This window comes from Gymnoscopelus microlampas (assembly GCF_963454915.1).
Source record: "Gymnoscopelus microlampas genome assembly, chromosome: 9".
Classification (NCBI taxonomy): Eukaryota; Metazoa; Chordata; class Actinopteri; order Myctophiformes; family Myctophidae; genus Gymnoscopelus; species Gymnoscopelus microlampas.
Window position 1 is genome coordinate 51,185,473 of NC_139946.1, and position 72,089 is coordinate 51,257,561.

At 40.5% G+C, this 72,089-nt stretch overlaps 2 protein-coding genes across 2 annotated transcripts; both read left to right on the top strand.

Moving 5' to 3' along the window:
- The first annotated feature begins 16,211 nt into the window (after positions 1-16,211).
- Positions 16,212-27,298, top strand: LOC311051248 (myelin-oligodendrocyte glycoprotein-like). Its single transcript, XM_084065732.1, has 6 exons — positions 16,212-16,360; positions 21,948-22,039; positions 24,970-25,296; positions 26,170-26,208; positions 26,878-27,025; positions 27,175-27,298. Exons 1-6 carry the CDS (start codon positions 16,230-16,232, stop codon positions 27,200-27,202), a joined length of 765 nt encoding a protein of 254 aa, XP_083921858.1. The 5' UTR covers positions 16,212-16,229; the 3' UTR covers positions 27,203-27,298.
- Positions 27,299-53,007: 25,709 nt separating this feature from the next.
- On the top strand, positions 53,008-60,185 carry LOC311052129 (myelin-oligodendrocyte glycoprotein-like). Its single transcript, XM_084066935.1, has 5 exons — positions 53,008-53,088; positions 55,535-55,873; positions 56,682-56,699; positions 57,591-57,623; positions 59,936-60,185. Exons 1-5 carry the CDS (start codon positions 53,016-53,018, stop codon positions 60,112-60,114), a joined length of 642 nt encoding a protein of 213 aa, XP_083923061.1. The 5' UTR covers positions 53,008-53,015; the 3' UTR covers positions 60,115-60,185.
- Positions 60,186-72,089: the final 11,904 nt, after the last annotated feature.

Genomic DNA, 72,089 nt, shown 5'->3' on the forward strand with positions numbered 1-72,089 from the left:
CTTTCATCTACATGAATGGAAAACGGAAATTGACCTGTTTTTTAATTATCAATCATTCATTTACATTATTATACAAAGTTACGGGTAGGGAGGGGGCCGGGCCAAGACTCCGCCCCCTCTAAGCTTCTGTTAGCCCTGTTCTAGAGCGTTAGTGAGTTCTCTTAACTTAGAGAGAACTCTAACGCTCTGGACTTACTAAACTACTGTGTGCCCCAAAGAAGTCAGACGTAAACAAAGCCCAAATATGGGCATTATTAATGACCCAAAATAATAAATGAAAGTCGAGTCTGTCCATTGTGGCTGGCATGCAGATAGTCAAGCTTTGTTCTTTGAGAGTTTCATAGGGGAAAAAAACACCTGTAAAAAGTACTAGCCTAGTTACCCAGCACTTTTCATACGCAGACATGCAAAAGTGTCACTTTTCAGCTACAGTCACCTTTTTGAACCCAAATAGGGCAATTGTGTGACACCTGAGCCAAAAGAAAACAACATGTTGTCACCTTTTTTTCACCTCGGGGCTGTTTGCATGCCTGACAGTGGCTGGTCTTACAAGCAGGGTCTTACAGTACAAGACTGGGTCAAAATGTTACATTACAACCAGGGTCAGTAACACCACAGCATTCTAACTAGATATAATTACAACGCTTTAGATATTATTTGATTTTTTTTGTTGCACTCATGCAGTGTTGTCCTATATAAGCTGAAGAAAAGAATACCCTAACGGTCTGTTCTATCACAGTAATACTCTATTCTCAGGTGCTGCACTCACAGCAACCAAGGGAGAAGCCAACCTCTCCCTGGATCATGGCAGAGCACACTGGGGCGGTGCTTGACGCACACTGTGACTGCAAGTCTGGACTGTGTGAGGACTGGTCCCATGTAGGTGCTGCGCTGCAAGAGTCCAGAGGAAGGTGCTTGTGGCCCATTTGAGCGACTGAGTCAAAGCGTGGTAACGTGAGTTGTGTATTTTAAATTGAGCATATTGTTGAAATTCATTAGAACCAGGGTTGGTTGATTGATGTACTTTATTTAGTAAGACATGAGAACAACAGTAGGCCTACATGGAAGTACAAATTCTCAATACGAGGTCTACTAAACTGGAAGACTCATAAAAGCACTGAGCTTGTTTCAAATGAGTTCCCCACGCACACAAATCATGATGACATATAAGAGACAGACAGTTATACACAACTACTATAGAATGTCATACAATCAGTTTACAGGTTACTGGTATGAAGAGTGAGAAATATGTACAAAAGAAGAAGGAGAGAGGGGGGGGGGGGGGGTAGGGGGTAGGGGGGTAGGTTAGGTTAGGACTTAGACAGGGGCCATTTTCCAATTGCAGCCTCCTGAAGGTGTATCTTTAGGGCAGTTTTGAAAGAGAGTAGGGTTTTACACTCCTTTACCGTTTTGATCGTTTTTTCTGCATTTTTGTCACCAGAGAGGTCAGCCTCCAAGGTAGGTAATTTCGTTTTTTCTTTTGATAATATCATCACCCGCTTTGATCGTGAAACTCTCTGCCTTTCTAAGGTTAGGAGTGGACCCAAAGAGGATGGTGCATTCCGTTTTACCCAGGTGTAATGAAAGCGTGTTGTCGGAGAGCCAGATGCAGATCTTGTTGAGTTCCGAGCTGAGAGTTTTCTCAACCTGCAGCCTGTCCCTGTCCGAGACTAGCAGGGCCGAGTCATCTGCGAACAGGAACAGGTTGCAGTCGCAGGCTGAAGACATGTCATTCACATATATCAGGAACAGTAAGGGTCCTAGTATACTTCCTTGAGGAACACCACAAGTCACTGGGAGGGGGGGGGGGACTGGGTGCCGTTTACTTCCACCATCTCATCCAGTTCACTGACGTGTCATCAAAACCTATTGCTTTGAGCTTATTGATCATAATTGGGTGATTAACGGTGTCAGAGGCCTTCTCGAGGTCCAGCATGACCATGCCGCAATATTTGCCCTTTTCGATCTCTTGTTTGATAGAGTCGTTCAAATAGAGAAGGCATGTGTCAGTGGAGTGGTTTGTTCTGAAACCAGATGGGTCAATGAAACCACAGCATTTTAACTAGATAATGACAATGCTTTATGTATTATTTAATTGAAGTAGGGTTGTCCGATATTGGCTTTTTTACCGATAACCGATATACCGATATTGTCCAACTCTTAATTACCGATACCGATATCAACCGATACCGATATATGCAGGGATTATTGTGATTAGGGTAAGCTCAAATTTCATATCACACACACCATATACAGTAAGAACTCCTGTAACTTATTTATAAAGCAAAAAAAAAAAAAAAAAAAAAAAAAAAAAATTTTTTTTTTTCAAAAACCGATACCGATATTTTCCCGATATCAATTTTTATGCTAATATCGGCCGATAATATCGGGAGGCCGATAAAATCGGACATCCCTAAATTGAAGCATGCAGTGTTGTCTTATTTAAGCAGAAGAAAATGATCTAAAAGTTAAATATCCTACCAGTCTGTACTATCACAGTAATATTCCCTGTTTATTTTATTCTCAGGTGTTTTTGAGCCATCTGCAAGTAATCACCTGAAACACCTCCAAGGAGTCTAATTAAGACCATCTGCTCTCCAGACACTGGCTGCACTCCAGGCAGCTCCCAACACAGCTTGTCGCAGCAGAACCCTCGCTACAAGCAGAGTCACTCCAGGCAAGGCAGCACGACGCTGGCCACCAACAAAGCCGTGCCTACTGCTCAAAAGCCCAGCAGTTTGATCAGCGTCACCACCAGCGTCCATCAGATTTTCCTGGAGACTGTGTACTGTACTGGTCAGAGGATTCAACATTGCAGATAGTGTAGGATCTGTCATGGCATGGTTAGTCACACCAGCCTTTACAAAAGGGGGGAAAACAGCTTTCTCCACAGGACAATAGAGAACACGCGAATGTTAGAATTCATGTTGAAAGGGTTATTGGACTCCTCAGACGAAAATGTACCTGCCTAGACAAAGTCATGCCAGTGGATAATCTGTTCTGTTGTGCTGTGAAAGAGGTCTGGGGCATACTGTATCCTAGTATACATGTCAATGAACCATTATACTTAATTATTATATTATTAGTGGTCTTTCTTTGTATCCAGGGTTGAGAATCATGAATACCTATATAGCTTTGACTGAACAGTTGTACTAACTACAAGAGGTCACAGTTTGGTTTGCATTATTAAATCAATTCATGTTGGGCTAGATTGTGACAAGCATAATAACATATGCCTATATTAATCTAAACTAATATTATACTTTACTATATGCTATATTATACTACTATATTGTGAACTGTCTATACATACATACCGTATATCTCTACATATCTACTATTTTAATGTTCTTCACCAAAACGAAAAATGTACTAATCTTTGTGCAGTAGTAGCCTCGTGAAGAGGATTCAAGCTCTTAAAAGAGATGACTTCAAGAGCTTGCACTTACATTGTGAATAAAATGTTTTATTGAATGCCTTGCATATTCTGTAATCTGTAGCCTACTATTGATAAATGTCCTACTTGGCTTAAATTGAGCAGTTTTTAATACTAGTCAATACTAATTCACTCCTTCATGAACATTCTTTAGTACATATTCAATTCAAATAATAAATGTGCAATAAAATTAAAATTTGCTGCTGAAATGCATAGGGAACATAGATTAAACATTAATCTAAGAAAACAATAATTTACCAATAACCATGGGTCCAACATGAACATACATATACATAAATGAATTATATAAATACTGTAATAAATACATACATAAGTATAGTGCAAATGCTTATAGAGAACTGATATTTTTTTTGAACAATTTAAATAAAAATAATTTATAATTAAACCGCAGATGTTTATTTTTTCTGTATGTATGCAAGTCTGTACATTGGAATGGAACAGTTTACTTTAACTACTTAAACTCTCTATTCTAAGACAAATAGACCTGAGTTGCAACTGTACTTTCTTTTACACCAATTCTCTCTCATAAAAATAGCCGATCTACAAGCTCACATCGCGCGCCGCATTGTGGCACGTTGTGAGCTTGTAGATCTGCTATTTTTGGCTAATGTTCTCCCCAGAATATGGATGCTAATTATTATTATTTTTTAATTAAAAGGAAAACATTTTACATAATCGTTAAACATACATTAATTAATTTGTTCAATAAATAAATTGGGAACAAATACATACAACAGATATAGTGCTTGTTCAAGAGAGGATACAAAGCACTTCCTTTTTTCTGCAAGTCTATGCATTTGAAAAGAACAAATTTAACATTCTATACAAGACAAGCCAACATTTAACAACCATTAAAGTCTGAGTGAGTCAGTCAGTCATTCAGTCAGTCAGTCAGTAAGGCATTCTGAGTGAGTCAGTCAGCCAGCCAGATAGCCAGCCTCTGGCTTTCAGTCAGTCAGTTAGTGGGGGTTATTCTGCCGATAGTTGAATTTGGCAATAAGCATCATTGTAATGTTGTGTTCAGTCAGACTCCGTTGGTACTGTGTAAGCAGCATAGTGTAGTGTGAGAAAAGACTCCACTCCACAGGACTGACATATTCAGCATCACTCTAGTGAGTCTAGTCCATGTGGATGTAACGATGTCATTCCTCAGCTGACACAAGGGTAAGGGCAGGGGCCACCTGGACATAGTCCTGAATGTACTTTCTTAGACCAGCTAATTGCTTGGTAAAACACTGGGAGGGCTTTGAAGAGATCCATGCTGAGGTGTCTCTCCATCACAGCCTGCAGCTTTGCAAGCAGTTAGCCATGGTCTTCTGGAAGAGCTGAGAGCAGGCATCATGCTCATTCTCATCCACGTGGCAGGCGGTACACACCTTGACAGACTGCAAAACAAGAACCAGAAGCGAGGTGAACCCGCCTGCCTCCCTCCCCAACGAACTGAACACTTTCTATGGCCGGTTTGAGATCAGCTCCAACCGCGGCAGCCAAGCGGGGGCATCAGCAACACCAGCAGAGGAGAACCCTCTAATCATCTCGGAGAGAGAAGTGCGTACAGCCTTTGCACGGGTCAACATCCACAAGGCAGCCGGACCTGATGGAATCCCAGGCCGGGTCCTTAAGGCATGTGCAGACCAGCTGGCGGGTGTCTTCGCTGACATCTTTAACCTCTCCCTCTCCCAGGCTGTGGTCCCTGCAGGGTTCAAAATGTCAACCATTGTGCCCATTCCCAAAAAGGCCAGAGTGACATGCCTGAATGACTGGAGACCTATCGCTCTCACCCCAATCGTCAGCAAGTGCTTCGAGAAACTGGTGAGGGAATACATCAGCTCCACGCTACCTGCCTCGCTGGATCCGTGGCAGTATGCATACCGCAAAAACAGATCCACCGACGACGCTATTGCCATGGCTCTCCACACCGTCCTCTCGCACATGGACAAGCTGCTGAAGGACAAATATGTACGTATGCTGTTCGTGGACTACAGCTCAGCATTCAACACCATTGTCCCAGCAATACTTGACAAAAAGCTCAGAGACCTAGGGCTACACCCAAGCATGTGCGACTGGATACAGGACTTCCTGTCCAACCGACATCAGGTGGTGAGAATGGGCAGCATCACATCTGACCCCCTGACCCTCAACACCGGAGCACCCCAGGGATGCGTGCTGAGCCCTCTCCTCTACTCCCTGTACACGTATGACTGCATAGCCACACATGTCTCCAACACCATCATAAAGTACGCGGACGACACGACAGTGATAGGCCGAATCGTAAACAACGACGAGTCTGACTACAGAAATGAGATCAACTCACTGGCGCTCTGGTGCCGGGAGAACAACCTCGCTCTCAACGTCGACAAGACCAAAGAACTGATCGTGGACTTCAGGAGGCCGCGGAGAGACCATGCGCCCATCCTCATCGACGGTGCTGCAGTGGAAAGGGTCAGCGAGTTCAAGTTCCTCGGAGCACACATCGAGGAGGACCTTAAATGGGAGACGCACACCACACACGTGAAGAAAAAGGCTCAGCAGAGACTGTACTGGCTCCGCCGCCTGAATAAGCTTGGAGTAGGACAGCGCATCCTCAAGCTGTACTACAACAGTTCGGTTGAAGGCGTCCTAACAGGCTGCATCACGGCCTGGTATGGGAACTGCACTGCCCGAGAGAAGATCAACCTACAGCGAGTAGTGCGATCGGTGGTCAAAGCCAAGCGCATCATCAAGGACAAGTACCACCCAAGTCACAGACTGTTCAGAACCCTACAACGACCGCGATCGGGCAAGGGGACCTACCGCAGTATCAAGAGTTCTACCACCAGGTTCTGGAGTAGTTTTAACCCGGCTGCTGTCAGAATGCTGAATGAAGCATGAGCCTTTTCAGCAGCCTGACAACAGGCGGTAATGCCCAGCTGGTTGCAGACTTTTCTGGCTCTTCCTGAACACACCTGTGGATTATTATACCAGGAAAAATGACTTGGACTTATGAGGAATCATACCAGCGGGAAAAAAACCTTCAGTTGTTCAGTTGTACAGTTTTTTACAAAAGCTTTAGTCAAAATGCTAATCTTAAGAAACACATGTTGATACACACAGGAGAAAGGGCTTAAATGTACTCTTTGTGGCAAAAGCTTTAGTCAAAATGCTAAAGATTACTTTTTGTTGCTCTCCTTCATGGAGCTACTTGCGGATTATACCAGGGTCAGTCCACCCTTAGGTGAACACGCACTGACCCTCTGCACCTTAATCCCCATGTATAATGCACAAACTTTTTTTTTGATTTTTTATTATTGCGCTCTTTTTCTCTCTAAGCACCTTAGCGTCTATAAGTATATCAGGCACAGTATACATACATTGCTGCTATGCTCAGGCACCTTAGTTTGTCTCTTATCTCAGGTACTTTGTAAATATGTAGATAACTTGTTTTTGGCCTTCTATTGTTCTCTGTTGATACCCTTCCCACTTAACCCCCTACCCCTCTTCTTTTTCTCTCTCCCCACTCTTCTTTCTACGGAATTTAACGTTGCGATGGGAGTGTTGTACAAAAACGAATTTCACCCACTTTTTTACCTTGTAAACCTGTGATGTGACAATAAACCTGATTCTGATCCAGCTCCCTCAGCTTTGGTCCCAGGACGCCAGTCTTCAGCCCCTGCACTGCAGCCGTATTCAAACATGTAGAGGTTGTCGAGTTGACCATGGATAGTGGAAGCAGAAGGGTTGGATGTCTCCTGTTGAGGAGATGTGCCAGACATGTGATGTGTCTGGAGTTGGGGAACAGGCCATGAAGAATGGTGTTGAAGGCTTTCTTCATGTAGCTTGCTGAGTCTGTGACAAAAGCCCACACGTCACTGAGGTTGATGTTGTAGCTGTTGCGGCAAGAGATGACTGCCTGTGACACAGTGTTGAAGTTGACTCTCTCAAGGAACACAATATCTGCTGCCAGAGATGGCTCGCCAACAGGTTGCCGAATAATTCAGAGGACACAGCGACCACAGGCATCTGTTGTCTCATCTAATAAAACATAGATGGCCTTTCACTCCACCCTTGATGTCCTCCCTTGATGTCCTCCACATACTGAGGTAACAGCTCTAGCAGGTAGTCTGAGCGGAAGTGGGACAGAGCTGGAAGGGATCCTCCCTGCTTGCAGTATTTCTGCAGAAAAGCAGCCAGTGTGGGAGCTTTCTCAAGGGGAATATCTGCCTCAACCAGTCTTGGTAAAAATCCAGCACAAACTCCTCTCTCAGCAGTAGATGGGGTCTTGGAGAGGCAGGCAGCCAGAGTTTCAGTCCTCGATCGTACTGGAAAACAAAGAAAGGTTTGATAATATAAAATAAACACAGTATCATTATACAGAATATCAAATAATAATGCAAACCTACTGTAAGCTCACATACAAGCCCCTCACAAATATCTGCCTTTCAGGCGTGTATTGTTGAGTGCTGGTCACAATGAAGCGCCTCTACCTCACTAATAACATAAAACAACTTTATTTTCTTTACAATTATCATACTAAAACACATTACTGTCAATGGTAACAAGTGCAGTAGTGCACACACGAACCAACTTCTCTGTCAATGTCATATTTGATTAAATGTTCTCACACACAAAAATTGACATTACAGGTTGAGCATAATCATTCTGGCTGCTAGACTAGGTATAGACCACCGAAGTCTGACGTAATTTACACATCCTTGGTTTGTCTACCTGGTTTGCGGTTTTCCACACCCATTCTGAATCCCATAGACGTCTTTAATATCGCATCAAATAAGAACTGTGTTCCAAAAATAAACAAGTGACCCCGGCGGTTTGACTCTTATGGAAATGAAGCATCAACTGACGGTGAGAAAACGATAATGTTACTTCCGCCGAATTAGTTAAATCTTCGCCAGAAACAGACTGTGTCACATATAAGTGACTGACTATCATAAACGATACAGAACCTCCTCCCTGACAATTATGCAGAGACAGTTTGTTTATTTTTGGACCACAATTCTTGTATGAGACGATTCTATGATGACCCAATGTTATTCTCCATAGCGAAATTACTTTACGAACCTGGGGATGAACGAGTGACGTCAGGACTTCGGTGGTCTATATGTAACAAAACAAAGCAAACTGAAAACGAGTATTTTTGTAACCATCACTGATACATTCTCAATAGTCTACACAGGGGTCTTCAACTGGGGGTCCGGGATCCCTAGGGGATCCTCAGTGTTACTACAGAGGGGCCAAATATTTGTGTTACATTAACCACTTGAACCCTAGCATCCCTATTCTGAGGGGAACATTAGCCGAAAATAGCAGATCTACAAGCTCACAACGCCTCGTGCTGCAAAGTGGTTAACTTAACATGAATCCAACACATTGATAGTGCTCTCAAACAAGTCTATGAAGCTGTCTATGAAATCTATGAAAATGTTTAACGTGCAACACAATTTTATACAATATGCAGTGGGGGGTCCCTGCTTCATCTCTCAAGAGGTCCTTGGCCTGGAAAACATTGAAGACCCCTGGTCTACAGTACTATTCTCCTATCTATGGGCTATAATATATTTCTTAAGATAAACACTAAAGCCGATTACATAAAATAACACAATTGTTTCTCTTTATAACGCTGCACCTGTCGTCCCTCTGCCTTGCCTGGCCAGTGTTGCAAAAAATAAATACAGTAGCCTAATTTCATCAACTCACCCTGAGTCTGAAAACCGGGATAATATGAATGGAGCTGGACGGAGCAGCAGAGTGATTGGAACTACTGAGCTCGGAGAGAGACGGTTAGGGTTAAACCAGAGAGAGAGAGAGAGCAAGAGCGCGAGAGAGCAAGAGCGAGAGCGCATGCGCGCGCGCGAGAGAGAGAGAGAGAGAGAGAGAGAGAGAGAGAGAGAGAGAGAGAGAGAGAGAGAGAGCTCCGTTCCGTCAGCAGAAATTGGACTTCCGGTTTTCGACCTAGCAGAAATAAGGGTTCCGGTTGCCTTCAAAATAAGATCGTGAATTTTTTATGTTTTTTAAAAGACACAAATCTAATTTAAAAATACATTTATGATGTATGCCTTTTAAATGGCTCATACTAAAACACTTCTAAGTGGCAAGTTTAAAAAAAAAAGACACAAATGTATTTAAAAAATAAATTTATGATGTACAGTATGTCTTTTTAAATGGTTGTTCCAGTTTGAAATTGGCTATTGACCCCCATTAAATGTGCACTTAGCACTGTTTTGCACTTTAACTGGATATTGATTTGTGTGTGTTATATATATATGTATTGTTTTTGTATTGTTTGTCCATTGTTGTAATAATGCTGACTCTAGGCCAGGTCACTCTTGGAAAATGATGATGATATAATATTGTTTATTGCATTGCGAAAGGCTTAGGAAACGACTCTGGAAGCTACTGACAGTGGCATGGCGAAAGAACTTCCTTGCTGACGATTGGTTGGTTGCTGAGGGGTGCTTCATCCCTAAGGAAGAAAACTCTAAAGGGATTAAGCAATTTCGTACCATCTCACTGCTCAATGTGGAAGCTAAGATCTTCCTGGGGATTCTGGCGAAGAGGTTGACCACCTTCATGTTGGACAACGGGTACATCGACACTTCAGTTCAAAAAGGTGGCATGCCAGGGGTATCTGGCTGTCTTGAACATACCAGCGTAATCTCCAAGATCATCGAGGATGCAAAGAGGAACCACGGTGACCTAACAGTTCTGTGGCTTGATCTAACGAATGCCTATGGAACGATACCCCACAAGCTAGTGGAGCTGACTTTGAAGACCTACTACATCCCAGAGCGATTCCAAAAGCTCTTGCAAAACTACTTCGACAGATTCAACATGCGCTTCACCTGCGGAGAATTCACCACTAATTGGCAGAGGCTAGAGGTGGGCATTGTCACTGGCTGTACAATTTCAGTGATTCTGTTTTCCGCAGCGATGAACCTTCTCGTCAAGTCAGCAGAGAAGTTGCGTCGGGGTGCAGTACTTGCAAGTGGCACCCAGATGCTGCCCATAAGAGCGTTCATGGACGATCTCACCATCACGGCAAGATCAGTGCCAGAAGGAAGATGGATTTTGGAGGACTTGATTGAGCTCACAAACTGGGCGAGGATGGAGTTCAAACCGGCAAAATCCAGAAGCCTAGTACTGAAAAAGGGGCGTGTCCAGGAACGGTTTCGCTTCAAGATAGGAGCGGACATCATTCCAACTGTCCAAGAGAAACCTGTGAAGTGCTTGGGGAAGTGGTACAGGGCAGACCTCAATGACAGGCAGAGTGTGAAGGAGATGCTTAGCCAGGCAGAAACCTGGATGACATCTCTGGAGAAGAGCGGTCTGCCTGGCAAGTATAAGGCCTGGGGCTACCAACATGGGGTTCTCCCCAGACTGCTCTGGCCACTCCTGGTTTATGAGGTACCTGTCTCTACAGTTGAGGGGCTGGAGAGGAAGCTGAACACCTACTTGAGGAGATGGTTGGGCGTCCCAAGAAGCTTCTGCTCCATTGGCCTGTACAGCACAGGTAGCAAGCTACAGCTGCCCATAACATCAGTAGTGGAGGAGTACAAGGCCACAAAGACACGCCAGGCCATGATGCTACGAGACAGCAACGATGAGAGAGTGCGCCAGGCGGGCATTGTTGTCAGAACAGGGCGAAAGTGGTCAGCCAGCAGAGCACTGAAGGAGGCGGAGGATCGACTGCATCATGCTGACATCGTTGGGTCAGTAAACCAGGGAAGGCTGGGTCTGGGCTGCTCCACCAGAACAAGCTGGTACAAAGCTGACCCAAAGGAGCGGCGAGGCTTGGTGCAGAGAGAGGTGCGGAAGGCAGAGGAGGAAAGCCGGCATGTCAAGGCTGTGGCCATGAACAAACAAGGCAGCTGGACTAGATGGGAGGGTGTGAGGGAGAGAGCTCTAACCTGGCAGGACATCTGGAGCATGGAAGGCCACCGGATCAAGTTTCTGTTGTGCTCTACATATGATGTCCTGCCGACCCCATCAAACCTCCATACTTGGGGATTGGTGGAGAGCCCAAGCTGCACGCTCTGCGGAAAGATAGCTAACCTCGAGCATGTCCTCTCCTCATGTCACTCGAGCCTAGCAGACGGCAAGTTCCGGTGGCGACACGATCAGATCCTCGCACAATTGGCAGATGGTGTTGAGCAGGCGAGGAAAAAGGCAAGACAGCTTTCTAAGGGGCCTCGCTTCATCCAGTTTGTCAGGGCAGGAGAAAGCTCTGCAGCAGGAGGGAGGAGCAAAGGGGTCCTGGCCACAGCAAGTGACTGGGAGATGCGGGCCGACCTGAAAAAGCAGCTCAAATTCCCAGAGGAGATAGCCCACACTAACCTGAGACCTGATATTGTAATGTGGTCTAAAGGTACCAAACAGGTGGTGCTCATGGAGCTGACGGTACCATGGGAAGAGAGGATAGAGGAGGCGTATGAGCGCAAGCTTAAGAAATATCAAGCCCTCATCCTCGAGAGCCAGCAAAATGGATGGAAGGCCTGGAACTTGCCGGTGGAGGTGGGCTGCAGGGGGTTCGCTGGGCGGTCACTCTGGCGAGCCCTCGGACTGCTGGGGATCGAAGGGCTGGCTAGGAAGCGGCTGGTAGCAAACACTACTAAACGGGCAGAGGAAGCTTCACGCTGGATCTGGATACAAAGAGAGGTGCGGTGGCAGAGACGACCTACTGAAGGACCAAAGACATAGAGTTGGGTGGTGTTCAAGCGGGGGTAGAGCCAGGACGCTGGATCTGCCGTTGAGCCCCTCCGAGGTGTCATGGGCTTAAATCAACGAAACATCAGTGAAGGGGGGTGCCCATTTGACAACCTGCTGAAGCCACCCAACTCCTGTCCAGTTGTGGTATGCGGTCAAGCCTAGTCTTGGCTCAGGGAGGAGGACGCCCCTGCCATGCAGAGTCCCGTCGGTGCCTTGAGGGAAGGAGAGACGGAGAGAGCGATGCCACTGGCTCACAGATGGCGCAGGGGCGAGTACCTGTAAAGGTGAGCCAGTTGCGATACCCCTATCGTATTTTGCATATATATTGCAGAAGCAAATAAACAATGATAAAAGAGACCACAAAATATGTTACAAATAATAATAGTATATAGTGCAGGTGAGATTAAAAAAAAAGAAGAATTTGGGGTTTATAAAGTTGATCTCACCTATTTAAAAACTAAAATACAATACAAATACAAATGTAATCAGAAAAAAATCATTAAAAATGTATATTATTTAACAACATATATACAACATGGAAACACAGCATAAAAAAAGATAGAGGACAGTGCATAGCCTATACAAATTGGACACTGGACCGGAGACGGACACGTGTGCCAACACTTGTGACATATTCACGCGTTCGGGGAGACCCCCTCTACAACGCCACACTCTCCGCTAAGCGGCACAGGTGTAAAAAAAAGTGTGGCGGACCGTCCAGTGAGGTCAGAGGTCGGAAAAGTGCCGTTTACAGTACATAGCCTATACAAATTGAACACTGGACCGGAGACGGACGCGTGTGCCAACACTTGTGACATACTCACGCGTTCGGGGAGACCCCCTCTACAACGCCACACTCTCCGCTAAGCGGCACAGGCGTAGAAAAAAGTGTGGCGGACCGTCCAGTGAGGTAAGAGGTCAGAAAAGTGCCGTTTTCAGTGCATAGCCTATACAAATTGGACACTGGACCGGAGACGGACACGTGTGCCAACACTTGTGACATACTCACGCGTTCGGGGAGACCCCCTCTACAACGCCACACACTCCGCTAAGCGGCACAGGTGTAGAAAAAAGTGTGGCGGACCGTCCAGTGAGGTCAGAGGTCAGAAAAGTGCCGTTTACAGTGCATAGCCTATACAAATTGGACACTGGAGTTATTGATAGATATGTGTGGATACTCCCACAAAACAGACATGGCTATGGACAAGCCTTGCTTCTACTTCAGTTTCCCAGTTTGACATCAGTATAAAATTTCAATACCATTAATAAAGGCACACACCAACATCTCGTTCTGTGTCTCTCTCCGTTCCTGAGATATGACTGATGTAACATTGACTGTGACCATGATTGTGAACTTGAGCCATTTTTATAGGGCAGCCTAGAGATCATTTCTACCAAGTTCCATGAAAATCTGCAACTCTCTTCTACACTATTATTTTGTGTTATTGTGCTTGTCATAATTAGAAACAATTGCTGGCTGTATAGGCTATTAAACGCTGACTCAAGTAACAGTCTTGCTCACTCAGAGTCAAAGTCAAATGACGGTGATAGGTATTACTATATAAACTAATGCGAGAACTGCAGTATATTTAACACAACCCCAATTTGACTCCAGTAAACAACACTGTCATTTAACATTAAAGGGATAGTTGACCCCCAAAATGACTTTTTTTCTATTGATTATACACCCCATGGTGATTTTTTTTAGTTTTTGTCGCATTCCTAAGCCAATAATATGATGACCGGCGGCAGCTAATGGCGTCTCCTACCATTAGCATCTTTACGCCGGTTATCAAATTATTGGCTTAGGAATGCAACAAAAACAAAAAAATCTACATGAATTCAAGGCTTTATGGGGTGTGTAATTGATAGAAAATAAGTCATTTTTTGGGTGAACTATCCCTTTACAATAGTGTATACGTTTTGTAAGTGACTATGTAGTGACGTTAGGTAAGTGACTATAGCAGAACCCCACAATTTTTAACATTCACAATTATAAAGAATATAAATAATGAATGAAAATAAACTTTTTAAGTGCATACTTTTAGTGGCATGTCTATTACATGTGTACCAGCTTAATATCAATCAGGTAATGGATGTGGAGCCATTTCAAAATGTGTGACATTTTCAAAGAGAACTCAAGAGGGATTTATTTGTCACTTACTCAATACAGGTACAAGCAGTGAAATGTTGGGACCTGTTTCTACAGAGATTGTGCTAACACAACCAATGTCTTTTTAAAATTATAGATAACAGAAATAAAATTAAAGTACAGATGGAATGGTATGTATGATAAACCTCTTAAAACATGTATGATAATCTGTAGCAGCAGTGCCAAATGTGCAAAAATAGAAGACAGCAACGCATTGCAGGCTTGCAGGCTTATGCAAAGGCTAAAATGTAATTAGATACCATGTTATGTAGACAGATGCCAGGCCATTGTTGACCTGCCATCCTATAGTTTGAATAGTTTCAATGTAGAGATTATAGATTTTTTGGGGGGATAAGAAGCTGTTCGACTGATGTTTCTTGGTTTACATATGATCCTAGATTACTATTTCTATGCATTTGATGTATTACCTTGCTTACTGTAAATCGCTCTGGATTAAGAGCGTCTGCTAAATGCCTAAATGGATAAATTGTAAATCGCATTGTGAGCTTGTATCGCCTATTTTAACTATTTTAAAATAGTCCCAGTCCCACACGTACAGTCCCAGTCGGCAAAGTGTCACCTGGTACTACCAGGTGACCAATTGACACTACTGACAAGTGATTCTGACGTATATCTGTATGCAAATCGTCTATTTTCACTATTTCAAAAATGTTTTAGAGGGGGTCTGAAAATGACTGTTTTCTGACCCCTGACCTCACTGGACGGCCCGCCACTTTTCAAAATACACCTCTCCCGCTTAGCGGAGAGTGTGGTGTTGTAGAGGGGGTCTCCCTGAACGCGTGAGTATGTCACAAGTGTTGGCACACGTGTCCGTCTCCAGTCCAGTGTCCACTATTGTCTGAAAACGGCACTTTTCTGACCTCACTGGACGGTCCGCCACACTTTTTTCTACACCTGTGCCGCTTAGCGGAGAGTGTGGCGTTGTAGAGGGGGTCTCCCCGAACGCGTGAGTATGTCACAAGTGTTGGCACACGTGTCCGTCTCCGGTCCAGTGTCCAATTGGTATAGGCTACGCACTGTAAACGGCACTTTTCTGACCTCTGACCTCACTGGACGGTCCGCCACACTTTTTTCTACACCTGTGCCGCTTAGCGGAGAGTGTGGCGTTGTAGAGGGGGTCTCCCCGAACGCGTGAGTATGTCACAAGTGTTGGCACACGTGTCCGTCTCCGGTCCAGTGTCCAATTGGTATAGGCTACGCACTGTAAACGGCACTTTTCTGACCTCTGACCTCACTGGACGGTCCGCCACACTTTTTTTTACACCTGTGCCGCTTAGCGGAGAGTGTGGCGTTGTAGAGGGGGTCTCCCTGAACGCGTGAGTATGTCACAAGTGTTGGCACACGTGTCCGTCTCCGGTCCAGTGTCCAATTGGTATAGGCTACGCACTGTAAACGGCACTTTTCTGACCTCTGACCTCACTGGACGGTCCGCCAAACTTTTTTTTACACCTGTGCCGCTTAGCGGAGAGTGTGGCGTTGTAGAGGGGGTCTCCCCGAACGCGTGAATATGTCACAAGTGTTGGCACACGTGTCCGTCTCCGGTCCAGTGTCCAATTTCTATAGGCTATGCACTCCTTTGAACAGCATTTATCCATTTAGATACATTTTTTATATTTTAAAAAACGTTTTTGTTACACAGAAACATAATATGTGTTGTATAGCTTCGTTTAAATGCTTAATTTATAGTTTTAATGTGCAAATGAACCGTTTTTCAATGGTTTTCAATGGTTTCTTTTTACTCTAGAGGGTACTCTTATTCTGAAGGGATCGTCAACCGGAAGTCTTATTTCTGCTCCGTTATTTCTGCTCACGGAACACAGCTGTGAAAAAGAGAGAGGCTGGCTAAACTAACCGCAACCCTCTACACAAGACTGAACTCACTCGAGTCCCTGTCTGTCTATGTCTATTCAGTTCAGCGCAACAGATGCAAGAACAAGTACTAAGCAAAGCTATTGGGTGGGGCCGAGGGTACATGTTCTCTGCATGTTCAGTTTTGGCAGGAGAGATCGAGGAACAAGTCAACTATTAAGGTGAGTTATAGTTCCCACTGAGCCATAGTCGTCTATTAGACCTCCGTCTAAAACGGGGTTCTAATTGGTCTACTGGTGAAAGTTTTTAGCGGTCTAGGCTTAGCCTAGACGTTGATTAGCTGTTTTTTAAGCGTCTATTTATATACATCTATATTATAGACGTCATTTCAACGTCTATAATATAGACGGTCTATAAATAGACATCAGTGCTGCTGCTGCTGCCTGGAGCAGAACTGACTGAGCTCAGTTTCGACATTACAGACTTTCAGATATCTCCGCCTAGTAGGCGGAGATAGGCTACTCCGCCTACTAGGCGGAGATAAACGTTTTTTTGTTTTTGTTTTACTCTCTTGGTGTTTTGTTGTGAGTCATAATAATGTGATACATGTGCCCCTGGCCGTTTTCCAAGGGCGTATCGTCATAGAGGCCAACGGGGCCATGGCCGGGTCTATAAAACTCTGCTCCCCCAGGGGAAAGAAAAACAAAAAAATCAACATAACAACATTAGCACCCCTCACCCTATTCTGTTGTTGCCAACCACAGAAATTCGCCTTTTGTTTTCAAATCGGGCTTATTTGCATTCGGCCGAATTGTTAATGGGTGGCCATTAAAAACCGGTTCCCCGTCAAACCGGTTCTCTTGCCAGCCTGGCAAGAGAACCGGTTTGACGGGCAACCGTCAGCCCCACTGGCCCACAACCAGCAGCGCCCACCACAACGCCAGACCCGCCACCACCAGCAACCATCTCCGCGGCCAGCAGCACCATAAGTGCGCCTCTGCTCCCCGGATTCCAGCGGCGCAGTTGCACCTACAGAGTACAGACCTCTCTGCTATAGACGAGCCAGCAACTCAACCCAAACTAAGCCCAGTGTCGGCCCTATGGGGGGGCATTGGGGCAATCTGTTACCAGATTAGACTTTGTGCCCCCCCAGTTCAGATTGGCCAGATTTTTTAATTTTTTAATTTTTTAATTTTTTTTTTTTTTTTTTTTTACAGACATTATAATGCTGTAATTGTATTTGTTGTTGGTGCATATAGGGGCAAGGTAAATGAACCGAATTAACCGAAATAGAGTTACAAAACACCCCAAAAAAGTTAAATATCCATCCAATAACCGAAAAAAATCGCGCGCGCGTGCGTGAGGGACAGACAGGTGCCCCCCCTAGAATAATGAATGCCCCCCTGCTTATTACTGTCTGCAGCCGGCACTGACTAAGCCACTTCCCAACTATACTTGCATATTTACTATCTATCTTCTCAGATGAGGTTCATTTCTTTTCTCTTTAAGGGTGATGATGCCCCCTCCTGGGTTCAAATGGAAATGCATGCCCTAAAAGAAACAGAGGCCAGTGAGTTTATTTATAAATGGAACCCTAAAACTATTGTGGCCAAATCCAAAAATTGTTTCTCAATTCATTTAATCAAAACTTGGTATGAGGTCCGCAAGATTCTTAAGTGTAGAACGGACTTATCTCCTAGAACTCCACTGAAGAAAAATGGGCTTCTACCCATGTTTGTGGGCAATAGAATTCTGGAGTCATGGCATGACAATGGAATAAAACTCCTGGAACACTGTTATAAAGATGGACAGCTCATGACTTTTGAACAGTTGAGGGGGAAATATGACTTATCAAACAGGCATTTTTTCTGTTTTTTGCAACTGAGGGATTATCTCAGAAGGACTCTGGGACCGGAGATGACTTTACCAGTGTTTACTGATGTGGAAAATTGGTTACACAATGGCCCATGTTCATACAGATTCATTTCCAATATGTACTTTTTGTTGCTGAGTCAATGCCCGAGAGTAGGCTTACACAAATCTAGAGAGAGATGGGAGTCTAATTTAAATATTACTATTGATGAAGGTTTGTGGTCTGATTTGTGTCGTGATAGCCTATCTGCTACTATTAATTCTAGATATAGACTGACTCATTATAATTTTCTCCATCAGCTTTATTACACACCTCAAAAGTTGCATAGCTATAATTCTGATATATCAGATTTATGTTTTAGGTGTGGTACAGAAGAAGGCTCCTTTTTGCATTGTACATGGCAATGTATAAAAGTTAAAACATTCTGGTATGATTTCTGTGACACACTGGCTAAAATTATAGAAGCTCCCTTCCCGTTAGATCCTGAAATTTGCCTCTTAGGCAACTTCACTGCTATCAGTGCAAGACTAAGAAAACACAAAATTAAATTTATAGAGGTGGCACTTGGAGTGGCTAGGAAGTGTATTGCAATAACATGGAAGTCTGACTCCCCCCTCGATATTGCGAGATGGTTCTCAGAAATGAACAGTTGTGTCCCTCTTGAGAAGATTACCTATAGTTTAAGAAATGGGTTTGACTCCTTTTTGAAGATTTGGCAACCTTATTTGGACTATATTGAAACATTGCCCTTACCTCAACCTGTATCAGAGATGGTATAGGTTATTTGTTATCTACAGCTATCTCGGTCTAGTTCTATTATTTCTCAAAGCTGCTTAATGTTTTTACAACAGATTTGTCTCTTCTTGATGTTCCTTTTTTGTTTTTTTGTGTACCTTTATTTTTGTTTATGTTTTGATTATTTTATCTGTGTTATCCTTTCTGTATGTGGGTTTGTATGTGGGGAGGGATCTGGGGGGGTTGTATGTTTACTTTGTAAAAAATTAAAATTAGAAATAAAATATAAAAAAAAAAAAAAACTATACTTGCATATTGTGTTTTGTTCACGTTTCTCTCGCTTGCATTAACGCTGATGATGTTTTACCATGTGGCACTCTGAGATTCCTTGTGAATGAAAATAAAACTAGAAAAAGTGCTCCTCGGAGCACAGGTCTCCGCCAGGTCACGTCGTTATTGTGGCCTCCTGGTGGCGCTATGATAGGACAATGTGAAAAGGGTGGCATTTCTTCCTCTGCCTAGTGGGAATGAGCGTGCATTCATGATTTGAGGCATTTTGTTGCAAAAATGTGTTTTGCTAAATTAGACCTGCTGGTGGCGCTATAACAGGGCAATGTGAAAAGGGGGTCATTGCGTCCTTGGCCTAGTGGGAATGTGTGTGCAAATTTTCACGGAAATCACACGCTGCGTTCATGATTTGAGACATTTTGTTCAAAACGGACCAATCCTGCCGACTTTGGAAGCCAACCTTAGCCAATCAGGATGTAATATGAAATATCGGACAGATCCGTCTTGATCACATGACTATAGAGATACTGTGTACCGATTTGCGTGATATTTGGATAAAATCTGTAGGAGTAATATCCAAAAATGTGTTTTGCACAAATCGGCCTCCTGGTGGCGCTATAACAGGCCCATGTGAAAAATTTGGGGCAGAGGTTCTGCTGTGGCATCGAGGGAGTGTGTGTGTGCAGTTTCACAGCGACTGGGGCAACGGTGGCGGAGATTAGCTGGTAACAGACAGAAGGACGGACGGACACACACACACACACACACACGGACGGACGGAGGGTAAAACATACTCTCTCGCCATGCCTTCGGCCTGGCGGAGACAATAAAATGTATTATTTTATAATTTTTATTAATTAATTTTTTGTAAATCTTCTTGAAAGTAAATATTTCCAAAAATATACATCATTTGAAAAAAATAAGTGTTATGTCCTTGGTCTACTGGCACGAGAAATTAATTTGGCACTGATCAGTCCAGTGGTTCGCTAGATTAACCCTGACAGACAAAGAAATGGGCTTACAGCTAGTTTGTTTTCCTGCACAGCTTAAAATGGATCTGATGTCTGGATGTTCACGTTTGAATGCTCGTTGTGTTTCAATGTCGGCACACTCTGTAGTAGTCCTGTGTTTTTAACAATTTATCCATGTCCTCATATAGGAGTGTATTGTGTACAAGGACACAAATATTAAAGGTGCAGTAAGGTTACATTTAGGATACATAATAAGCATACCACTCAGTACTCTATGAGTATAAGCAACACCGTCTATTGGCGTCTCTGCCAATAGACAGCACAATATTTTGCCAGCCTTTTTGGGCAACCCAAGTTGTTGGAACCCTCTAACAACCAGTCTGTGGGTATGCTCTTGGCTCCCAAATATAAAACTTAGTCTGCACCTATAACCTAGCTCTGAGATGGTATGTAGGAGTGGTCGGTATTTAATGACCTGGGTCATAAAGGCTTCCTCTAGGCTATGATCAAAGATGCAGGCTATCTCTAATACAGACACTTCCCTGGACTCTTCATCCAACATCTGGTAATAATAAAACTTTACTTAAATAGCACCTCAAAACTGGATTACAAAGTGCTTTACAAAGAAAACAGCAAAACAAAACACACAAAACAAAACCAAGAAAGATTAAAGATTAAAAACAACGCAGAAAACAATGCAGAGATGCACATGAACAGACCACTTTTCATACCGGCTGGGCATTAAAAGCTAATCTAGAGAAGTGGGTTTTAAGGAGGGATTTAAACCGGGGGACAGACTCAGTGAGCCTGATCTCCAGGAGCATGGCATTTCAAAGGGTAGGGGCTCTGAAGGCAAATAGTCAGGGGATATTAGCAGAAACATTTCCAATCTTGGAATAAATTCCTTACCAAAAAAAATCTTCACCAATGTGTTTGTAAAGGTGTCTAGTAACACATCTCATAAAGACTGAAATGCAGTTTCCCTAGGATAATTTTTGACAGCTGCTGAAAGTTGGGGTACCCACCATTTCCATGCAGGAAAAAAAAGATCAAAATTTAATTCTGTTTTAAGTAGCATGTTAGGGGTCAAACTAGGGTGTTTTTATGATTCTGAATCCATTGCAAGCATTTGTTTTGCACCAAAACCACTCCTTGGGCTAAAAACAGCCCATTCTCAATGGGCTTTTTACTCAAAAAGTATACCTGGAAAATGATGGCTATGGCCATTGTTAGCCCAAGGAGTGGTTTTGGTGCTAAACAAATGCTTGCAATGTATTCAGAATCATAAAAACACCCTAGTTTGACCCCTCACATGCTACTTAAAACAGAATTAAAAATAGATTTTTTTTTCCTGCATGGAAATGCAGGGAAATTGTGGGTACCCCAACTTTCAGCAGCTGTCAAGAATTATCCTAGGGAAACTGCATTTCAGTCTTTATGAGATGTGCTACTAGACACCTTTACAAACACATTGGTGAAGATTTTTTTTGGTAAGGAATTTATTCCAAGATTTTTTTAATATCCCCTGACTATAAGGCCATGCAACCTTTTGTATTTAACAGACCTTTTGGAATGGCCAGGGGTGCTTGGTTTGAGGATCTCAGACTACGTGCAGGCACATGGGGGGGAGTAGTATTAGATATACCCTGTATACATGTATTAGATACACATATAGTCAACACATACTGTATGTTTTACATTCCCGCAAAGTTTAAGTTATAATTCTATTTAGTTTTTAAGGATATCTTAGTTTGATTAAATAATCATTAAAAAAATCTTTATTATGTGTATGTGCTTAGAACAGGGATGCGGTCACTACATACAGGTGTGCAATTATATGCAAATAATGCACATCTTCTGGCCAATCAGAATCAAGATGCTACATGATATAACTCATATTGATATATGGAACTAAGCTTTCTTTTTGTCTTATTGTTGAAGTATGAAGATGACGTACCCACATGTGATCTACGATCAGAGACATTCCTCAAGTCTTCTGCTAATTTCACTTCTGTATCAGCTCTACAGTGGAGGTAAATGACAATTAATTAATGTAATCTTAACTATAGAGTATTATATTTATACAGTATTATAAGTAGATTATATAGCATTAGAAGTATGTTTAGGTGAGGTATTTTCATTGTATGTGTTTATGAGTCATTATATGGGTTTGTATTGTACGTGTTTATTGCTCAGTGGGTGTGAACAATGAATCGTGCTGTTTGGTTGTCTGAAAATCCATAATAATTAATCAATAAGTTTCTCCATGTTTGATTGATGATGTCTTTAAAAGTTAATTGTGTACATGCATGGTTTTGGCTTAACCAATCAATCCCAGCTTGATCAATTCTCAGCCTCCAAATTGAATCATCTGTTGTTTAACAGAGAAATCTGTAAATACAACTTTATATTCAACAGATCTTGAGTCAGCTTTCTGGAATACACCCCTCACATGTGTCTAACATAACATACATAACATCTGTCTACAAATAACATAACATAACATAACACGTTTGTCTAAATAGTTAATTAGCAGGGAGTCAAGTGGAAGTGAGCAAAACCTTTGACAGTCTTCTGCTCCCCCCAAGTGTGTGACATTACATCACATTATTTGTCTAATATCGCCCCCATGTGTTCAAAATATGTAACGTCTACTCTGACACACAGTAAAGGATAAAGGATAATTCCTTTTAACAGGTCGTTCATGAAAGTCCTTGCGGTCTTGTTTCCAATGAGAACCTGTGAGTAATTAGGGGTTAAGAGTCTTGCTCAGGGACAAATTTCATTTCATCGACACATATGCTGATATGGCCTGGAATCGAACCTGGGGCAACCAGGGCCTCTGACTCCCTAGGCGGGCTCACTAACCATTCAGCTATGGCCGCCCCAAGTAGACTTGATTAGACATTAGTGAAAGTGGAACTTCATAGAAATGAAACGGCTGTCGTTGACCAATGATTATGATAATGATAGTTTTTTCAAAGAAACTAAACAGATTATTTTACTGAAAAGGATTTTAGTTGAATTTCTCTGTTATTGTCCACCCAGGATGGACAGCAACAGACAAATATTAAGTATGTAACTGAGTATCTAATCAGGTAACCTAACTAACTAGCTGCAGCAATTTGACAACACTATAAATATACTATAAATTCTTTGTCGAATATTGCAAAAATAACCAATCTGATTCTGAACAAATATTCATACTGTATATTGGCTATATTAAATTATACTTTGTTACATCTTTATCAATTATGTGAAAATTATTCAAATAATTCAAAGTGTTGACATTATGTGTATCAAACCTGATCAATGTTCCCATACATTGTGCATCTTGTAGTCTATTCCCAACTTTTTGAATTTTAATAATTAAATAACTACATAAAATGTTCAGATCATCCAGACTCATGAATAAATACTTACTTAATATTATATTGACATTTTTAGGGTTAAAAACTACAAATGTATGAAACACACCAAAAAAAAGCTTGTTTCCATTGTATTGTGGTCCATTAAACATTCAACACTCAAACACTTTAACTGGACAAGCAGCAGTGCAACAAACAATACAAAATATCAAAATATATAGTTTAAACCAATTCATGATAACATAAAAACGAGGTGGGGGGCCAAAACTGTTCTCAGAACAGTGCAATAATTTCTCCTGGCACCAATACCACCCATGCAAAAGGGTCTATCACAATACAAAATATGACCACATGCACCATGTTGTACGGCCATAGCTGAATGGTCAGAGAGCCTGGGAAACAGGAGGTCCCAGGTTTGAGCCCTGGCAATGTGCCGAGATGTTCCTACGCAAGACACTCACCCCAACTGCTCCCCTATGCGCTCAAGTCTAAACAATGAGGCAGCAATCAGCTGGGTGAATCTGTAAAACTGAATTTCCCTAGGTTCAAATACGGTCTAAATTATTACTAATTAATTAAGACACTAAGTCGGTCAATCGCTACAACAACAATGTCATCAAATTGTGCAGCACCTTCTGATCATTGCCTAAACCCCATTTACAGTATTTGCGTCAAAACAGGACAGACTGTGTACATAGTGTTGTTCTCAATGTAAAGAAAAGTTGGACACACACACACACACATTTTTCTTGCTCCATTTTTTACATAGAAACAGTGCACTGGAACCCATAGCATTTTTAAGTTTGAGTATTATGTCGACAATTTGCATCTGTGGCATGGAATTGACATCATGCTGGCCTTATCTTTTGTACAAACACCATGCTCATTGTACACAGTAGTTGGCATGCAATGACAACTGTGTCAATGTGAATGGGAATTGTGACATCAACAATCTGTTTTGATTGTCAAAGTGGAATGAGAATTGCATTTACGCTATGACAGCTGCGAGTGCGTTTAGTTGCATAAAATTGTGCATTTTTTAAGGCCAATTGCCTTTAGAAATTCAATCAAGTGATTGAGGAAAAGCTGTTAACTTAGTTATTACTTATCACCAAAATTGGCAGAATTGTTCCCCTTGTTCACACATAGTATTACACAAAACATTAATATCCAAGACTAACTATTTAATTTTATTTCATTTTATTTATCTTGGTTGACTCTTGGGCTCCTTGGGGAGCATGACAAATAAATGGTCAGGAAAAAAGTGGATATTTCATATCAAACTATTCATTGGTAATGCCTCATTCATACAGGTTCATGCTTTTATTTTCAGTGGAAAATGTTCCTTTTTTCTGGTAAATATTGCTTCATCGCCATCTAATAGTCGTGATGTGTGGATGTAATCATTACACAAACAGCAGTTTAAATGTATGTGATTTAATCTCAGGAAAACAATCCTGGTGTGTATTCTGTTTCATTTTAACTGCTGATTCTGCTACAACACCTGAATTTACGTCTGGGGAATGGGGATGAATTATGTTTTATCTCAACTCATCTAATCTTATCTCGTCTCGTCTCGTCTCATCTTCCTCCAGGGAAATGTCTGCTAGTGAAAACATCTGTTGGAGATGATGCTGTTCTTCCATGTGAGGTTGATCCTACCACTGATGCTACTGACCTGACTGTACACTGGTCCAGGCCGGATCTACCACATAATCAATATGTACATTTCCAGAGGAACAGGAAAGACCTAGTTGATCATAAGTATTCTTCCTACAAGGGAAGAACATCCCTCTTCAAGGATGAATTGAAGAAAGGCAACGTGTCCCTCAAACTCTCCAAAGTGGAATCATCTGATGAGGGAAACTACACATGCTTCATTCCTGCATTCCAGAAGGAATTCACTATTCAGCTCATTGTTGGTAAGTACTGTGAAATTATTATTGACAAAGAACACGTTCATTCAAAAAGGTGTTATACATTGCTGAAATACTTTTCATGGATCAGGCTTTGTCACTTTTGAAATGTCCTTACAGTAGATTGCCTGGTAGTTGTTTTGTTAAACGTAGGTTTATATATACACAAATCGTTTAGCAGCCTCTTCTTGCACATCACTTTGAGGGTAACCAGCCAGTCTCTCCCATCTAATCTCTGAACACCAGGCAGCATTATAGAAGGCGATATATTGCATCTCCTGTTGCACACCATTTTGCAGATAGACACAAACTTGAAGATGTTGTATAAAAGAGTATGGCCTAGCCATAGGGGCGGTCTGTCTGTTTTGCAGAAAGAATATTATTGTATATACGGTATACTCTCTAGACAATGTTTTATTATTTTATTATTATTTTATTGTTGTTTTTCTGAATTGATTTGGCCTAACCCATTTATTGCAGGAGAAATAACATTCTAAAACCTCCAGGTGCATTTGCCAGAATAGCCTATGGTTCAGTACGACACCATAGCTCACCAGCAAAACATAATATCTGACCCAAAACAAGTGTGTCCATTGCGCATGCCATGGTATAGAATGTGACTGTTCCTTCTTTGCATGTCCTTGCACCTCCGTAAATTCACAAGTATTTTTCAGTTTGGTAAAATGACAAAAAAACAAAAAAAAGTGACGATATCAACGCAACGTCTCAAACTGGTGATGCGATTTTGACGCACTGATGTGTAACAGTGGTAGTAATAGTAACAGTAGAAGTAGGTAATACTTAGTAACAGTATACAGGCAGATAAATAGATTATGTTGGTTAATGAAGTGCTTAACTTTTACCCTTGTGTCGTTACAGAATCCAGATATCCAACCATCTTTCAATCCAGTGTCCCTGGTGAGTACTAGTAATACTGCAGTAGTACCAGTAGTACATGCAGCAGTACCAATAATACATGCAGTAGTACCAGTAATACAAGCAGTAGTACCAGTAGTACCAGTAATGCAGTTGTACCAGTGATACAAGCAGTAGTACCAGCAGTTCCAGTAATTGCACTCTCTTAACACACTGTGTCTTAAGGTCTTCATGCTTAATGTTTTATATAAAGCACATTGAATTGCCTTGTTGTGCTCCACAAATAAGCTTGCCTACAGCTATTACTACTGCTGTACTAACAAAACTGCATTCACACCTCTACTAATCACTGTGGAGAAATATAACTTTTGACCTTTTTTCTTATGCTGCAAAAGAAAGGGGCAGTTGAGATATTTGTAATGTTGTGTGTGTGTGTGTGTGTGTGTGTGTGTGTGTGTGTGTGTGTGTGTGTGTGTGTGTGTGTGTGTGTGTGTGTGTGTGTGTGTGTGTGTGTGTGTGTGTGTGTGTGTGTGTGTGTGTGTGTGTGTGTGTGTGTTCAGTAACTGTATACTTGTGTATCGTATCATTGAGTGGGAAAAATCACTGATAAAAGCTATTGATAATTGAGTTGTTAATAGTTGATCATGGAGCTGTAAGGAGGATGGATGACTAAACCTCTGTTCTATATCTGTCATTCTATCTCTCGGGTAGAGTTTCCCTGGTGGGATGTGCGTCTTATCATCGGCCTCTGCATCATCATCATCATCATCAGTGTCCTGGTGGTTTATAAGAGACGAAGCATTCTGGAGTTTGGCAGCAGATTCAGCAGACGTGCAAATCCAGCTGACACCAAGGACAGGTACAGAATGATTCATGCTGGAATTCATGTCAACTTACCTCAGTGTCTTTTACCTCAACCATTGTTTTTTGCAAATGGTCGTTCTACACTTCAATACAATGTCTCCTTTCTCCCCCCCCCCCCTCCCCCCGTCACTATCTTCTGTCCAGGTCTGAGAATGGTGTCTCTGAGGTATGAAGGTCATGTAGCCTCACCTTCCACTTGCACTTCCGTCCCTCTCTCTCTCTGTTCCATACATTTGAGGGGGGAGGGGGGGGGGGGGGTCTGATGATAATGCTTTAAATGGGGCCGCTGCCTGCCTGCGATGTGCCATTCACTTTAAGCATGCGCATACCCTAACGTGACATCAGCTTGTGACTGCAACTTGTTCCTGTTCGCGGATGACTCGGCTCTGCTGGTTTCGGACAGGGACAAGTTGCAGGTTGAAAAAGCCCTTAGCTCTGAACTTGGTATAATCTGCACCTGGCTCGCTGATAACAAACTATATCATTATTACACTTAGGTAAAACTGAATCCATTGTCATGGGTACAGAATTAACCTTGGAAAGGCCGACGGCTTCACAATCAAAGTGGGTGACAGCGTTATCACAAGAAAAGAGGAAATTACCTACCTAGGTTCCATTTTAGAGGCAAATCTTTCCAGTGATAAAATGGCAACTAGAGTAATCAACAAAGTGAACCAAAGAACAAGATTTTTGAACAGGATATCCTCTCTGGTCAGTAAGAATACATTGAGAATACTAACAGGAGCACTCATCCAAGGTTACTTTTTTTACGGACCGACAGTGTGGAATAAACTCCCATTACACTTAAGACAGGCAGCCTCTGTCGATAGCTTTAAAGCACAGCTCAAGACCTATTTCTTCACTCTTGCTTTTAGCTGATTCATTGGTTGATTTTTAAGTCCTCGCTGTATTGCCTATTTTAATGTTGTTTTATGCTTTTGCTTTTATTTTATTTTTTATTTTTTTGCTTTATTGTTGATAGAAATGTTTTGATTAATCATAATTTGTCTAATGTCCAAAACCTGCTTTAAATGTCAAATTAATATAATAGCTGTTGGTATAAGACATATGTATGCAAAGGGTTTTAACATCACGTGAAGGCCATCTTTCCACCTTGGACATTACACAAAGGCCAGACTGCCCCCAACCCCAGTGCAGTCATGAACTTTGAACAAGAACTGTCTGTAGCCAAGGCGTCACTTGCACATGCAAGTTGTGTCTATACCACCATGAGAAAAGGTCTTGTTATGGATTCCTGGAGCCTTCCTATCACAATTGACTCTTGCCCCGAATCATGGATATGATTCCCAAGACCAGCAGCTACCAGCCTGGGTCCTCTGACGTCATCAAACTGCCGAGATCTGTGGAGACAGATCTGAAGCCTGCGAGGTCAAACCTGGCCTCCTCCTCCTCCTCCTACTGGAGATAACGGACTGTTGCCCCTTCAATATATCTGAATCTCTCTCTGCCATAATCCAGCTATGACTTTTTACTCCAACACTAAGGATCGCTTTTAGATCGCTATTTTTGTATCGCCTTTATATCTCATAGCTCTGTGCAAACTCAATATAACTGCAATTAATTGTAACTGTAATTAATAACTCATTTTGTAATAATAATTACCTTATTTTAACCTGTCGTTGTCGTCTCATTTATTATTACTATATTACTATTACTTTGTAGTCGATCACCTTTTTACTTAATTACACTTTCACAGGGTCCGGGTTTCAGTGATAGCTTGGGCTAATTAGGGCATAATATTGCCATCATTATTCTAAGTTATCAATTGTTAAATTGGTTGTAACTGTATTTGTATTCTTGCTCTGTAAAGCACTTTGCGCTGCATTTCATGTCATGAAAGGTGCTATACAAATAAAGTTTATTATTATTATTATTATTACTTAGACTATGTGCATGCACCTCATGGTACCACAACACCACAAAGGCCTTAAAAACAAGACTCCAGACATCCCAAAAGAAACTGGTAAGGCTACTTCTTGGCCATCTACAACTCATTTAACCCCTGCTCACTTTGCTAGGGTCGGATGGCTCAGGGTAGAGGACAGAGTACAGATACTTGCAATGGGTCTGGTCTACAAGACACTACACCACAAAGACACCCATGTATCTGTCAAACTACTTCACAAACGTCAATGAAGTCCACAATCACAACACCAGAGGGAGCTCCACTAATCACGTTCAACCCAGATTTGGCTCAAACAAGTGGTTAAATTTGTTCTCCTGCTATGCCACAAAAAATGTGGAATGCCCTACCAACAGTCGTAGTAGGAGTGTAAATCCCTACTCTCCTTCAAAACCGCTCTAAGGGGGCACGGTGGTGAAGTCGGTAGCACTGTCGCCTCACAGCTAGAAGGTCCTGGGTTCAGGATTGCATAGGCAATTGGCACTGGGTGAAAAAATGGTTTACAAAATTGTGGGATTTAAAATAAAATAAAAAGAGCACCTTCAGGTGGCTGCAATTCAAAACTGGCCCCTGTCAAAGACTAGCCCCCCCCCCTCAAGCTGTTTACTGTACATATTTTTGTTTTCAGTTTATATGATGTTTTGCATAGTAGTGTATATTTGTCTGTCATTAAATGTTGTTTCGATTAGTATTGTACTGTACTAAACTGTGCATTGTTTTTTCCAAACTGCTAATAAAGTATTTAATCAATCAAGCCATTCTCTTTGTGTGACTGGGTCACACCCATCAATCACCTTTGTGACTTCTCTTCATCTCTTTATCTTAAGGCATTTGTTGCAATTCAGAGCATTTTATAATTACTAAGGTCAAATATTAAATCACTTCATAGTTGCTGTAATTTTGTGGGTGGCAAAAATCATAGTGTATTATGATTGTCATGTAGGTGTACATTATAATAATTTGTAATGTATTATCAATGTTACAGTGTTCCAAATAAGAGACGATTCTCTAGGGGCCACTTGTCCTGTAAACCAATGAAAATACCATGTGTCATTGTTAATAGGCCTACACATACTGTGTACACATGTCTTATAACTTGAGTGTTTTTGCATGCCCACCTGACTGCCCGTTCTGAGTAGCACGGGATTGGTTCGGTGGGGAGGCCCTAAAAGATAATTAGCCCAGGGCCTCCCTCAGTTAATATATCGCTGCTGACAAGGTGTCGTGATGCAAAGAATTGTCAGCCTGTAGATTTGTTATTTTTGATGACTGTAGTAGAGTGGAGTAGGCTCCTCTTCTGGCTGCACACGTGCCTTCGGTGCATGCTTTTTATGGTGTTAAATAGGGTGTTGATTTATGCAATGATTCACACATGAACATGCATCCAATATACAAATGCATTAATTCTGCTGTGTATGCACACAAAAATAATTCAATGTTGTCTTATTTAGGAACAGTACACTAAAAAAGAGCTTTGTGAATTAAGCCCATTGTCACATCTACGCACACCAGGCCAATTGCTGTGGAAAATGGCAGTAGATTCTTGGTTTCAGAACCCCTGCCCCCGCATTGGTAGCCACAAAGGATATTTTATAATCTATGCAATGTTTATCATTTTGGCTCAGTTGAGTATTAACCTCTTAAACCCCAGCATCCCTGTTGTGAGGAAAGCTTTCGCAGAAAATAGCAGATCGACAAGCTCACAACGCATAGCGTTGCGACACGTTGTGAGCTTATCGATGGGCTATTTTCCTGCGAAAGCTTTCCCCACAATAATAGAAAACAGAAAATACACTAGTATAGAGCCCTGAGGGACTCTGGTCAACCATATAGGGTTTAAGTGGTTAACCTGATTCACCAGAGGTTAATTCCACCTATTCACCTTTTTATTTAACAATATGAAATGTATTTAGTAGACTATGTATAGTATTTATTCTCTAGAATGCCTTAAATAAGCCCACACTTCTTCATGAAACCTGCTCACAACCACTTCCTTCAATGTAGCGTCCTCCCGACCACAACATTACAGTCATTTAGCAGACTCTTTTATCCAAAGCGACTTACAATAAGTGCATTCAACATCGGTAGGGAACAAAGCTAGTAATCACCAGAAGTCCTAAGTGCATTTTCTGCTAAAACAAGCAACCAAGAGTATACCTAGCGCTAAGGTAAAAGTGCAATATATCAGCTACCTACTTTCTTATACAGATGAGACAAATAGCAAAATCAAAATATAGCTGCAAGCAGCGATAATACGGGGCCAGTGAGAGAGAGAGAGAGAGAGAGAGAGAGAGAGAGAGAGAGAGAGAGAGAGAGAGAGAGAGAGAGAGAGAGAGAGAGAGAGAGAGAGAGAGAGACAGACAGACATGGAAACTAGAGAGAGAGAGAGAGAGAGAGAGAGAGAGAGAGAGAGAGAGAGAGAGAGAGAGAGAGAGAGATACTAGAGAGAGAGACATGGATACTAGAGAGAGAGAGACATGGATACTAGAGAGAGAGAGAGAGAGAGAGAGAGAGAGAGAGAGAGAGAGAGAGAGAGAGAGAGAGAGAGACATGGACACTGGAGAGAGAGAGACATGGAAACTGGAGAGAGAGAGAGAGAGAGAGAGAGAGAGAGAGAGAGAGAGAGAGAGAGAGAGAGAGAATTGTATGCCTCCTCGCAACCGAAAACAGTGAAAGCAGCCGATCTACAAGCTCAGAAACACGTTGCTATCTGAAAAGTTTTGAGATTGTACATCGGCTATTTTCAGAATGAAGTATGTCATACATTGAAAAAACGTACTCTCAAATAAGCATTTCAGGTTATTTTTACCATTTGCACATGTATTCGTTGATACAGTCATGTTGTTTGCAATTCAACTTAAAGGCATTGTAGGGAACATTAAGCCTAAATTTAAAAAATATTTATATATATATTTTTGCATTTTTCCCCCTCTATCAGCCACTATATAATGATGCTGGGTGTTTTCCTGCATTGAAACACAGGCCTCTTTCTGAAAACCCTATTTTCCCTATTGTTGTTGTTGTTTTTATGTTTGTCCGGGTGGTAAGGAAGTCTATGGAAGTCTATGGAGGCATCACCCCCTGGTGGCCGGGAAACAAACTGCACAAACAAACATTGTTTACAAACAATGCAGGGAAAATAGGGTTTTCAGAAAGAGTACTGTGTTTCAATGCAGGAAAACACCCCAGCATCATTATATAGTGGCTGATAGAGGGGAAAAAATGCAAAAAATATATATATAAATATTTTTTAAATTTAGGCTTAATGTTCCCTACAATGCCTTTAAATGAAGTCTGCACCAAGTGAGGCTTGAACTGGCGACCTTGAGATTGTGAAGCACTCATTTAAGGGAGACGCCATTGGACTAACAGACAAGGAACTGTGAAAAAGGAGAGCACACAGATGATACAGTTTCACGCAAATAGATGAAAAATCCTGCGATTAAGTGTTTTTCAAACTGCTCAAAATTGCGGACAATCTAAGGGCGGAGCTTACTGGTCAAAGCGATAGATGTGTTCCTCATGAGTCAAGGCACAAGTGTAAGCAAGTTTCACGACTTTCGGACAAACGAGGCATGACTTATGCCTGTTTAAAGTCTGCATTTTCAAAAAATTGCTATAGCGCCCCCCTTTGGCCAATTTGGCCAATTTTCAGTGATATTTGGAATGACCCTGTACATTTCTGCAAAGTTTCAAAGAAATGTGAGTCTGCATGTATGTTTTAGGCGCAGATGAATCATTTTCATAAAACTGCAATAGTTAAAATCTATGGAATCCTGGGATTTTGGAGCAATCTGCACGAAACGTTTAACACTTGAACTTTGGACCTCTGCCGACATAATGATGGGAGCGGATTCTCCATAAGTGAAAAAATGCAGAAGTTAGGAGCCAATGACTGTTTTTCATATAATTCAAAATGGTGGGCGATCTAAAGGTCAGAGGTCAAAAGTCAGACCACGAAAGTTGTCGGGCATGAAGAGACGCATGTGTGTATCGAAGTTTCATGGTTGTAGGTCAAACAGGGCATGAGTTGTACCTGTTCAAAGTTGGCACTTTCAATTGAGTGCTATAGCGCCACCCTTTGACGAATGAGTGTGAGAATTATTTCTTGGTAGTTTTTCATGAGCATCTACCATATGGCCGAGTTTGTAAAAAGCGTATGCACGGTTAAGCCAGAACTGGCAAAAACAAGTATTTTTCAAACTGCTCAAAATTGCGGAAAATCTAAGGGCGGAGCTTAATGGTCAAATCGATACGTGTGTTCCTCATGAGTCAAGGCACATGTGTAAGCAAGTTTCACGACTTTCGGCCAAACGAGGCATGACTTATGCCTGTTTAAAGTCTGCCTTTTCAAAAAATTGCTATAGCGCCCCCCTTTGGCCAATTGGAGTAAGATTGGTTTCAGTGATATTTGGAATGACCCTGTACATTTCTGCAAAGTTTCAAAGAAATGTGAGTCTGCATGTATGTTTTAGGCGCAGATGAATAATTTTCATAAAACTGCAATAGTTAAAATCTATGGAATCCTGGGATTTTGGAGCAATCTGCACGAAACGTTTAACACTTGAACTTTGGACCTCTGCCGACAGCGGATTTTCCATAAGTGAAAAAATGCAGAAGTTAGGAGCCAATGGCTGTTTTTCATATAATTCAAAATGGTGGGAGATCTAAAGGTCAGAGGTCAAAATTCAGAGGGTGAAAGTTGTTCAGCATAAGGAGACGCATATGTGTATCCAAGTTTCATGGCTGTAGGTCAAACAGGGCATGAGTTGTAGCTGTTCAAAGTTGGCATTTTCAATTGAGTGCTATAGCGCCACCTGTTGACGAAAGATTGTGACAATTATTTTTTGATCGTTTTTCATGACCATCTACCATATGGCCGAGTTTCGTAAAAAGCGACAGCACGGTTCAGCCAGAACTGCGAAAAGTGGCAGAAGAAGAAGTGACAGAATACTGCCAATAACAAAACAGGTCCAGAGCTGAGCTCTGGCCCCGTAATGAGCAAGAGCTCACTTCCTTCAGTGTAGCCTCCTCTTCAACACAACAGCAGTAGGAAGAGACTGTCAGTAACTGTCATAACAGTGTGTCAGTCAGTGAGCAGCAACACAGCATGGAGTTAACATCACTCTACCTACTAGTCTGTGAGTACAAACACAATAGGATTCACTTATGCATTAATTGTTATGTGTGTGATTTCCTACTACCTGACCTACATGTATCTTGTCCAAGACAAGATGCAGAATTTGCCTCACATACCACAGATCGCGGCTTATATGGTCAGGGCTTTAATTCTTTCTACATTAGGGTTAGAATTAAGCGTACTTAAGGTTAAGGCAGTTGATCATTGGATGATGAGTGGTATATGAAGTGAATCAAAGATGGGTCTCAAATGTATATTTTGATAATGCAGGTTGTATGCAAAATTGTAATTTTCCTTTCATTTAAGAAGAAATTCAAAACAGCTAGAATACCCTGATTTTACATACAACTCAAGATCTCTCTCTCTCTCTCTCTCTAGTGGTTAATTCCATGTCCACAGCCTCTCTCAGACTCAGTCCTCACAGATCTCAGTTCTTTAATTTTGAGTCTGTCTTTCTGAGCTGTGAGGACAGACAGTTTAACTCTACTGTCTGGAGAGTGAAGAGGACCAACATTGGAAACGTCACCTCAGATTGTGATGATGGCTGGGGGAAGATGAACAACACCGGCTGTCATGTCAGAGACATGCTCGCCTTAGACAATGCAGTTTACTGGTGTGAGTCTTCAAATGGAAAGAGTAACACTGTTAATATCACTGTGATTGGTACGTTCAGCAAATCAACAAATTGATCTGTTTATTTATTTAGTTGTCTGTTAAATAGTATAATGATAAAACCTCATCATGTTGGGATTGCATTGTTCAGAGTGATGTAACTTCAGTCTATTCTGATTATTTATCATTGCTTAGATGGAGCTGTGATCCTGCAGAGCCCTGTACTTCCTGTGATGGAAGGAAGTGATGTCACTCTGCACTGCTGGTACAAAGCCAAGCGAACTACTGAACCATCCTCTGACCGTCCTGCTGATTTCTATAAAGATGGATCCCTCATCAGCACTGAGTCTACAGGACAGATGACCATCCACAGTGTTAACAAGTCTGATGAAGGATTCTACAAGTGTCACATCTCTGGCCTTGGAGAGTCACCAGAGAACTGGATGGATGTGAGAGGTGAGATCGCTGTGTCACAAACTCAGACTTTATTTGACCTGCATGCAAGGAGGTTGTGCTGTATAACCCCTAGGGCTGATATGACCAGTGTTGGGTATATTAGCAACTCAAGGAGAGTAATAAGTTACTAGACTTATTACTCCTTTAAAAAGTCATAATATTATATTACTTATTACTTGGTAGAGTAATACGTTATATTACTTATTATATTACATATTACTTTTACTGTTTTCCTGCATATTCCTACTGTATATTAGAACAATAATTATCCTTACAGGAGGAATAAAAAATCTACCAAACAGCAGTAATAAACACATTGAAGCCTCTCAGTTGAATACTTGAATACTTGAGGTTGAATACTTGAATACCACCAGCAGTGGTGTCATGGAGGCCAAACGGGGTAGGACGGCGTTTGGCCAGTAATATCTTCACACACATGGCGCACGCACGGCCACAGTACGGTGCGTATTGGGGACCAATACATTTCTAATAACCTCTCTTTGCCAGCAGTGTCTGGATCAGTGGAACAAACTTCTCCACCTGTACCAGAACACACTTCTCCTCCTGTACCAGAACACACTCCTCCTCCTGTAGTGCGTCTGAGTTTTCCACATGTAGTGGGTCTGATCGTGGGAGTTGTTGTTGTGATTCTACTGACCATCCTTCTGGTGCTGCTGTATCTATACAGAACATCTAAAGGTGAGTAGGCTACTTCTACATTAGATTACAATCACTGAGAAAGTCTCTATAAAACATACTGAGTACCATGATATAGCAATAAGACGGATTAAAGATTTACATGCAACTTACTGCATGTGTCCATTTCCCCTTTGTATTTACAGATCCACGCTGTGTCAGGTAAGCACAGTATTTTGTATTTATGTCTGTTTATCTACATCAGTGGTTCTCAACCTTTTTGTGACCCCCCAAAAGAATCATATTTGAACTGGGGACCCCCCACCCTGACAAGCACAAGGAATTGTAGGAGTTGAGGCATTACATTTCGTTTGACTCAGTTCCACAGATAAATATTGTGAAAATAGCCGATCTACACGTTGGGAGGTGTTGTGAGCATGTAGATCAGAGATTTCACAATGTTTGCCTCTTTTTCAGGTAATATTTCACAATTTGGCCAAGGTTTGACTTTTTTTTTTAATAGTTTGTTGATTACTTTTGACGCAGCAATAGTCTTATTTCTTTCTTTTTTTGCTGTATTAAAAAGTTCTTAAAGGTCCTTAAATTGTCACTTTAGAAATGTGCTGATACCCTGTATACAATTATACTGTATGTTGGTTTGTTTACTGTTGAGATAAAGCAATGTTGCACATTAAGCAAATCACCTGGGGACCGCCCCAAAATCTTTTGGGGGACCCCCCTCCCATCCCCAAGGGTTTAGAATCACTGTTCTATATGACAGCAGCACATTCCATCCTGTTTTCTAATTCATTTCTAATAAATATTTTATGTATATTTTAATAACAGACCCATTGAGTCTCAGGGGACCAATCAGGGCTCAGCTTCAGACCAGACGACCAATCAAAGTGGGGCTCCTGATGATGTCTACTGTCCACTGCAGCACGGTCAGTCTTTGCTGAACATTAGTGCATTAAGTCCATTAACACAATTGAAAAAAAAAATATATATATATATATATATATTCTTATTTTCCCCCCCTTTTTTTGGCATTTTGTCAACATTAATGTTTATTTATTTACCTTTAGGCAACAAAAGCATCTATGAAGTAATGAATCGGTCTGAGGACTATGAAAATGGTACAGTATATACAATTTAAATGTTCTCATGTCATAATTCATATTTTGATAAGTGATTGTTGAGTAAATGTGATTTGTTAAGATGGAATGGGAATTGAACTCAGAGAGATGAGAGTTGACAACGTACCTTGTATGACCCACATTCTGTAAAGCTTTTAATCATCTCTCAACTCATGTTTCAGTCACAGAATCATCAAGACCTCATCGTGCAGCTGATCCAGTTTATTCAAATGTCAGGAATCAGGAATCATCAAGACCACAACGTGCAGCTGATCCAGTTTATTCAAATGTCAGTGTAACCCGGTGGATATTTTATATTGTGGGTTATTTGTTTACAATGGTGGAACTGTGTTTTATTTTGTCTCATGTACTGATGCTTTTATTTTGAAGTGTATCTGTCTGCATTTTGGGGCAAAGCTGAAAAGCATACAAATTAATGATGTCATTATTAGTGATGATGATTACTTACCTTGATGTGTGATTGATAGAAGTGGGGAATGGGTGGTTTCAGGGGCCAGAGTGAGTGAGTGAACAGGTGAATGGGATTCCCAATCAAGAGAGATGAGTGAGTGACAGGTGTCCAGGGTTCCCAATCAGATCAGCGAGAGGAGGAGAAGGAGAGAGGAGCACAGAGGCTGTGTCAGTTGCTGTGTGATCCAAAGTTTGTCATACTAAATGATATTATAAGTTTAACTGTAATTTCTGTGTGTGTCTGCACGACAACTACAGTGAAGTTGCAGTAATTATTTGTGGAATTGGACTGAACGCCAGAAAGACGTTTAAACCAGGATATATTCTACAAGTGAAGTGATTCAGTGCTGTTTGCTAAACCAGCGAGAGCTAAGTGACTGTTTAGCTTCAGTCTCACTAGTATAGAGAGGCATAGTGGAGCTAAACGCCGTCAAAGAAAGCCTTTGAAGACTCTGCTGCGTCGGGATTGTGGAGAAGAGGCGTCGGCTGCGGTGAGCTGTTGACTCCGCTACTGGACGTTCGTCTACTGTTCTCGTCGTTGGGAAGTCTGGACCGAGGTGCGCTGCTGGAGAGGGGCTCTGAACTATTACATTCACCCATAGACACTCATCACACGTGAAAGGTACCGTTTTATTTTCCTGGCTCAGGAGAGTGAAGGGGTCACCAGTTTTTGGCCACAACGCACCCAAGCGTCGATACAGATCTGCAACAAGGGGTTTTAAATCAGTGGGTTTAATTGCTTATTGCTGCTTGTTATTGTATGAAAGGTTGTGGGCCCACATTTATTGATTTCATTTTGATGTGAAATATTGTTCTTTGAACAAAGTGTTTGATTTAATGAGGTAATCCACCGGGTTTAGGTTATAAACTAAATAGGAATAATTTAGTATAGGCCAAATTCAAACGGTTATTTTTATTTAATCTAATTAGAAATATATACAGGGTTAAATTTAGGTAGGCTAATACAGGAAGGTATTTGTTCGTTTAAAATAATCCCAAGAGGTATATTTGTTTTGTTGAAATAATACTACAGAGGTATATTTCTGGTTGGTTTGGTTTGTGACAATTATAGGTTACTAAGGTAACCCCGGTTTTATTAAGTCAAACGGAGAACCGTGGTACAACTGAGGTTGAAAATATTATTTGTTTCTATTTGAAAAAAGCCAATTCATGTTATTGTCTGTTTATGTGTGTTTGTCTAAGTAAAGATATTATTTTATTATAACTACCTGAATGGACAGTGGTTTATGGGTATTTAAATAATAGAATGTTTTACTTATACTCACCTGTTGACCTGAAAAGTTAAAATACTTACCTTAAAGGATAATTACCTGGGAGAAGAAAAGAGGTTGATTATATTTACAGTAGAAAGGGGGCTGTGAAGTTAATTCAAACTACTTACCGGTACACGCCTGAAACACAAGAATTCAAATTAATCGTGAGATAACAAAAAGAATTCAAGGCCCTGCTTTTATCAATAATTAGAGGGGCAGGAGCGCTACATCAGGAATCAGGAATGAGTCTATGTACGATGAAACCCACTGATAATGAATGGGGAGGTAATGCTGTTTATCTTTAATGTACAAATAATAGTTTTATATGATATAAAACTAGTATATATATATATATATATATATATATATATATATATATATATATATATATATATATATATTTCACCAATCAGATATGTTCTGACACACACTCACACCCACACCCCCGCGCACACGTGTGTGCGTGCGTGCGCGCGCGCACACACACACACACCCACACACACACACACACACACCTTCAGATAAACTATACCACCTCCAATTTATTAATTGTTGTAAAGTGTTTTAAATTATTGGACAAAAAAAAAACTCCATTCTGCCATTGATCTAAAATCAATCTAAATACAAGTAATTATTATGTATAGTTATCATGAGTTGAGTAGTGTGCATAGCTGCAGGCTGTAGGACAGACAGACAGACAGAGTGAAGATGTGACTCATGCTGATGTGAAAGTCACACAGGAAGGTTGCCACAGGAAGAGGAAAGGTAGTCACCTAGCAACACAATGAAGTGTGAAATAGTGTGGTTTTCCCCCCATGATCAACAATCTAAATCCTTCTACAAAAGCAAGCAATATGAAGAGATTAACAAAGGAAACAAAGTCAAGGTAGTTTTTTGTTACATATTTTAGGGTAAAAAGAATAAAATGAACCTGTTCCATCTCTGAGGGCGGCCATATAGCTGAATGTGTGTAGAGACACTGCCTGGGAAACAGAAGGTCCCAGGTTCGAGCCCCAGCAATGTGTCGAGGTGTCCCTGAGCAAGACACTAAGCCCTAACTGCTCTCCCCTGCAGCAATCAGCTTGGTGAAGCTGAAAACTGCAATAGTTAATAATACAAAAAGAGAGGAAAGAGATGAAAAAAAAAAAAAAAAAACTATAAGAACATGAAGAATATAAAACATGTCATAATAATACACCAATAGCAGTATTTAAAAGCTCTGAAGTTCATTTGTTCAGTGGCATTGTTCAACCCTTCAGGCTTCCTCTAACTCTGGACAGGCAGACAGGCGGTGGGTGGGAGGGAGGTAGGGGTTGGTATTAGTGGTTACAAATTATCCATAGACCCTCAGTTGGGAAAGGAAAAATTCCCAAAATAAGAACCCTTGACTGAAAAAAGAGGAGGACACCTTGTGAAGGCTCATACAAGACTGAACCCCTATCAGTGTGTGCAACAGGTGCAGAGTGATTGAGTTAAGAGCTAATCTTGCAAACCACTGGACCAATCAGAGCCAAATGTCTTGTGCACACTGCCAAATATTAAACTTAGATTTTAGGAGCTTGTAGATCGCCTATTTTTAGGTTTGTGACATCGCCGCCGCACTAAGTATAACATAGGGAGAACTAGAACCGCTAATTGTAAGCCAACTATACAAATCATTTCTAACTATTAAACAACTATTTATCTTCTGAGGACGAGGAAAATGGCCCTCACAATGTCTATTTCTCACATTCGACTGTACTTAGACATTTGGCCCTCACAAGTATAGTAGTACAAGTAAACACACACACACACACACACACACACACACACACACACACACACATGACGCACACATACGCCCCCACCACCATCATGCTCTACCCTTAGGCTTTTAACCACAAATACTTCCCTCTGCTGCAGTCCTCAGTGTGAGTGAACACCCACCACCTGTTTGATGTCAGTGAGTGCATAGTATACAGGAAACAATGAAAACTGGTGAAAATAGCAGATCATCAAGCTCACAACGTGTCACTTTTTTCAACGAGTGGTATTTTCACTGATTCTTAAACTTGTTTTTTAACTGTATTTATGGAAATTATTATTTTTTCATTTTATTCATGAAATACTTTAGAAAAATGTTTTTTGTAAATAGTTTTTAATTGAGGAAAGTGGTTTTCATATTTTTTTATTAACTTTTTAAAATCTTTTGAAATAATATATACAGTATTTGTTTTTTAAGAAACGAAAAAAGGGGGATATTTACTCCTGACCCAACAAATTAGTATGCAACCCAAAAATGGGTCACGACCCACTGTTTAGGAAACAGTGCTCTATGGCACAGTGCACAGAATGCAGGGCACATATGTCATCAGGGTACGTATTTCCTCTCCAATCACGCCAGTTAAATGGTGCACGTTAAGGTCTTCACACGGTGCTAAGTGGTTGTATTCTTCTGATTACAGTGACGTCACCCTTTACTTGTTAAGATGTTGCCAGGTCAACTCTGTGCATAGAAACCATAGGAAAAGGGCAGACCGGTGCTCCTTTCTTGGAAATGTTGTGGTTATGTGGATTGAATGCCTTTTTTATGTCAGCCAACTACATTTGCAGACTTCAGCCAAGTGCGCCAGCATGTTATAAGCAAACATGTACACTTTGTGGACGTAAAGAATGTCCATAAAGACCGCCTGCCGATGTCCTGGTAGTACTTACATTTACTTTATTCATTTGTTTTTGATATATGTTGTAAATACTTGCTCCTGTTTTATTGCAAACTATCCCAAAACAACCGATTAAGTTCCCCAATTTCCCCCACATTATTCTATTTACTTATTTTTGTACATTTTGTAAATTTTACTGAGCACTATAACTGTTAAAACAAACAACGGAAAAAAAAAACATAACATGTTTGTACGTTCCGTAATGCAATCCCAATGCTGGCTGTTAACTGCTGTCCATTGAGCAGAGACAGATAAAGAAAGCCAGGACACAATGGGGTCATGACATTCTCACACACACACACACACACACACACACACACACACACACACACACACACACACACACACACACACACACACACACACACACACACACACACACACACACACACACACACACAATACCATCACTGCCACTGTAATTACTAAACCAGCATACATTAGACGTTTGATGCTAGTTATTGGGTCACAGATGGTAAATGTTACTATGTTTACAATATTACAGACAAGGAACAGCAAGTATAATACCTAATTCAGAGGTCAAAGGTCATAACTTGTGTTTAGTGTTCAGATCAGCACAAATGACATTCATACATTTTACAAATCAATATATGATCTATTGTGTTGTCACTACTGTACTTTTCTCATGTGAGGAGATTGTTTTATTACTTATCAATGTACTGCTTTTTGTCTTTAAAGGACAACTTTAGTTTTTTACAACCAAGGTTTATATTTTAGCTTGTAATTAAAGTAAATAAAAGATGAGTGTTATTTTTTTTTAATTTACTGCTTTCTACAGTTTTGGCAATTTTTGCGATATTTTTTACAGTGGGCGGGGGCATTCTGTCCGGTGGCTAAATATGCATTTTTTACACAATAAAAAAGGTCCTGTAGTCTTTGATGGCCAGATGTGAGTTATTGGGGGCTAGAAGAGCTACTGTAAATAGTATTAAAGAAAACACCGGGCTATTGTGTAAAAGAAGACATATGTAGCCACCGGACAGAATGCCCCCGCCCACTGTAAAAAAGATCGCGAAAATTGCTAAAACTATAGAAAGCAGTACATTTAAACATTTTAACACTCATATTTTATTTACTTTAATTACAATCTAAAACATAAACCTTGGTTGTAAAAAACTAAAGTTGTCCTTTAAGTAAATGCATAATGTACTTAATAGAGTTTTATTATATGACATTGAAAACAACTCGACAACAATTCAACATATTTCACAATTGTTTGTGTAAATAAATCATCTTTGTGTCAAAGCTGTTAATCAACATCCTATTGATTTCATATTCATTATTCTTGTCAGTAAATACAGATATACTGTATAGGCTACTGTATTCATTTACTTTGTACCACATTTAATCTTGTATCTTAAATGATTTTTGACTTTTCACAATGTGGACTGTATCATCAAATTAAACCAAATGATCAAAAATAAATAAATAAGGGTATAATGACTCACTTTGAACTCATTATTTATCAGAGCACCCATTTTGTACTGTTGTATGTACGCCTCAGTTCATCTACACACCTGCTCCCACTGCCTCATCAGCTTGATGCATCAGTCTCTCATGTTAAAACAGGGGTGGGCAGCATGATTTTCCAGGGGGCCATACTGACTTTTTTTTTTTTTTTTTTTTTTACAGCTGTACTTTATTACTCACATTATCAAACATATTGCATATTATGAATTATTAATATGGACTCAAGGCAGACAGTTTCACTGTCACATTATAAACATTTAACATTTGAGTACATACGGATGTAATATGGTAATATGGAATGCAGGTACTGTATGTACTCAAATGGTACATAATTAATTGGAGTGTACCGGTGGTTAAATCTATTAACATAAAATGCTGCCTTTCAAGATATGAATTTTTGGGGGGAACAACTTTGCTATCCTGTGCTAAGTGTGCCCTCTGCTGCTGCGAAGTTGCCTTTTCTTTTCTTTCTTTCTTTTTTCCTTCTTCTTTTTCTTTTTTGCAGTCGCAAGTTCACAGACATGGAAAGCGTAGTAAAAAGCCATTTTATAAAAAATATGGACAAATGGATGTTAATTCCACAAGTGTGGAGCCCTTATGGCAAATGCCCTGCTTTTGTCTTCTGTTACCATGCAGCCTTGTCCTGCAGTCCTGGTGACCGAGCTCAACGGCTTATCTGCAGGTCTAGAGATTACAGGGAGGTGTCTACAACACTGTTTCCCAAACACTGGGTCGGGACCCATTTTTATGGGTTGCAGAATCCTGTTCGTAGCTATACAGTGGGGTCAGTAGTACTGCTGTATGGGGCTGAGATATGAACCCTCACAGCACAACAGGAAAGGGCTCTGGATGGAGTCTACACAAGAATGCTATGAATGACACTTTAGGTGTCACATGGATGGACCACATCAGAAATGTGGTCCTCTAGTCTACGGGGACCTACCACGGGTCACAGACAAGGTCAGAGAGAGAATGATGAGGCTGGCTGGGCACTGCATCAGGCACCTGGAACTATTGGCAAGCAAACTGACTCTGTGGGTTAGGGTAAACTTCTGAGAGGAACTAGTGAAGCCAATTTAAGTCTGGTCTGCAGATCGTTCCATGACCAAGGACCAACATAAAATAAAGTAAAATACAATAGGGTATTGTAAAAGAAAAACAAACAGTTCTATAGAAATACAAATTCAGACTAACACAGACAAAACTTTGCCAAAATAGAATGTGTAAAAAATGCTGCTATTTCAGCACTTGATTCCCACTTCAGTCCTTCAGGGATGTTGAGAATATTTTACACAACTCATTATATTTTCTATTCCCACAGAGCATTCCATGATCTGTGTTAGATCTCTAGGGTGTAAAAATACCACAAGTTGTTTCAAGCTTTTGCTGTGAAACATAGATCTGTAAAGTTGTTGTTGAAAATCAAGGATTCACAGATTGAAATTCCTTGGAAACCCTCATCTCTGACAACCTGCTGAACACCATGGCTCGAGTTAAAAAGACAGTGCCATCTGCACATTCTGAATGTTCAGGAAAAACTACCAGTGGCCTTTTATCAGTCGTACATAGAGAGCATTCTGTCTGACTACATCAGACACAGTGTGGTATGATGGCTGTCCAGACAAGTGATGTTTTTCTGGGTGAGGTTAACTTTTACTGGAGTGAATTTCAAGTAGGCTAATCTTTATTCTTACTCAAGAACCAGTTATTAATTTAGTAATCTGTTGATTCTGACATGCAGAATGTGTCTCATATTGTTTCTAATGCTTGTATTACACTGGAAATATTCCCTGTGTCTGGTTTTACTGTTTAACAAGCTTCTTGTTGGTTCATGGCCATACATACACAATTGTACTAGTTTAACACATTATCTGAAAAACATTTCACGTTTCAGTTAAGTCATCAAGGTGATAATATCTATGTGATCAGCTAGAAACTCAATTCTGCACCACGGTAATATTACTATGGTACTGTGGTTCGCAGCCACGACAAAAACAAACATTATTACAGTAGTAAGCCTTACTGTATTCTTTCTTTGTATTATTTTCCTTTATTTATAAACCATGGCAGTACAGTGACATTTCAACAACAAGGCAAAGGTGCTTTACACAAAACAGTAAGCACATGGCAAAGTGCAAAAGACAGTGTACAAAAGCATCATATCTCTCTTCTTGCTCTCTCCTACCTTTCTCTATAGCTTACACACAGTATAGCGGGTCTCTTTACGTTTCATAACAAGTAAGAAAACAGTTTGACTGTCCTCAACTCACCATTAACTGCATATCTGAACCCAACATGACAGTAAAGGACATTTCTAGTGAGCATTGACCTAGTAGTGTGCTGCTCAGAGTGCCCACATGGGGGAGCAGTTGTGGTTTCAGTGTGTTTCTCAGGGACACTACATTACAGTCATTTAGCAGACGCTTTTATCCAAAGCGACTTACAATAAGTGCATTCAACATAGGTAGGGAACAAAACTACTAATCACCAGAAGTCCTAAGTGCATTTCCTGCAAAAACAAGCAACCAAGAGTATACCTAGCGCTAAGGTAAAAGTGCTATATATCAGCTACCTACTTTCTTAAACAGATGAGACAAAATAGCAAAGTCAAATGAGCACGAGCTAATACAAAAAGTGTATGGACTAAACAAGATCCAATAAAACAGGCAACATAAAGCCTGGAGGAGCGGAGAATCAAACTGTTGACCTTCCAATCCCCAGACAGACAGCTTCTCTACCTCCTGAGACACTGACATACAATACATGATATCTAGTGTTCCTTTTTCTCCATGGCACCAAATACATTACTGGATAATACCAATCTGAATTTCAGGGTAATGATCCAAATCTGTGCGGACCATCCATCCTTCCTGAGAAATTATACAGTTACACGGTTATGTTGAATTCCTTAGGGGTTGACTTTGGACCTATACTTTTTATACATGCTGCCTTTTGGCCACCACATTACATTAATAAGGTTTTCAGTCTTATTGATGCAGTTGTGGTGAGCCTTTAACCACCACAGTTTCATGGTTATATTATTAATGTTTTCTTTGTCTGTTTTCTGGCTGCAGAGATCATCATGCCGTCCGTAGTGAAGACCTGATGGACAACTTGAGATGACAACATCTGCTCAAAGTTCCAGTTTCCTGAACATCTGTATGAGACACTGTGCCGCCTGTCCTCAGTCAAGTCTGCACTAAATGACTTGGACACCAGTCTTGTCAAGACTAATGAAGGGTAAGCAGTGTGTAGTTCCAGTGTGGGAATGATGGGTGGATGGAAGCACAACTCAAATGTATTGATCTTCCTCAGATGCACTGTACGAGCCAACAGCTTCATAAATGCATAGAAGGAAACAAATCAATATGTAATATATTTTGCAGATTATTTTTTTGATAGAGTTTTAAGCTGGCAGTTAGAAAATTATGTGTTTCTAAACAATCACCAGCATTTGTTTAATCTCTGCTTGAGTGATTATAAACGCACCTCTGTGTATTTATATTGCAAATCAAGAAAATCAACATGTTTGCTACAACACTGACCAAAGCTCAGTGGCAACTACCAAATCTTGGACATTGAATTTTCATAGATAAATTAAAACTTCTTGTGCTTTAGTATTAACATGCATTATTGGCTGTTTCATGTTATATTTCATAAATTGCTCAGTGTTGTATTCATGTGATGATTGTTTCATCTGCTTGAGTGGAGGCATCTGTATATTAAGGCTCCAAGTCAACAGATACCTGCTTTTTCTATGTACAGTATAGTTCATTGGAGCTCATGTTCCAGCTTTAGCTCCAATGAGCTTGACAATGGTAAGCTGTGAATGTATCTCTGTGTAAGCATCATGCTTAAAGGACAACTTTGTTTTTTTACAACCAAGGTTTATGTTTTAGATTGTAATTAAAGTAAATAAAAGATGAGTGTTATTTTTTTTTAATTTACTGCTTTCTATAGTTTTAGCAATTTTCGCCATATTTTTTACAGTGGGCGGGGGCATTCTGTCCGGTGGCTAAATATGTCTTTTTTTACACAATAACCCAGCGTTTTTTTAATTATTATTTACAGTAGCTCTTCTAGCCCCCAATAACTCACATCTGACCATCAAAGACCACAGGACCTTTTTTATTGCGTAAAAAAATACATATTTAGCCACCGGACAGAATGCCCCCGCCCACTGTAAAAAAAGATTGTGAAAATTGCTAAAACTATAGAAAGCAGTGAATGAAAAAAAAATAACACTCATCTTTTATTTACCTTAATTAAAAGCTAAAATATAAACCTTGGTTGTAAAAAAACAAAGTTGTCCTTTAATGCACTCAATCTGACTATTGCTATGCTGTCTGTAGAGAGCATCGTGCCAGTCCTTGTGAACACCTGATAGACAACTAGAGTCCTCAATTAGAAGTTACAATTTCTTCATCATCCTGTTCGTTTAAGAACCTTTCTTTGGTCAAGTCTGGAGTGACATTACTCTTGATCAAAACAGGGCAAGTGGCACAATGTTTGTTCATTTCACCATGGCTTCTCCTTCATGTACAATGGACACATGCTGTTTGTTTTTTTTATCAAGGTGTCAGCACTGCTTTGTGAGTATTTTGTTGAGAGATTTTTTGGATAAGCTCAATCTATTCATTCTGTTTTTCACACAGTGCCATGTGGTATATTTTGTATTGCCTTTGTAATTTGCCATATTAGCAGTTGTTGATTGTAAAATCTATGCCAAACAATGTCTTATGTGTTGACTGTATTTTTTGTAATCAAGTTTTGGCAACCACATGCTGCCGATAATTATAACAATAACTATGCTTGTTAAATAGCCTACAATATGTAGCGGATTACCCTTTTACGTTCACTTGTTTGGGGTGCCAGCCGGCTTTTCAACCGACAATTTTTTAGAGTGAACGACCCACCAAAAGGATACACATTTGGAAACGCCATGCAACCTGCATGTACCACACAACATGAACCCATAAATTACACACCACACAGTCACAAAGAGGAAAAGACCCAATTCAACAAATTTCAATACAATTCACATTAAAGAAAATAACACACAGTCATTGTTTAAATCAGAAAATACCTTATTCATTCCTCAATTCATAGTTCAGATCCACTTCCAAGCACGAAAATACCCACAGCTAATAGTTCAGTTAATCCAAAAAATCAAAAAATAAATGCTGCTTAGGAAACAGATCCACGGCCAAAATAAACATAAATAACCCCCTTCAAAACTCCTCCAACCTCCGCGCTCCGCCTGTTAAACGCTGTTAAAGTCCAGTGCTTTCTCTGTTCAACGTGAGAGAGACACGACCGATGATGCCTTCCATACCTGTGATACTGTAACCTTACTAGTCTCTCTGTCTGAATTGTCTGAATATATTTCACTACATCCAATGGCTGCCTGTGTTCTGAGTCTGGTTTTTCTTTGTCGCCTTTTATGAAAGTGTCTGGTACTTTGTGTGGGTGATAAGGAAAAAACAGCTCCATCAGCCTGTATTGCTGCTTCTGTTGTAGTAGTTGTTATGTTTTGTTTTGTTTTTGTCAACTGTCTAAATGTATGAATTCTGCATTTTGTAATTTGTGAACCCCCTTGAAAACGAGATGGTACATCTCAAGGGGTTAATCATGTCAAATAAAATGGACACATCACTGTGTTTCACTTTGTAAATATGTGGGGTTCCCCCACCTGCCACCTGATCAAAGTTAGGCACCTATGATGTACATTACCAAGAAACCAGAAGATTCTGTTCTATACCAGAGGAAAACAAATACTTTTTATGTGTTACTCCCCGGCCTAGGGGGAACCACAAAAAAAGTGGGACTCCCCCCTTTCCAGCTCTCAGGAACCACCAGCAAAAAGGATTTACAGCCTTTTTAGGGGTTTTATTAAAAATTCCGTGACTTCAGAGTGGGTTTACAGTCAAAGCAAAAGGAACTAAACATAAACCTAAACTAATCTATCAAATCAAAAGGAACCAAAGAACAATACATTACACCCAATAAAAACACAGGGGACATCTAGATCAACATAACGACTTCCCACCCCTACGAACCCAGGCTGCTAAAAATACGGAAACTTCTAACAAACATTCTACTGTCTTGCTAGAAGTGGAGAGAGGAGAGCCCAAAGGCCTGTGGAAAACCAGCCTTTTGTTCCCTCTCCCAAGGCTGGAACCAATCAGCTCCATGCATCTGATGTGTGTGTCAGGCACGTGTGTGGGTGTGTGGGACAGGACGTGCAATAATCCCACAACTTCCGCCTGCGCAAAAGGGTATGGTCTAGTTTCCTATAATCATGATGACTCACTCTGTGTGGTTAGCCTGATGATGCAATGTGTGAAAGTGAAGGTAAGTAAGTAGGCTAGTTCCAGTGGATATATTCTCTCTCTCTCTCTCTCTGATTCACTGAATTCTCGAATGGTCTTTGGTCACAAGGAAGGTATGTATAATAGGCTATTTTATACAGTGTTGGGCAAGTTACTTTATTTTAGTAATATATTACTATGACTTATTACCTTCCTTTTAAAGTAATACATTTCGCTACATATTACTTTCTGAGCAACAGTAATATATTAATATTACATATTACTTTTTAGTTACTTAAAAGAAAAAAGCTAAAATTGAACAATTAAATAATCTAGATTTTGTATTATTATTATTAGCCCACAAATTATTTTTGGGACACAGAGATGGGCAAACATTTAAATTATAAGATAGGATTATAAATTACATTAATGAATCAATTTATTTAGTTAAATTAATCAATTTATAAATAGACATTACCTTCTATAATGTAGCCTATAATGACATGACAAGACACAAGCCTCTTTCTATACCTTTTTTTTTATGAGTCCACAGAACAAGGACTGCATGAGCAGCATAGAATGCAAATGAAAGTGCTTGCAGATCTGCTATTTTCAAATGGCTGAAATGTAAGGTTATGGATGATTTTATTTTAATATAGTACAAGAATAACTATCTGTGAAATATAACCCATTTATTTCACAAAATAATGTGTTGGCAAATTACCAATATTTGTACAAAGTTATTCTGGTCTCAATATATGTCACTTTCAGCCCTGATCTTCACTGACTGAAGTTGGGGTCACATGAATCACATTAGATTCACAGATTAGAGATTTTATGTAAGTTATTTTCATTCAAATGAAATTAACTTGCACTAATAATGACTTAAGTTGATTTTTCACTATTTAAAATATAATATATCTTAATTATTAGTAATTATAGCTTGCAAATTGGCTATTTTCACAATTTTAAATTGTTTTAAAATAATAATAATAATAATAAAAAAGAACATACAAGGTTTCCATCCGACAGTGACAATATATAGCCTATGGTTCTGTATCAGTATATGAGTCAGTTTTAGCAGATTTAATTCTAATTGGCTAATATGACTGCCTATGAATTTCATGGCCTGGGTAGGTAAACCTGGCCTGGCGGAGATATGCCCTGTTGCGCACAGCAGAACAGGTGAAGGCAATGAACTTAAACGAGGATTGCCCTGTGCAGAAAAAACGTCTCAAACTATGTCAAACTGTCACATTCTAGCTGCTGAAATACATTTTCCATTTAGATCATTGTTGGAACAGAACATGGATGTTGTTTACAAAAGGATTATTTCTTGTCCATTTGTTTGTGAGGTGAGATCACAGATTCTCTCTACTTTTGGGTGATATTGATAGCATATAACTTTGAATTTGTTTGCAGTATTGCTTACTGTACTGGATATTAAGAATTTGGGGATTTCGCTGTATTTTGTCAAATGCATTGCTAATGATCAAGACAAAATAAGCGTCGGGTTTTTGTGGTTAGATGTGCACACTGCGCTGCCAGCCACTGACAATCAATTTAATACCTTTACTGGGCTAGATGCTGCGGCTTTGTGGGTGGATAAAAAAACACCTTCACTTAGTTTGGTGGGTAACGCACAAAGTAACATGGTAACGTAGTGTCATTTTAATAATATATTACAGCTTCTCCTTGTAGTTATGCGTTATATTACCCGTTACCGCAATTCGGTATTATTACGTTACTAACGCATGTTACCCAACACTGATTATATATATATTTCAACTTCAACTTGGTGTCACACACAGTTTATGGAGTAAACTGTAAAAGAGTGGGTGAAATGATGTGTTTTGTGCAAGCTCTCTCTCGGACTCTCTCTCTATATGGAAGAGATGAAACATATTTCCCAAACCAATGGTGTAATGCATATTTGAAGTTAAGCTCTTTTCGGTGGAGGCGGAGCTGCTCTGGCTGCTTCCCCCGCTTGCTACTTAACTCTGTCGCTCCAGTATGACTCTCTTGTCGCCTGTAGTCTTTAATGCAAACATTGGTGTTTCAATTCAGAGTGTCTTAAGTCCAACCCCTGAATAGCTCCAATCGGAACCTCTCCGCAGCTGATCTCCGAGAGCCATCGGGTGCTGGCAGGTGACGACACCAGCGTTTAAATTGCTTTTTTTAAATCAGCCTGTGCCCTGTGGGCTGATATATTTTCCCAATGCAATCTTATGGGAGCAGCCTACTGCTCATGTGGACACGGGTTGACTGGCCACAGGCTGATTACCTGACCTAGGCTTCCCAGATATTAAATGTAACACCACACGCCTTCACATCAATGAATTTCACATCACATCAATAACATTTTTTATATGGCTTTTTAAAATCAAGTCAAATTAGTGCAGCATTAATGGTTCAAAATGAGTAATCTAAATTCATATAGGTGTGCGTCACAAAATAACAAAATAACCACAAAATATTAAATTTAAATATACTGTCTTAAACAAACTAACATATGTCTAAAACCTCAGCAATGCCAATGCAACAAAATAACTCCTCATCTAAGCAGTAGCAGTGATGTTAGGTTTTCAATGTCTCCATGCTAGTGGGTGTCAGGACCCAGGACTGGTCATTTGAATGGGTCCCAGTCCTAATAAAATAAAAATAAAACCTTTCCCCATTCAAGGCGCATGCATTGTTTTCAAGGCAAAAAACAATGCATGTCACTCTTTGCCTTTCAAGAATATTCAAGCCAAAAAAGTACCATATGTCACTGCTATGTGCTAAATACTAGTGCTAGCCTAAACTCCAGTGATATTTATAGTTTTAAACTCTCTAAAGCAGGGGTTTTCAACTGATTGTGAACCAGGGACCACCGCCCTGATTAAGAATCAACCTGGGGACCACTGTTGTGTTGGGTGAGATTAGAGCTAAGATTAGTGCTTTGCTAACACTTGCTACTGTATGCATGCATTCCATGATACATCCCACTGTTTCTCAGGTAACCGCCTTCCATTCCGACATCTCACTACCGACTAGTGGCTTCCGTGTGCGGTTAGGTTAGGGTTAGGGTTAGGTATAGGGTTTGTTAACGTCGGAAAGGCGACATGTCGGAAAGGCGACATGTAACCGTTTCTCAACCAGTGGTCCATGGACTACACAGACACATGCAATTATATGGCCACATTTCCTAATAATGATGACTCCATCAGGCAATCCGGTACACTTCTCCTTCTTGAGATTCTAACTCCCTTTTCTGTGGAAATTCTTGACCTCCGACTTCCCAGAAACTGACAACATTGACATGTCATCATAGGTCGATAATATGCACTGTGTAATGTGCACACACACACACACCCCACACACCCTCCCCCTCGTCCTGGCTGCACTGACACAGACTGAGTGGTTGTTCAGCTGGGACTTTTTTCATCATTCGGCCGTGTGCGCGTAGGCGCACGCTACAGGGAACATTGGATAGGGTTCCTTCTTTGACGAATACAACGTGTGGCCAATTGCATTTTAGGAGGAAAAAACAACAACCAGCTAACCTAAAAGTAACTTGTACTTTTCAGCCTTCCTTGAAATTTACTCGAGTAAAAGTAAAATATTTGTCTTGAAAATGTACTCGAGTAAGAGTAATAAGTATCAAAGAAATCTAATACTCAAGTAAAGTACAGATCCTCAGAATATGTACTTAAGTACAGTACTCAAGTAAAATTACTCTGTTACTGTCCACCTCCGATTCTCTGTGATCATAGTTATAACTCATATTGATACATGGGAACTAAACTTCTTTCTTTCTTTCTTTCTTTCTTTAGATATGAGGATGTTCATCATGACGTACAATCAGAGACATTTCTCAAGTCTCCTTCTAATATCAATTTTGTATCTGCTCAGCTACACTGGAGGTAAATTACACTGCAATTAACCTACTGTTTATGAAATTGAAAACTGGTGTAGCCCTTATTACATTAATTGGCGAGCGCAACAGCTGTCACTTCGTGAGAGGAACTGGGGACTTTCATCATAACGTTTAACTATAAAACTTCGAAATTAAGGAAACATGTTTAGCTCAGCATCATTTATATACCTTTAGTTAACTTGGCATATGCTTAATATTTTTATTAGATGATCGGATCATCCGTGAGAGTACGATTTGTAAACTATATATATATAAAATGTGTGTGTGTGTGTGTGTGTGTGTGTGTGTGTGAACTAGTTTTTCATAGAACTATTTTGCTACGAGCGCCCCAGGGCGCTCGTAACAAACTGCTGCGTAGGACAGCACTCATGGCTATGCCTCTCCCAGGAGTAGGCGGGGAGTAGGCTGCGTGCATGCTGTTGCCCGAATGTAGTTTTACCACACACGTAGCCAGTTTAGATGGCACGCACGGGCACAACCACCTGCTACTAATGAGGGTAGAGCGTAGGTTTGGCCGAGCCCCAGCTGTGTAGGCCACGCATGACCTGAAATCTACGTGCCTGCTATGGTACTGTGCAGCCTGTGACGACACACGTTAGACCCGTCGTAGGACCTGCGCAGCATCTCTACGAAGCATCTCTACGAAGCTTTTTGGGAAACGCGGCCATTGGCTATTGGCTGCATTCAATTATTCTGAGCTAAATCTTTACCAATAAATGACAATATTATTCAAATGAAATATGTCACAATAATTAATTAAAGGGACATTTGACTTTCAAACATGTTTGGGGTCATTTTAAAGTCCACTCAGGCTTTTGTGAGGACCCCAAACAGTTTTTAAAGAGATATTTCACATTCAAAAAAACTTTGGGTAATTTTATCGTCTACTCAGGCTTTTGTCAGCCCCCCAGACAGTTTTTAAGTTGCTTGATTCAGTAATTAGATATTTGATATACATTTTGTAAGACCCCTTCCTATACAAACCCATTATAACTTCAAACTGCATTTTAACCATGATACTGTACCAGAACCAGAACCAAGGACGGGTGTTTTTGATGAATCTACAGTGTAGATTCATCAAAAACACCCGTCCTTGGTTCTGGTGACTCATACTGCCCTCCTAATACGTGAGGGGGCCGTGTTTTTCCGATAACTTTTTTCATTTATTTTTAATATTTGTTTTGGAAAATGAAAAAAATTAAATACAATCAAAAAATTAAATAAAATAAATGAAAAAAGTAATAGAAAAAACATGTATTAGGAGGGCAGGGTGAGTCACCAGAACCAAGGACAGGTGTTTTTGATGAATCTAACATGTTAAAAATTGAGTTTGAAGTTACAATGGGTTTGTATAGGAAGGGGGCGTGTCTAACAAAATGTATATCAAATATCTAAATAGTGGATCAAGCAACTTAAAAATTGTCTGGGGGGCTGACAAAAGCCTGAGTAGACGATAAAATGACCCAAAGTTTATTTGAAAGTGAAATATCCCTTTAAGTTGCTTGATTCAGTATTTAGATATTTGATATTCATTTTATCAGACACGCCCCCTTCCTATACAAACCCATTGTAACTTCAAACTCCATTTTAACCATGATAGATTAATCATTCATTCATCATTCTTTTTTTTCCCCATTCATTTTATTGTATTTATTTTATTGTATTTAATTTATACAAAATAAATGAAAAAAGCAATTGAAAAAACATGGCCCCCTCACCTATTAGGATGGCAGTATGAGTCACCAGAACCAAGGACGGGTGTTTTTGATGAATCTACAGTATCATGGTTAAAATGCAGTTTGAACTTACAATGGGTTTGTATACTGTAGGAAGGGGGCATGTCTGATAAAATTAATATCAAACAACTAAATACTGAATCAAGCAACTTAAAAACTGTCTGGGGTGCTTACAAAAGCCTGAGTGGACGTTAAAAAAACAAAAAACAAACATGTTTTAAAATGAAATATCCCTTTAATTTCTCAGAAAATTCGAATTGTTCCACTTATCCACACATCTTACAATTTAATTTCATTTAATTTCATTTAATTTCATTTAATTTCATTTAATTTCATTTAATAAGGTTTGGTTCTTGACTTTTACTCTCTCCTCTATATTCTTACTGCCATTGCTGCTATGACACCTGAATATTAACCTGACTCCTGTCAAATGGAAGAAGCTTGCGACACACATTTTGTTTCACAGAGGGAGGGGGGTTTACCAGGCTACCTGAATATCCCTCCGGGGATCAATAAAGTCTATCCACCTGTTTCCTAGGCTTTTCACTGTGTTCCACTTCCTGTCTTTTGATCCAATGAAATCCAATGAAACCGGTCAGATGACTAATGATATCCAATGAAATCCGACAGGAAGTGGAAAACACAGCCAAGAAACAGGTGGATAAAAGTCAAGCAAATCTTATCTTATCTTATCAGGGAATTGTCTACAAGTGAAAACATGTGCTGGAGGTGATGCTGTTCTACCATGTGAGGTTGATCCTACCATTGATGTCACTGACATGGCTGTAGAGTGGTCCAGACCAGGCCTACCACGCGATCAATACGTGCATTTCCAGAGGAACGGGTTAGAATTAGTTGACACTAAGAATCCTTCCTATGAGGGAAGAACATCTCTCATCATGGATGAAGTGAAGAAAGGCAACGTGTCCCTCAAACTCTCCAGAGTGACATCATCTGATGAAGGAAACTACACATGCTTAATTCCTGAATGTCAGAAAGAATTCACTGTTCAACTGATTGTTCAACTGATTGTTGGTAAGTCTTTGTTGAGATTCAACAGAGTAGCACTGCCCGGCCCCTCTAGTGTCTAGCATAATGCAGAGCCATTGGCTCTGGCATAATCAGCTCCACGTGTAAGACTGATTAGACAGAACCCAGTCATCATATTGTTGGTTGAAATTGGTTAGTACCTGCCGATGTAATCATGCTTTTCTTTTTCACATCTATTGTTATCTATGTCTCCACTATGGCCACAGATATGCTTTAAAACTATGAAACACACACACACACACACACACACACACACACACACACACACACACACACACACACACACACACACACACACACACACACACACACACACACACACACACACACACACACACACACACACACACACACACACACACACACACACACACAATTATATTGGCCACATCATTTTTAATACCTGGGATATTTCCTCGACAATACATTGACCCAATCCTAACTATTAGGAACAGTGGGCACTGCTACCTATTCTAGATCAAAAGTTATGTAAAATTAAATGCACAACATTGATCTCGCTCACACTACTCTGTAACAAAATGAATTAAACTGATTTATCCTCCACAGAACCTAGTCAGGCTATTGCAGCAGTGGATTTGGGAATTGACATAATGACTAAATCAGGAGAAAAGATATAGAGAAAAACAGAAACGTTGGGGGGGTTGTGGGGGAGAAATGTGAGATTGAATCTTGTCATATTAAGACAAAGGAGAAAATAATGCAAAAAAAGTTATTTGTTTGTTGTGTTTATCAGTGTTCGTTGTTTAATTCTGGTATTTCTTGTTAATTCCAGACTGTGGTTATCCAGAAGGTAGGTAACCTGCTGTTCTTGTTATTTCATTTAGTGTTTTTCTGAAAACCTTTAAAAACATTTTAAAAATGAAGTTGTATAGGCCTATATATAGCAACATTTACACACAGAGGTGTTTCCAGCTTGAAAGGTATAACAACTTATAGGTGTTCCAGGTCTAAATGGGTTAATCTACAATTAACCACTAATTAACTGACCCACTGTTACCTATTATATATGAAATAGTATGAATTAAATTAACTCCTGCTACCTATTGTAGATCATACATTATGAAGGATTTAATTAACCTCTCTCTCTCCACTAGCGTATGGTGGGTTCTAACGTGGACCGGGCCAGATTCTTAAACCGCCCGCCAAACCGGGGGGGGGGGGGGGGCTCGCGCAACGACGGCTGATAAGTGACAGTCTATTGAGAATTACCATCAGCGTTAATGCAAGAGAGAGACGTGAATAAAACACAATAAAACTAATAAAACAACTGTTTACCTGGCAAGAGAACCGGTTTGACGGGGAAACCGTTTTTTAATGGCCACCCATTAACTATCCGGCCGAATGCAAATGAGCCCGATTTGAAAACAAAGGCGTGCTAATGTTGTTATGTAGATTTTTTGTTTTTTTTCCCCCTGGGGGCAGTGGGGGAGCAGAGTTTTCCAGACCGGGCCATGGCCCCATTGGCCTCTATGACGATACGCCCTTGTCTCTCTCTCTCACTCACTCACTCACTCACTCACTCACTCACTCACTCACTCACTCACTCACTCTTGCATGCATGGGATGAATCTTGTCACCTTAAATCAAATAAACAAAGAGGTTGTCTCAAGAATGCAGGAAATAAATGTGTTTGTTGTATATATCAGTGTTGGTTTAAAACTGGTATTTCTTGTTAATTCAGGTAAGCTGGACTCACACCGTGGTTCTGCAGAAGGTAAGTAACCATGCTGTCTTTCTTTAAGCCTTTTAGGCCGGGAAGGGAACGCATGTGTGTCATTTTAAGATTTCTTTGGCTATTCAAAAATAGTAGATATACAAGCTCATAGCACGGCACCAAGTGCCGCGCTATGAGCTTGTAGATCTGCTATTTTTAGAAAAATCATGACATTTTGTGCAAATCTTTTATATGATGTTTTAACTCACATCTTTGCTTCTGGGGGTCCCTGGAACAAAATATTTTTAGATGGGAGGGGGTCCGCGGACAAATACATATTATTTTGCGGGTCCTTGACATGAAAAAAGGTTTGAAAACCATTGATAATATTGTAACATAAGTAAAAAAAATAAATACAAAAAAGACTTTAGGAAAAAAAACCTGTTAGGATTTAGAAGACATTTGTAAAATCCCTAGAAGCAAAGATTTGAGTTAAAAACTTTCGCTTTAAAAAAGTATATATATATTCAAACTAAAGATTTGCACACATTTTCACGATTTAAAAAAAAAATAGCAGATCTACAAGCTCATAGCGCGGCACTCGGTGCCGCGCTATGAGCTTGTATATCTGCTATTTTTGTATAGACTCCGGGCAAAAGGCGTGGCCAAGCTTAGGCTGAAGTAGTTACGGTGGCCATATTAAGGGAGCTCCATAACAACAGCTAGTATCAACAACATTGACAGTTACCCACGAGTCACGACGTGTCCTGAACTACAGCGAATTTATTGGTAAAGGACAGAAGATGGACCTGGCAATGCGTGACAGAGAGTTACCATACAGAGAGAAGCTGAATGCAGACGCAAAGGCACGCTACCTGCGATCAGTGTTGCCATATTTTGCGAGAGAAATAAGCAACCAGGTCTATGAAAACAAGCCCAAAAGAAGTGGCTTAGATACATCGACTACTTGAAAATAGCCGATCTACAAGCTCACGTGAGCTTGTACATAGGTTATTTAAAAAAACTCTTGCAATAAAATAAAGAACATTTGGAATATTTTTTAAAACATTCTAACAACACAAATGCTCCCTGGCACAAAACATTTTCATGAAAAGATTTGAGAACCACTGGTTTAATTTTTTTTGTTTTAAAAAAAAAGCCTAAATAAGCAAGCACCTAAATAAGCCTAAATAAGCAAGTACACTTTATAAATAAGCCACAAAACTACTAATTTTACAAGCAACTTCACATAAAAAGAAGCCCAAAGTCGCTTATAATAAGCCGACATGGCAACGCTGATGCTGATCCTAACCTCGCCTCCAACAGATGTTTATATTTTATGTTTGATTGTGTGCTGTCATGCTCGTTTGAGCTTATATGTGTTTGGGAATGTTGTTGAAGGTTATGTTATTTCGTCAGCTGACACCCAAGCCATACTACATTTATTTGATATCTCCGACGTCTGAACACTTGCTGACAGACAGACAGCTGTTTACTCAGCCACCGTGACCGTGAGCCACCCACGTTAGACCCACGTTAGACTACGTTTCTCAGACTGGACACATAGAGAAACACAATTTAGCTGTTAGCTCAATCTCATTGTATGTAAGATACCCATTTGTATTTAAGATACCCATGCCAAGCCGTTTCTTTGATATCTCCGACATCTGATCTCCAACAGCTTTTCCTCCAGGTTGGAAATGTGTGCAATTTAACTTTTTTAATTTAACGTCTGAAACCTTGGCATTGCATCCGATAATGCAGCACTGTCGTACCATTGCTAAATTAGAGCAACAGACAAGTTAGAGATAGATAATAATGTACACCGTCTACTTGCTGGACAACAAACACAGGACTACAGACTACACTACACTACTCTACACTTGTGGCAGCTGTCAATCTACTCCCTCAAGATGGCGGCGGAAGTGGCACGATTTAAGGGCGTGGCGACCATGTTACGTCGCTATGCCCGGAGTCTATAGCCAAAGAAATCTTACAATGACACAGATGCATTCCCGGTCTTAAAGGGTTAATTCAACTCAATTTACAACATAAGGATTAGTAGAAGCTCTTATCCAGAGCAACTTGCTAAAATGTACTTAACCATGAAAATTTTGTATCAAACTGAACCGAGTGTGTGTGCGTGTGCGCGTGCGTGTGCGTGCGCGTGCGTGCGTGTGTGTGTTTGCGTAACTGTATACTTGTGTATCGTATCATTGAGTGTTAAAAAATCACTGATCTATAAAAGCTATTGATTATTGAGTTGTAAACAGTTGATCATGGAGCTGTAAGGAGGATGGATGACTGAACTTCTGTTCTTCATCTTTCACTTCTCTCTTCTCTCCTCTTCATCTGTCATTCTATCTCTGTAGATTTCTCTACAGCTGGACGGTTTCCCTGGTGGGGTGGTCTTATCATCACCCTCAGCATCATCATCATCCTCAGTGTCCTGGTTTATAAGAGACGAAGCATTCTGGAGTTTAGTCGCAGCAGATTCTGCACATCTGAAGGTCCAGCTGGTGACGAGGACGGCAAAATGTTTCATGTTTGAATTCATGCTCTACTCTGAATATTTTTTTTACATGCGGTGGCCTATAGCAGGGGTTCCCAACCTTTCTGTTACCCTGGACCTGCTGACAGTTCATAAAATGTTCACGGTGGAGGGGGGGGGGGGGGGGGTCGCTCATCATTCGTACCAAAACTCAGGAGACAGTGTGTATATATATATATATATATATATATATATATATATATATATATATATATATATATATATATATATATATATATATATATATATATATAAACCGCTCACAAAATGTAAGGAAACTTGAATTTGGGCCATTTTATCTCCCCTTTACTAATACCAATCAGTAAAGTGCTATATATCATTTTTATCGGTGATTAGTCACCTTTACAACGAGGTACAGCTTGTAAGCATCGGGCATTCATGGAATGAGCAACACAGGCAAACGTGTGGGTAGCGCCGAGCAAAAATGTGCCAAAATGGCCTATCAGACTTTTCTGCTGACATTCAATGTCGTGACATTCATGACATTCAATGGGCTTCAGGTGTGTGCCAGTCACAGGTGTGTGACTGCCTCACAGGTGAGTGACTGGCACCTGAAACATGGGTTGTGCAACTTTGTTGAGTTTGTGTATGCTCCAAGCAGCAACACTGCCCCCATGGAAAGATGCCACTTTTGTCAGGATAAGGCCCGTGCAACAGGGCAAGTGAAGCTGGTGTTCCGTTATGCAGAGTGACAGCATTATTTGGTGTTAGCCCTGGTACCATTTCCAAACTTAGGACTAAGTTCTGTGAGACTGGTGAAGTCAACAAGGAAGACAACAACCCAGACCCCTTGCTTCACTGAGGAACCATAGATTTACAGGCAAGATTTGCACAACGGTACCAAAGACAGATGTCAAAGTTGCAGGGCCCATGCTCAGGTGCCAGTCACACACCTTTGACTAGCACACACCTGCCTGCAAATGGTACCAGGGCTGACATCAAATAATGCGTAATCTGCGTAACGGAACACCAGCTTCACTTGCCATATTGCACGGGCCTTATCCTGAAGGGACAAACGTGGCATCTTTCTATGGGGCAGTGTTGCTGCTTGGAGCATACACAAACTCAACAAAGTTGCAGAACCCATGTTGCAGAACGCAAAGTTGCAGAACCCACCTCTCAGCAGGTGTGTGCTGGCAGGTTGCTCAAAACAAGAGCCATTACCAGCAAAAGCATATTGGGTGATTTTGGCACATTTTTGCTCGGCGCTACCCACACGTTTGCCTGTGTTGCTCATTCCATGAATGCCCGATGCTTACAAGCTGTACCTCGTTGTAAAGGTGACTAATCACCGATAAAAATGATATATAGCACTTTACTGATTGGTATTAGTAAAGGGGAGATAAAATGGCCCAAATTCAAGTTTCCTTACATTTTGTGAGCGGTTTATATATATATATAAAAATCAGGGGTTAACACTAAGGTCTCTGAGGCAAAAGTACAGGTCATGTTCTACTTGCCCACAGGTCTTGCCCACTTGCTCGAAGAGTAAATCATCCATTATAAAAGGATAAGCAAAATTTTTATTTACGTTCAATTTAACACATATTTTTGGGCGGTGTAGCCTCCCCTATATGTGAGGTTGGGACATTGACATTTGCTGCACTCTGATTGGCCACCCATTGTACCCCCCTAACCCTGCACTATGATTGGCCACCCATTGTACACCCCTAACCCCTACACATTCAATGCAAATCTATAGTTTTCTTTAAGTGAGCTTCCATCACTGTGATGACCACTAGCTGCACTGTGATTGGCTCTATTGGCTGACACATGTATTTTAAGTGAGTCATGGGTCTGTGATGAACACTGTGATGACCACACCGCCCACTTCACAATGGGTGTCATTTTTGGGCGGTGCAACCGCCCCTATAAGTGAGGTTCGGAATTTGCACCCCCCCAACCCCGCGCTGTGAGGTTCTGATTGGTCAGGTCCGTCAACGTTCTGATTGGTCAGGCCCGTCGAGGTTCTGATTGGTCAGGTCCGTCAACGTTCTGATTGGTCAGGCCCGTCAAGGTTCTGATTGGTCAGGCCCGTCAAGGTTCTGATTGGTCATGCCTGTCAAGGTCCTGACCAATCAGACAAAATGTATCAAAGGCGCCGCTACCTTCACACAGGTGTGATTTTTTATTTATAAAGTGCTGGCCTAATCACTGTCATTCAAGCATAAAGTATTTTTCTAAAAAACCGTTGTAAAAAATCAAGAAAGAAAATGTTGAAGATGAATTGTTGTCTTTTGATAAAATGTTTATTAAGTCTTGGTACCGCCCCCGATCACCAGGTGGGGCTGGTAACCAAAATCATTAATTTCTGTATACAAAGAGGTAATTTCCTGCTTTCTTGTTTATACTTGAAAAAGACCGAAAGGGTCGAAACGTCGTGTCATGAGCTGTTTTGTTTGAATAAAACCTGGAGCACAAAAGTGAGTTGCGAGCCCTATCTTTTTCTCATTATTACTGTTTTTACAGTTAAAGCTCAGCACCAAAAGAACGGAGGATGTGCGTTATTTGTTTTTTCTGAACTTGAGGAAATGGACATTAAGTAATATCATTATAATATCAATATCAATATAATTCAGTCATAGGCAGTCTGTCTGCAGTAACTACAACTAGTTCTACAGTTTATGATTTGGTTGATTGTTTTGAATCATTCTTCATATTTCATTTGCCTCCACCAACAAACAGTTCTTTCAGGACCCCATCAATCAGAATATTGCCAATAAGTAAAGTGTAAAGAATCCTACCTACAGTACATGATGACTATGGAGGCCCTGTGTTACCTGTCCCAAGGCAGGGCATACACACAATTGTATGAAGCAGGTGCATTAATACATGCAGTATAGACCAAGTTTTGCTCTGGGATTCTACAAACAAAAGCACAAGGCTAGAAAAAGACAGGTCATATGTATTGATGTCAGACAGACTTCAATCAAAGTGGAAGTGGTTTTGACACATACATATGTGAGCTGTTATTGTGACATGGTTGAACTGATTAGAGAGAGTGAGAGAGAGAGAGAGAGAGAGAGAGAGAGAGATAGAGAGAGAGGGGGAGAGAGAGGGAGATTGTTAGACTCTACTAACATATCTGATATGTTGCATACTTTCCTGCTTACTGCTTACTCCCTGCATACTTTCACTTTCAATTGTGTCGGGAATCTTTTCTGAGAAATGGCCTGATGATCTGCACTTAAGGATGGGTGTTACCACCCCTAGGCAATCATGCACGCACAAACACGAGCGCGCGCACGCACGCACGCACGCACGCAGGCACACACACACACACACACACACACACACACACACACACACACACACACACACACACACATTATCGATACAGCAATTCATACTAAAACTATTACTTTTGAATACCTAAATATTTTTCAAAGCAAGTACTCCAGTACTTATACTTGGATAGGAGTAATATTTGACCCGGAGTAGCCTATCTAGCCTATACTTTGTGTAGCCTACATTGTGTTAGTAACAGCTTCATTTAACTTTTTGTTGTGTCAAGAGTAATTTATTGGAAATGGCCTGATCTTCTGTAAAGCAGATGTTGTGTAATCAGCACTGAATGTCATAATAACAAGGCACACAGCTGCATACTTTCACTTTGACTTGTGTCTAGAGAGTCATTTACAGAAAACCACCTGATCTGCCGTAAAGCCCAGAGAGAGGGGAGTGGCCATAGGGCTAAGAATGAAATCGATTCATTTCATTTCCAGGAGCTCAAAGAGGAAGGAGCAAATCAACTTGTGAGTCAAGGTGTCAAGTCAAGCTGTGTGTTTTGGGTTTATTCTGCTCCTTTAATGGGCAATGAGAATTGGGGAAATTTGATTATACTACTGATACTAGGAAATTTTAATATAGGATAGGCTACAGGTCTGGCACCCTCCTACCTCTATGACCTCCTCCCCAGATATGTCCCAAACCGTCCCCTCAGGTCTTCTAGTGCAGGCCTACTTGAAGTGCCTGAAATGTCATAGAAAAATACGGTGTTTCTACGGGCCGACGGCCTGGAATAAGGCACCCTCTGTAGACAGTTTTAAAGCACAGCTCAAGACTCATTTCTTCACTCTTGCTTTTAGTTGATTCTGTTTCTTCTGAATATCTGTGTTGTTACCCCTGTCTTTGTTTTGCCTGACCCACTGCCTTTTATTTTTAGCCTATATTTCTTGCCACTGTATTTTGCCATTGCTCTATTGTTTTACTTGTTTTGCTTGACCCACTCACTGCCTTTTATTTGTAGCCATTATTTCTTGCCATTGCTCTAATGTTTTTGTTTTTGCGCTGTTGTGTTATTATTTTTTTGTCTTTCTTTCTCTGTAAAGCACTTTGAGCTGCATTTATGTCATGAAAGGTGCTATATAAATAAAGTTTATTATTATTATTATTATTATTATTACTATTAGTATTACAGCAAGATTATTGTCAGAGTGATATATGTATATCAGGGGTGGGCAACTTTGATGATGTAGAGGGCCACTATATTTCCACACTCACTCTAGAGGGCCACATTGCATATACTGTCTCTCCGTATTTTCACTTTTTTCACCATTCTATGTCACACACGCTGCGACGCGTTTTGAGATTGTAGATCTGCTATTTTTGCTACTTTTGAATTGGAATCCAGATTTCTTTTTTGCTATTTTTGAATTGGAATCCTGAAAAGTAACATTTCTATTTAATTTCAAATGCATTAAGTTATACTTATGTTAACTTTATGAACTTAAATGCAAATACATTGGACATAAAAAAGACAATACTAGTCATTAAGCTACTAATATAGACTGAACTAATTAAAGCGGGTCATGTTTGCATGTTTGGAATTGTAGCTGAAATCAATAATATATCAGTATTTCGATATTAACCTGCGGGCCGCATTCAGTGAAGGTGGGGGCCGCATGTGGCCCCCGGGCCGCCAGTTGCCCATGTATGATGTATATATATATAAAAAAGTATATATATAAAATAAATAATAATAAATAATAATAAATATATATATATATATATATATATATATATATATATATATATATATATATATATATATAATATCATAATTGAACTTCAGACAGAGGAAAAGCCCAACGATGCTTAGACCAGGAGCTCCACACTGCCATCTGCAGGCAGCACTTTAAAATACCAACAGTTGATGAAATAATGAGCAAGCTGGCTGGAGCATCATACTACAGCACACTAGATCAGGGGTGATGCAACTTTGATGATGGAGGGGGCCACTATATTTCCACACTCACTCCGGAGGGCCACATACTGTCGGGCAGAAACCTCTTATCTCCGTATTTTCACTTTTCTCGTACTGTACCATTCTATGTCACACAAAAGTAGCTAAAATAGCAGATCTAAGCTAAAAACGTGCTGCATCGCGTTTTGAGCTTGTGGATCTGCTATTTTTGCTATTTCTAAATTGGAATCCTGAAAAGTACCATTTTTATTTCATTTCAAATGCATTTAGTTATACTTATGTTAAATACAAATACATTGGACGTAAAAAGGACACTAGTCATTAAGCTACTAGTATAGACTGAACTAATTAAAGCGGGTCATGTTTGCATATTTGTAATTGTAACAGCTGAAATCAATAATATATCAGTATTCTGATATTAACCTCCGGGCCGCATTAAGTGAAGGTAGGGGCCGCAAGATGGCCCCCGGGCTGCCAGTTGCCCATGTATGCACTAGATGCTAGCAGCAGATACTGGCAAATAGCTCTCACAGAGGAATTATGAAACCTACAGATAAGCAGGCTCTTGAGAGGTTTCTAGGAATGATAACGTACCTAGCCAAGTATGTTCCAAACCTCTCAGCGACTACTGAACCACTCAGAGAGCTGCTACAAAAGGAGACCCACACAGGGGACCCACACACTAGGGAAAGAAATGTATTAGTCCAGGGGCCAACACTGATATTTTCACAAATTGGTACCACCTAAGGTGACCGTAAAGTTTTTGAATTTTTGTCTTCCTACATGTCTCTAGTTTATATTTTGGTATGATAACCCTTCCAATCTTGTAGCTTAATGGCAGTTATCACTACCTACCGGCTAATGGATCCGGTAGGAGACACAAAGTAGAATCTTTGTGTCTCCTACCGGAAATACACCCGGGCATCAAATTATTGCGACAAAAAAACAAAATATATCCATGTATTCAAGGCTTCATGGGGTGTGCAATTGATAACTTCTCAGATTTTTTCTCAGAGTTTGCAAAAAGACTGCTTTCCATAAGCTTGTAAAAGTTGACCCTCCTTCGGTCTAGGGTGGTCATAGCTGAATGGGTAGAGAGTCCCCCTGGGAAACTTAAAGGAGGAGTTCACCCAAAAAATGATTTATTTTCTATCAATTGCACACCCCACGAAGCCTTGAATACATGGATATATTTTGATTTTTGTCGCAATAATTTGATGCCCGGGTGTATTTCCGGTAGGAGACACAAAGATTCTACTTTGTGTCTCCTACCGGATACATTAGCCGGTAAGTAGTGATAACTGCCATTAAGCTACAAGATTGGAAGGGTTATCATACCAAAATATAAACTAGAGACATGTAGGAAGACAAAAATACAAAAACTTTACGGTCACCTTAGGTGGTACCAAAATATGGCTTGGCCCCTGGACTATATGTGCCTGACACGTTGTCTAGAGCGCTTCTCAAGGTCACAGACGATGACATTGACTCAGAACCAGATGACAAACCAGAAGGAGACATGGGTGCCCAAATTCACCTCATTGTCAGTCACCTGCCTGTCAGTGAAGACAAAATGCACACAATACGCAGTGAAACAGAGAGAGATGATACGTTGGCAACCTTGAAAACAATGGTGAAACATGGATGGCCAGAGTCTGCTCGGAGGCATGACTTTTGCGACCAAAGCTTGCATATGTCAGAATGCCTTATTCTTCATCAATTTCAATAGTGCTTAACCTCAAATAAAATATTTATGTGCCCAACATTTGTCAACACATAAAAAAGAAAGAAAACATATGTCAAACGATCTTTGTATGCAAATTATAGACATGATGCAAAATTGCAAATTCAACCGTTTTTTTCTTCTTTTCAGTTGAAGTATTTAGAGCTAAATTATTAGGTGTATTTGCCGTTTTGGCAAGTGAGGCCACAGTTTCACCTAATGGACTTTCATGCCGACCGCTATTAATTTATAATATTGCCCATCATATGAATGCAGTCGTTCTAAACCTTAGTTATACTTTTTATTTGTTCACCAAAATTGGCAGAATTGTTCCACTTGTCCACACATAGGCTACTATACGTTATTTTACTTTATTTTATTCTATTTTTCATGGTTTGGTTCTTAGCTTTTACTTGTACAGTACCTTTTTGTATGTCAGTCTTACTGCCGTTGCTGTGACACCTGAATGTCCCACTGGGATCATTAAAGAATGATAATATCTTGTCTTGTCTTATCAGGGAATTGTCTGACAGTAAAAACATCTGTTGGAGGTGATGCTGTTCTACCATGTGAGATTGATCCTACCATGAATCCCAGCATTCACGTAAAGGAAGTGGCTGTAGAGTGGTCCAGACCAGACCTACCACGTGATCTATAGAGGATATGCGTGTGACATCATCATCAAACCCGGATGTTATGCAGGAATGCCTACTGATTGTCAAAAAATACTTTCTGGCTTTGACAGACCATGCATCCAAACAGAAAAGTCATATCTGATTGCATTAAACAACATTAAACAATGTTAAACTCACTTTACATGTTGCTTTGCCACTCGCTTTGCCACTCGATGTGCCATTCACTTTAAGCATGCGCATATCCTCTATACGTGCATTTCCAGAGGAACGGGCTAGAATTACTTGACACTAAGAATCCTTCCTACACGGAAAGAACGTCCCTCTTTGTGAATGAAGTGGAGAAAGGCAACATGTCCCTCAAACTCTCTAAAGTGACATTATCTGATAAAGGAAACTACACATGCTTAATTCCAGAATGTCAGAAGAAATTTGCAGTTGAACTCATTGTTGGTAAGACCATTGCGCGTCTTTAAATATATATATATATATATATATATATATATATATATATATATATATATATATATATATATATATATATATATATATATATATATATATATATATATTGTGAGCACTGAGCACTGACCAACACCAAGAGGCTGAGAGGCTTGAGTTTCAAAAAACACAGTATTTTATTTGCCCGAATTCAACAAAGGCAGGGGGGGGGGTAATGCAAAACAAACTTAAATCTTCCCCAATGGGGCGTTTGAAACAGAGTCCTTTTTCCCCTGCTAGTATGAAACTCCGGAGGTTGCCTACAGGAGGAGAGACAACACTGATTAGAATACACCCAGCTAACAACATCTATCTAAGAACAGTGGAGTGTGTTGGTTACATGTCGCCTTTCCGACATGTCGCCTTTCCGATGTTAACTAACCCTATACCTAACCCTAACCGCACGCGGAAGCCACTAGTCGGAGTAGTGAGATGTCGGAATGCAGACATTACCCCGAGTGTGTTTGTAGCTTACCGCCCAACACTGCTTTCCTCTCCCAGGAGTTTGAGCCTCTGACCGAGCAGGGTGGCTTCAGTTTTAACCCTGGCTGATCAGTACACAGGTGTCGTCACTTGCTTGAGTAGACACAGCAGTCATCATTTCAGTCTGATTGAGGAGGTACCGGGGAATGTACCGCCCCTCAATCACCCTGCCCAGGGTCAGAGAGCTCCACTTACCTCTGGGAGGCCGCATGTCAGGGCGAGCCCACAGTGACACTCCACAATATCATTGACTGCCTGAATTATTTTCACTGCCTATTGGCATGCCAGAGATTTTTCAATGAAAAAAAAAAAAGTACTCAGGAGCCGAGATACAAAATTTTAAAGTTTTAAGTTAACAAGGAAGTGGATGAGAGTAAAGATCTTCGAAAATTCATATCTCCTTGGTCTTTGGGTCAAATTTTTTTGACTCGATCTTGGCAGGCAAGTGATGAAAAACTAAAAACGAGTTGAGTCGTTCTAGGCAGTAAGACTATTGATATAAAAATAAAATACACAGACATATTTTTTGTTTAGCATCTACTATTAACTATATCTCCATTGTGACCATAGATAGGATCTGAAAATGTGAAAAAACACATTTTATTTTATTTCAACTGGTGTCTTTAAGACACTGATTAAACCCTTTAGCTGAAACACCTGTCATTTCTCCTTCTCCAAGCTGTGCTAAACAGCAGAACAAGAAAGGGAAAATGAGTACCTATTGGCCAAATAACTTTGAATATCTGGAATATTTCCTTTACAAACTTGCAATTAGGACTTCTGTAAGTGGAGTCAGTGGAGATGGGGCTAGGGGGGGGGAGAAAAGAAAAATGTGAGATTGACTTTTGTCACCTTGAGACAAAGAACCCAAGGAGTTGTGTCAAGAACGCATTTCATAGTTTGTTGGTTTAATTCTGACATTTCTCGTTAATTCAGGTGAGCACAACCCATACAGACACACACACACACGTGCTGTGGAGGAGAGGGGTGTTTGTCTGTGCTTTATCAATTAAATCTAAATTCTCATTGGCTGCGTTTACATGGACAGGTTTATTCCACTTCAATTCGGAATGAATGCTCATTCAGAATAGAATTGCTCATGTAAACGCATCGGTATGGCCATACCGGTCTGATCCGAATGAAATTTCATTCGGGTTTGAAGGGCTGGTATATACCGATAGAATCGGGCTACATTGCCCATGTAAACGCACTGGTATCAGACTGGTATACATTTGTTCTTTTGCGCATGTGTCATTGGCTAGCGCGGTGCTTCTGGGTGGGGGGGGGGGAGGCGCAAGCCATGTGGAGTCTGGCGCTCCAAGCCCAAGTCGCAGACGCGCGTAGTTCTCCGCCGACCGGCTCCTCCTCCGGGTCAGCAGCAAATATAACAGGAGCTGATTTTGCTGCATTAAACTCATCAATAGCAGACCAATGGCCGTAGCCAGGATGCGGTGTGCTTCCATTATCAAACCTTCTCTCTACCTTCTCTCTCTTAACTTGTTTTATTGTCTCTCTTCTCTTCTTCCTCATTTACCTATATAGCTGGCAGCTTTGATTGAGTGTGAGCTGTGGCTAGTGGCTTGTTATTATTTCTCTCTGGCAGCCGTGACTTGCCTTGGCTACACGTACATGGATCTTTTACTAAACGGATATTTTAGTCCTCCGTTTTTAAAAAGAATCCCTGGCCACATGACAAAGATAAACAAAAATCCCTGTCCACACGTAGACGCAGAAACGCATCGATCAGCTGCATGTTTCAATTTTAAATCAGATTTTATATTTACATTGATTTTATAATTATATATATGAGGGGCCAAATACAAATACATTTGTAATCACATGTTAAGGCCCAATACTGCAATAGCTGCATTATTTTAACTAGATCATACCCGGTCGACGCATCCGTGGGGGGATATGCGCACATGATCTGGCAACCCGGGAGGCGACATTGTTTGACACATAAACGCTGATAAGAAGCTGAGATTTGATGAAATTGAAAAACGGGCTTCACAGTTAAGTTCAGATGGTAATGGTCAATGGCTGTGTGCAAAATCAGAGCAATTGGTCCAGCCAGTGAGGAGAACCGGGTAGCTTCACTCACCACTACAGAGGTTACTAGAATTATAGTAGAATTATAGTAGGATAGTAGGATAGCATACGTGAACAGCATACGTGAACATAAACGAAAACAACATTATTAGGGCTCAGCTGCAGCGCAAACAGTAGCCATGGTTCACATGACGCTGTCGAGTCTCTGGTTTATAGTGGTGTTCGTTTTTTTTTTACATTGCCAACTCTCACATGTACATAAACGTTCAGATTTCAAATATAAAGTGCTTAACCCTGAGCCATGGATGTTACAAGGCAATCCGGACCGTGATAAGTACCCGTATCTCCCGTATTGTTCAATAAAAAGCATTTTAATCCCATCGCCAGCAATTTTCTTTTTCTGTTCTTTTATTTTGGTAATGTATCAGAGTGCAATACACCTTCCAACCATTGGTGTCGCATGGTTGAAAGCATTGGAGAAAATTTGGAGAAAATGGCTGACGATCGGATTAAAATGCTTTTTATTGAACAATACGGGAGATACGGGTACTTATCGTGGTCCGGATCGCCTTGTAACGTCCGTGGCTCAGGGGTAAGCACTTTATATTTGAAATCTGAACGTTTATGTACATGTGAGAGTTGGCAATGTAAAAACATCGAACACCACTATAAAGCAGGGACTCTCGGCACCGGGGCGATTGTGTTTTAGGACGACAGACCCCACATTCTGTGTGCGCGCCGTGTGTTCTACTTGGCGCAGAGAAAGAGGGTTTTCGTCACACAGTGAATGAGCTACTTTTCCCACCACTGTCTTATTATTAAGTATGACATTATTTAGCCATAAATGAGCGTGCCTTGTTTCATAGACTGTAAGTGTTGCTCTCTCTCTCTCTTCATTTATTATTATAATGACCATGAGCGGTCCGGTTTATGTATTATTGTACTATTTATTATTATAATGACCATGTGCGAATGCGCGATGACGTCATCGTTTCTCAAAATCTCCGGATTACATGTCCACACAGATCCACTGAAACGCATGTTTTGGAAAACCTTCACTTATTTATCCGTTTACAAAAATATCCGTTTTAGCGGCCAAAAACACCGTTTGCGTGTGGCTGAAAGGCCCAAACGCACACAAAAATGTGCGTTTAGAAAAAGATCCATGTACGTGTAGCCAAAATTGTTATTATTCATTACCAAGGCTGCCAGAGGTAAATAAAAATAATACATGTTTACCTGTCAAACACCCCCGCCCCCTCCCCCCGTCCCCAACCTGGCCCGAAGCACTCTGCGCATGACCAGAGTTCTATTCCGAATGAATGCTTTGCTCATGTAAACGATTGAGGAACAGGAATAC

Excerpts from the sequence above, each read along its gene's own strand:
- LOC311051248 (XM_084065732.1), top strand. The coding sequence starts at position 16,230 with ATGTCTATTCAGTTCAGCGCAACAGATGCAAGAACAAGTACTAAGCAA. Across the intron at positions 16,361-21,947 it reads GGAACAAGTCAACTATTAAG|TATGAAGATGACGTACCCAC; the intron begins GTGAGTTATAGT and ends TTATTGTTGAAG. Across the intron at positions 25,297-26,169 it reads CACTATTCAGCTCATTGTTG|AATCCAGATATCCAACCATC; the intron begins GTAAGTACTGTG and ends GTGTCGTTACAG.
- LOC311052129 (XM_084066935.1), top strand. The coding sequence starts at position 53,016 with ATGACGTACAATCAGAGACATTTCTCAAGTCTCCTTCTAATATCAATT. Across the intron at positions 53,089-55,534 it reads TCTGCTCAGCTACACTGGAG|GGAATTGTCTACAAGTGAAA; the intron begins GTAAATTACACT and ends TTATCTTATCAG. Across the intron at positions 57,624-59,935 it reads ACACCGTGGTTCTGCAGAAG|ATTTCTCTACAGCTGGACGG; the intron begins GTAAGTAACCAT and ends CTATCTCTGTAG.